Source organism: Amphiura filiformis, chromosome 5, assembly GCF_039555335.1.
Source record: "Amphiura filiformis chromosome 5, Afil_fr2py, whole genome shotgun sequence".
Taxonomy (NCBI): domain Eukaryota; kingdom Metazoa; phylum Echinodermata; class Ophiuroidea; order Amphilepidida; family Amphiuridae; genus Amphiura; species Amphiura filiformis.
In genome coordinates this window covers 28,938,774-28,999,721 of record NC_092632.1, presented here as the reverse complement: position 1 = coordinate 28,999,721, position 60,948 = coordinate 28,938,774, and the positions used below count along the sequence as shown (strand labels likewise).

At 36.0% G+C, this 60,948-nt stretch overlaps 4 protein-coding genes and 1 pseudogene across 4 annotated transcripts; all 5 read left to right on the top strand.

The window, feature by feature from the left end:
* The first annotated feature begins 252 nt into the window (after positions 1–252).
* LOC140152117 (craniofacial development protein 2 pseudogene) lies at positions 253–972 on the top strand (annotated as a pseudogene).
* A 1,194-nt stretch (positions 973–2,166) lies between these two features.
* On the top strand, positions 2,167–3,471 carry LOC140152116 (uncharacterized). The gene is made up of 2 exons (XM_072174413.1): positions 2,167–2,532; positions 3,460–3,471. Exons 1-2 carry the CDS (start codon positions 2,167–2,169, stop codon positions 3,469–3,471), a joined length of 378 nt encoding a protein of 125 aa, XP_072030514.1.
* Positions 3,472–20,058: 16,587 nt separating this feature from the next.
* On the top strand, positions 20,059–22,006 carry LOC140152925 (uncharacterized). Its single transcript, XM_072175464.1, has 2 exons — positions 20,059–20,256; positions 20,830–22,006. Exons 1-2 carry the CDS (start codon positions 20,220–20,222, stop codon positions 21,372–21,374), a joined length of 582 nt encoding a protein of 193 aa, XP_072031565.1. The 5' UTR covers positions 20,059–20,219; the 3' UTR covers positions 21,375–22,006.
* A 6,855-nt stretch (positions 22,007–28,861) lies between these two features.
* LOC140152115 (uncharacterized) lies at positions 28,862–29,841 on the top strand. The gene has a single exon (XM_072174412.1). It carries the CDS (start codon positions 28,862–28,864, stop codon positions 29,681–29,683), a length of 822 nt encoding a protein of 273 aa, XP_072030513.1. The 3' UTR covers positions 29,684–29,841.
* Positions 29,842–32,014: 2,173 nt separating this feature from the next.
* On the top strand, positions 32,015–34,233 carry LOC140152924 (uncharacterized). Its single transcript, XM_072175463.1, has 2 exons — positions 32,015–32,172; positions 32,949–34,233. Exons 1-2 carry the CDS (start codon positions 32,136–32,138, stop codon positions 33,602–33,604), a joined length of 693 nt encoding a protein of 230 aa, XP_072031564.1. The 5' UTR covers positions 32,015–32,135; the 3' UTR covers positions 33,605–34,233.
* Positions 34,234–60,948: the final 26,715 nt, after the last annotated feature.

Genomic DNA, 60,948 nt, shown 5'->3' with positions numbered 1-60,948 from the left:
AAAGCTAGACATTCTAACAAATGAATTAGAGAGAAATGATGTGCACCTAACAGGAATTTCAGAGATGAGATGGACAGGAAAGGACATTTCACCACACTAAGTAAACACGTTGTTTACTATTCTGGTACAGAAAGTAAAAGAGAGCATGGAGTTGCTTTTGTAGTAAATGAAGAAGTCGCCAAATGTGTTCTAGGTTATAACCCGATAAATGAAAGAATCATTACCATTCGTATCCAAGGCAAACCAATGAATATGTCAGTAATCCAAGCATACGCACCCACCTCTGCATCAAGTGATGAAGAAATCCAACAATTTTATGACCAGCTACAACAGGCCATAGACAGCATTCACAAGAGAGACATTCTTGTCGTCACAGGTGACTTCAATGCTAAAGTTGGAGCAAGGAGTACCAATAAATATGTGATGGGCAGTAATGGCTTAGGAGAACAAAATGAGAGGGGAGAGATGCTTGTTGACTTTTGCCAAGAGAACAAATTTGCAATCATCAACACCTACTTCAAACAACACCCAAGACGACTATATACCTGGTCATCACCAGATCAAAGCACCAGAAATCAGATTGATTACATCTTGGTACAAAGAAGATGGAAATCTAGTTTCATATCTGCGAAGACCCTCCCAGGAGCGGACTGTGGATCTGATCACCAACTTCTGATATCTACCATGAAAATGAAACTAAGGAGGATCAAGCGACAGCGAAAACCAGCCAGATTTGATGTAAGCAAGATCAATGACCAATACAGAGTGGAAGTTAAGAACCAGTTCCAGAGTCTAATGGAGACTGACTCCGAAGAATCTACTCCAGAAGAACTGTGGCAAAACATCAAGAAAGCAGTGACAGAAACAGCTCAAGGGACTCTTCCCAGATGTAAGAGCAAGAAAAACCTTGGCTCACAGAAGAGGTCTTCAAATTGGCTGATCAAAGAAGAAAGGTTAAAGCAAATGGTTTGAAGAACAAAGATCAACGTGGAGAGTATCGTGAGTTGAACAGGAAAATCCAGCAACAAATCAGAAGAGATAAAACTTCTTTCATCACCAAGAAATGTGCTGAAGTGGAAAAGGATAGTGTATCAGGCAACACCAAAGATATGTATAAAAATATCAAAGCACTGACTTCCAAACCTGTTCCAAGACTCAACGTACTGAAGGATGAAAATGGAACCATCCTAACGGAGGTTGAAGAAATTAAATCAAGATGGAAACAATACTGTGAAAAATTATATGCATCTCAAGAAGACAATGCAGAGGAGGAAGATGGGGTTGAAAGCGAAGATACTGACAGTGAACCAGAGATCCTGTTGAGTGAGGTTAACCAAGCAGTGAATAGGCTCAAGAATGGTAAATCACCAGGAATTGACAACATCCAGGCAGAACTGTTGAAAGAGAGTGAAGGGGAAGGTGTTGCAATAATTCACAGACTATGTAACAAGATTTGGCACAGTAAAGAATGGCCAGAGGACTGGAAAAGGCTGTTTTCCTACCTTTTACCAAAGAAGGGAGACACAAGGGAATGTGCTAACAACCGCACCATCGCCTTAATTTCACATGCTAGTAAAGTCCTCCTCCATATCATTGCTGAGAGAATTAGAAATCATCTTGAGAATGAATTACCACCAGAGCAGGCTGGCTTTAGAAGGGGAAGAGGGACAAGAAACCAAATTGGCAATTTGAGGAATTTAATGGAGAAAAATAGGGAATTCCAGCAACCATTATACCTTTGCTTCATTGACTACTCAAAGGCATTTGATTGTGTGCTGCATAGGCAGCTGTGGAGAATAATGAAAGAAATGGGGTTCTCCGAGCATGTGACTGACCTGATTTGCTCATTATATCACAACCAAGAAGCCACCGTTAGAACAGAGAGTGGAGACAGTGAGTGGTTCACTATTGGCCAAGGTGTTCGTCAAGGATGCATTCTGTCACCGTACCTTTTCAACATATATGCAGAGTACATCATGAGGAGAGCATTGGTTGGTGTTACAGGTCAGGTGTCAGTCGGAGGACGAAAGATTAACAACCTCAGATACGCTGACGACACCAACCCTTATTGCAAAGTCATCAGATGAGCTTCAGGACCTTATAGACAGAGTAAAAGCAAGTAGTGAGGAATTTGGGCTGCATCTCAATGTCAAGAAAACAAAGATAATGATCTGTGGAGGAGATACAAATCAGCAAGTGAAGGTGAATGGAGAAGATGTGGAACAAGTTGACACTTTCAACTTTCGGGGATCACTTATAGACAATGCAGGGGGCAGTTCACAGGAAATCAGAAGACGCCTAGCCATGGCAAGATCATCTGCAATTGCGTTGACAGATATATGGAAAGACAGAGGTATTTCTAAAGCTACCAAGATTCATATTATGGATGCTCTGGTTTTCCCGATTGCCTTGTATGGCTGTGAAACGTGGGCGGTTGGAATGACAGATAAGAAAAAGATCATGGCGTTTGAAATATGGTGCTGGCGGAAGATGCTGAGAATATCGTGGAAAGAACATAAGACCAATGAATTTGTAAGAAACCAAATTGGAGACCATGCTTCCGTGTCCCAAAAAATAGATCGTTTTAAACTGGCGTATTTTGGCCACATTTCTAGAAGAGATGGTGACAGCATTGAGAAGATAATTATGCAAGGTCACGCCATAGAAGGCAGTCGTAGAAGAGGTAGACAGAAGCTTAGATGGACTGATGGAATTAAACAATTAACAGGCCTTTCTCTCGTCGCAGCCCACCGTCTGGCTCAAGACAGAAGCTGCTGGGATACCATCATCAACAGGGTCACAAAGGGTCAGTCATGACCCATAGGACCACGACGACGACGACATTGTTATAGTCAAAAAACAGATACTTTGTCTGGTAGCCCCGGCAACCCAGTCTGCATGGGGCTCAGTTGTGAACATACACAACAGAAACCGGCTGTGAAGGAGCCTATATGCACGTAAACAACTTTCTAGTATAATAAAATCCGTTCTTGAGTATAATAAAGAAAGTCATGCATTGGCAACATGAAGGAAATACCTATTGCCAACTTGGTAAAATGCATACTCGTAGCCCAATCTTGTACATCATAGCACCCAGTTAAGGTTTGTAGTTTCGAAATGTTGCAATTAAACATTAGTTCTTTCAAATATGAAACGCTAAAACACAAATCTAGAACAAACAATCATTATATTTAGAAAGATATAGCAGACTTTCCATGATAGAGATTGAACCCAAGACAAAGTACACCCAAATATAAATTAAGTGTCAATTCAGAATTAAGCCATGGCTGAAAAAAAAACCCTACGTGGCCTCTTCTGACAGCACCACATTTCCCACGAAATATACTTCTACCTTACAAGATAATCCTTTGACATCCGATGATGGAAATAGAGTTCATTTAGATTACGTGAACCTGGGTGTGAACTTAATTAGCCAAACCTGTGTATCTTTGGTTTTAGGTTGTGTTGTGACCACCAGAACGTGTATAAAGCCCAATAACGTTAATAATTATGTATCATTACTCCATGCATATTTTGGTAACGTTTCACGTACATGACGTATGAGAAAAGTATGCACCTGTCAGAGAAAAATAAACATTTTAGTACTTATTATTATTATTATTATTATTATTATTATTATTATTATTATTATTATTATTATTATTATTATTATTATTATTATTAGTGGTATTATTATTATTATTATTATTATTATTATTATTATTATTATTATTATTATTATTTTTATTATTATTATTATTGGACCCATACCGTTCATGACTTCGTACATTAAAAGGTCTTTGTACTCTAAGATATGCAGTAATAAAGTGTAAAAAAACCTTTTGTATTAGTCACGTACGACAATAATTTTTGAAAACAAATTACCAACAATTTGTTCCCCTCTTTTTTACTATTATGGGTTTTTCATCTTGAGACTCTATTCCAGGAAGATTTTTTAAAGACAATTTTTGTATCGGCCTTATTTGTTTTTTAATTTACACTCGCAAATCGGCATAAAATAATACATAAAATCGGAAATAGACAAAAAATACCTCCGTCCTTATACGCCTTACATCGGAAAAGCTGATTATACGACAGATTTTACGATGTATCTGTCAACCGATAACTAACTGGTTAATTGCGAAAGCCGTTCGTAACGTGTCTTAAAAGTGTTTGTTTATTTTTAGCTACCATAGTAATAGTTTCTCCCATTTGATATTCGCTTCCTTACGTACGTATGGATTTATGTCAGAATTATTATCATCAGATTTGCCTGATATTGTGCTTGTAGATTTGCCTGAAATCGTGCTTGCAGACTTGCCTGATATTGTGCTTGTAAATCATTTGATCAGCAGTTACCCGCTATCCTTGCTAAACACAAACATAGTACAAGGTGTATTTTGATTGAATGGAAACAATGTGTTAAAAGTGCGTAAATCTTTTGAGAAGGACCCATGATACATGAACTTAATGCCATGTGCTCAGACAATGAATTTGTCATTTCCCCTGCACAAACATCGTATAAGAGAGAAAATAAGGGATATGTTTTAATAATCTGGATAATACACTTGGTCAAATGATAAGTCCTAGTTTGGCATGAGTGTATTTCAATAGTGCAACTAGTGCCGGAAATCCACCTGCAAGACAGATATTTATGTTTTCAAAAAATTGCAATATATTTTTATTTTAATGGATATTCCTTTTTTAAATATAGCACATAATGTCATAATAACATTCTGTATGCATGCAGTATGGGATAAATTTTGTTTCTTATCGGGATCTTCAAGACAAAACACGTATCTTTGTTGGTTTCTTTCATGAAGAACAAATGATCATGTCTTATTGATTATGAGTAATTCTTTGGTGGGATGCCCAGCATATTTGTGTAATTCTTATTTGTGACTGGACACGGCGAATCAGCCGTATAGTCGGCCCCGGTCAATTTTGTTTTATTTCGTGTTTAAAAAAATATATCATAAGCTTTAAAATGGTATATCATTTTGACTTCAAACGATATCCAATCATCCCCAAGTCAACGAGGTTCAGAAATGTCCTCATATTGTTCATTGTTGATTATACATAGACAAAATACAATGCTTTGTTATCTACCACTTGAACAGGATTTAGCCAAAGCGAACAAAGACAAGAACTATTCTATAGAAAATAGGTAGAAGCTTATTATCCTCTTCAGCAATAGTATTATTGATTGATTTAAACAGCGTTTGATGAGACACTTGTCGCAACGAATTGAGACACCTATGAATACGACCTTCACACACATTTTGCACTTTAACTCAGAATACAATTTGCCGAGTTTACGGCTCATTCGTAGTGTCCACTCACATTTGTTGTTCATACACTACGTTCCCTATTATGGAATTGTGATGGTAAATGTCGTATTGGTTTGTCAGTTTTAACTATGAAGCATGACAAAATGAAATGTTTTGCTTTTATTAACCATTTTGAATATGGATTTCATATCGGAAGTGACCTAAAGATACGTAAAGAGCGTACACGCCTATAGGCCCTGGTTCTCTTGTAGTAATATGACGACCAATAACGACATAATAGCTGACAACTCAACAAAATTCTTTTAGAAACTAAACATTGATGTAACATTGTACAGAACATATGCCTACCATCGTGAACTTCCCCACGTAAGAAGACAAGTGTGATCTCGTGACGTATCCAGCAATATTGGTAACAACGGGATGAAAGACGCTCATTGCTTTTGAAGACCAAATTAACAAGTTTGCGTATGACGTCCTGTCAACCGGGCCTGTCAACTAGACCAGCAATTCTGTATTGTGCAGGTTAGCAAACGCAAACCAGTCTTTTTAATTAATTCGGTCTTCAATTATGATTTTTTATCTGTAATTTCCAACCACATCTGAAAAGGATAACAAGACATGTAGACAAGATCTTGTAGACCTGTTGTAAACATTATGTAATCTTAGCTCAAAATATAGTCCACAATGGTGAAACTACCCTCAATAGTTAATATTTGTAGGAAACCAATGTGAGACACTTGCAAAGGAAGATATCGACAGAATGTTGTATTTGAGACCTTGTATTTTCTAAAATAGGGAAATATTAAGCATGCTTCTTTGCAGGAAGTTCTTTCTGATTATTATTTGTATTATTATTATTAGTGTTATTATTATTAGTGTTATTAACATTATTATTATTATTATTATTATTTTATTATCATTATCATTATCATTATCATTATTATTATTATTATTATTATTATTATTATTATTATTATTATTATTATTATTGAAGCACATTTCTATAGCGCTCTACAAATAACACATCGCTTTTGCTGCAAAACAAATGAGCGGTAGTCCTGGAAGCCACAGAAATAATTTGTATAAATTAAGGGTTATGATTCTAGTAATTTTTAATCTAATTTATAGCATCATTATTTATGATGCATGATATCTACAACCCAGGCTTATCTAATTAATTAATTTTTTACCTGCCTAGTAGTTCAGGAAGTAATTGAAACAGATGCTGAAGACCATGTCATTTCCTGAAGTTGTTTAGTCCATATTATGGGGAATACCTTTAACAATTTGTGTTCAACGGCAAAATTTGTAGAAAATATTTATTTATTGAACACGTCTTTGAGATATTATGCCCTGTTCCTTATGCCCGGGTATTGACTTTCTTGACATGAAAACGAAGTGTTTAACTTATTTATTGTAAGGGTTTGTTATATTATTAGTAAGAAATTGCACAGACAATGTGTGGTGAATAGTGTAGGTTGGAATTGACGAATCACTGAATGCCCCTTTAATTCATTAATACAGTCATATCTGAAAAAGGATTACAAGATATGTCGGTATCTTGTAGACCTGTTGTAAATGTCAATCAATAGTAATTATACGGAAAAGCGTCAGGACGGGAATCCCTATTTTGCGCTTCCTGCTGTTGTTGGTTCTTCAGACGCCTCTATCCTGGAAGGCCTACATTTAGTTTGTATCACTCAACTAGCTATAATTTTAAGCGTGCTTCTTTGCATGACGTGTTTTCTGACGCTGTATAATCCTGGATGCTGTACATAAATATTTTGCATTAACGCCAATTTATGATTTTAGTGATAATAATTTTAATATCACTCTACTACATGTACTATAACTTCAATATTGACGATGCATGATAGTACAAGCCATGCTCATCTATTGAATTAATTACCCAGGTAATTTCTAACTTACACGTTAGTTCAGGAAGTAATTCAAAGATTAAGGACGTTTCATTTCCTATTGTAAAATAGTCCGTTATTTAGTCCGTATTATAGGAAATACCCTTAACCATTTTGTGTTCAGCTATATCAACATTGAACATTTACGTCGTCTTTTGAGACATTATGCTCTATGTGATTTGCACGAAACTCCTCATGCCTGGGCATTGTCTCTCTAGACATGAAAAAGCGAAGTGTTTAGCTTGTGGTGAATAGTGTAGTTTGGAATTGACGGATCTCTGAATGCCTCTATAATTTATATCTGCAGTCATATCTGAAAAAGGATAACAAGATATATGTTGCAGAATAATTATACGGAAAAGCGTCAGGACGGGAATCCCTATTTTACGCTTCCTGCTGTTGTTGTTTGTTCAGACGCCCTTTATACTGAAAGGTCTGCATTTTGTTTGTTTCACTCAGCTAACTTTAACTTAGAGACGAATTTGTGATTAACTCTACCGCAAACGTTCGTCTGATGGCGCTATGGGCTCCCTTGACATAAGTGGAATTTTAGGCCCAACCTAAAAGTGCTCTCCTGTAAAATTCCCACCAGCAAATAAGGGCACGGAACTTAAACTCTTGTCGGGATTTCAGAGGAGCTCTCTATTTGCATATGAATTTCATCCCAAGGCAAAGGAGCCCAGGTGTGCCATTAGGGGAACGTTTATGAGACTGTAACTGTATTTGCGAGAAAACTAGTTCTAAAAGTTCCTATTTTTGCTAATGTCATGTTCAATATTTTCAAAATCTCATGTTTCAAAAAATCTGCAACCCTAATTTATAACGATTAGTGTACGTCCCCAGAGTAATCGCGGGGATGGATTATTTGTAATTAATATAGATTTTGTAATTGCTCTGAACCATTGTCTTTCTACGACAGAAATAAAACACCCACTTGTCAAGTACACTTGTCAAGTAGGAATTTCCGGGTATTAAGCAGGTCCACAACAAGTTTGTTATATAATGCCCAGATAATTTGACATAAAATAAATAGTTCCCCGAGGAGTTTAAATTAAACCCATAAAGTCGAATATAATGCATAATATGCACGCAAATACATTATTTAAATTCTTTAAAGTACCGGGTATCCCGAAATAGATTGTTTGAATAAATCTGATTAAAAAGAAATATTTCTTTAAATCGAGGACATTACCCAACGCTAAAAAAACAGCCGATTTTACTTGTTTTTCAACGAGCATGATATCTTCGAAATACAAGAGGCCTCCGGACTAACCACAAATTGCAGCAATTAGGCCTTTCAACTTTTTTCCAACTAAAATTTTGCACAATAATAGTGTATAAAATGGCTTCAATTTGGCGCTCATTTGGTAAATGCGTCAGGAGGTGTATATCTTCGCGGAAATATGAATATTATGAAATATAATAACTTATTGAATGTGCAGAATGCTTGGTTAAATCAAAATTCCACTTAATTTGGTTTCATTACTTGCCTACAGTTAATAGTGTAAACAAAATCATAAATCCTAAGTACCAAAATCTGCATTTTGATGGGTAAACACGTTTAAGTTGGGTGCTGTCACACATCTCTAAGTGCAATATAGGCTATGATGTTATAAATTACGTTTTGAATACGATTACATTAATTTATCTGTTCATGTGTTCTTATTCTGTATTTTGTCTGGTTATGCCCTTTGACCTACCATAACCTCGTAACAGCAAATGATAAAGATAAACTATATTCAGAAGAGGTATCATCTTACTCCGTACATCGATGGATATTGCTGGGAGGTGCCAAGCCCGATTTTTTGAACTTTTGAAATGAAAATAAGTCACCTAAATTTTAGTAGATATTTCCCATGCAGCAGTTTGATTTTTGCCGGGGATTTTTGACGTGTTTATGGTGACAGATTGCCACAGCATTTGATATTTTGTTCTTATTTCTGTGAAATATCACAACTAGTAGTTTTTGACATTAACACGACAACTTCCTTAACAAAGAAATCTTTTGTTTTAAAGTTGAATTTTGAAATGAAAACTAAAAGATATGGCATGTATTTCTTACTCCATGTCAATCAACTGAGAAGTAGCAGAAATTCAATTGAAAAAATACAACCAAATGGCGGGATATGAGTAAGGGGATCGTAAAATCGGCCCATACATTTGCTTACTGTAAATCTATTTATACATTCATCATGGTATCCGTTGAAATGGAATTTGTCACACCTCGTAAAACACAGGACTTGACTTTCATCACCTTTTTGTTATGTCAAGCTTACTCTCAAACCCCAAATGAATATGAATTAATTTTGAAGGTCGTTGTTGATCTTTGTGGTACTCATTTCATAATCCTGTTTAATTGAAAGTTCAAATCACGTTTTGAGTCCGTAAAGTGTATTTTATTTTCAGTCTGCCTAAATGTTGATGAGAAGTAAAGCTACACGCACATTATACGACAGACAAGCAATCAAATAAAACGGGAAAATAATAATAATAATAATAATAATAATAATAATAATAATAATAATAATAATAATAATAATAATAATAATAATAATAATAATAATAATAATAATAATAATAATAATAATATTGTCGTAGCCTCAGCGATTTAAACATTTCGGAATATCGTAAAACATAAGCATCAAAATTCAGTTTTTCGCTCCTTGGTAGCATAGATATGACATTCAACAACTCTTCCTATACTTTTGTACAGGAGCCAACCGTTGTTAATCCGTGATGAATCCACACTTTTGCAGTAAGCGTATACGCGAACACCAGCGCACATCCGCGTTACGCGTGATCGCGTAAAATTCGTCATGTCTGGAATCTGTCTGCGTATCACGCTTACAAGTTGAATTCAGTATTTTGGATGTATCGGATAAAGATTGCCGTTTTATTCTGTTTTATTGCTGATATCAACAGAAATCACCGATCTTTTTGTAAGGCTGACTGTCAATGATTAACTGACATTTCTCATGAAATAATCGGGGAAATAATCATGTGAATTATACGATCTTTAGTTTGTTTTCGTTGTTGAAAGGATTCAATCATAGCCACTGTTAAATCACCGATTAACAACTCGCGTCCGGCGCGTCTGCGTGGTTTACTTCGCTCGGGCAGCTAAAGCTGCCCTCGCGAAGTAAACCACGCAGACGACGCGAACGCATCGTTGTTAATCGGTGATGAACAACGGTGCGTCCGCGACTCTAGTCCGGCGTGTCTGATTACTTCGCTCGGGCAGCTAAAGCTGCCCTCGCGAAGTAAACCACGCAGACGACGCGAACGCATCGTTGTTAATCGGTGATGAACAACGGTGAAACATGATTGAATCCCTAAATATAGACTGCGGTTAGGCCAAAAGCCGTGTATCGAAAACAAAATAATACATTTTACACGAAGCTGTAATATACTTTTAAAATGACTCAATTTATATCTAGAATTTGGAAGAGCACCGTCGTGCGACATGACCTGTATTATAATGTTTTGACTACTAGTATATTGACCTTAAGCCATGCTAGCTGGTTACATAAATAAAAATCCCTTTAAAAGGGATGCGTCTGGTCCAGAGAGGAGATTGGATGCGCTGTGGGCATGGAAACAGATTTGACGAATCAGGAATCAAATACTAGTATACTCGTATGTATTCTCTTGGCGTTTAATTAGACCACATATTAAAATAAATGTAGTTGGTGGTAATTAAATATAAAAATGATAATTTTATTGTTGATGGTATTATAGATACAAGATGTACTTAAAAGTTGTGCCTGAACAATAATTATAAAAAAGATGTTAAATGGGCAAATGGTATTTGTCTAACTGATTGTGATTTAGTTCGCTATTAGGGAATCCGCCAGGGACCCCGTTGACTATTTGTATTTGTATTTTATTGTTTTTTGGCCTTTTTCTGCTATTGTATGTATGTTTGCCTGGATTATCAATAAATCAAATCAAATCAAATCATGTATATTGTTTGAATAGTCAGCTCAATATTTAGTAGAAAGTTGCCACAAACATGTTGTAAGAAATGTAATATGCTGGTGGAGCAGCGACAGGTTAGATACTCTCTGACCCCATATGACCCTGGATGACCTAATTAATTCATTAACTACGTATAAGGCCATTTCGTTTTTGACGGCTTATTGTGCGCATTTGAATTTTTTTCATTTACAAAGAAAAAAAAGAAGAAAAAACCCGGAAAAAACCAAAAAAAAAATAATATAAAACACTACTGGAGTAAACATTTACACATTACACAACAAACGAGCATAGTGAAAAACTACTGCAGGTTGAAAGGGGGTCATAAATATTCTTGAATATGAAGAAATATGATTTACTGTGTGTTTCGGAGAGACCCACTGTAACTTCCCATTCCATTTTGCAGCCAAAAAGGTATTTTTTCTAAAAATTTGAAGACATGGATGATAAAAAAATAAAAAACCGCATTTCGCATTTGACGTTTTTGACCTGCTACAGGAAACAAACATGTTTTTTTGGCCTAATCCTAGTTTCATATATACCACATTTCACGATGGCTCATAGAGCCAGTTTGTGCAGTAAACCACTGGTATATGTGACACGATCTGGTCCATGGGGGCCAAAGAAGGCATTTTTGAAAATTGAGTTACTGTAATTATTACATTATACATACAATAGGCTATCATTTACTGAAAACACCAAAGGTCTAGCATACTTGGTTCAAAAGTTTTTGTCTATTTTCTTATGTATTTTATTGTTTTTTACTCCATATTTTTGCATTTATCTCAGTTTCAAATTTGCCGCCTTTGGCCCCCATGGACCAGATCGTGTCATATATGTGTGACGTCATAGTTCTTGTAAGCAGAAAAAACAGGGCTACCACATGTAGAGATTTTATTATTTATATTTATAACATTCGGCCGAAGCCAGGCTAATCCCAATAGTCCTCAGAGGCTACTAAATTTAAGGGACGCCATCCGAATATGACGGGACAGGGATATGGGAAGAGGTCCGATTTTAGATGCAGGAGGAAAACCGGAGCACCCGGAGAAAAACCTGCGAGGACGAGCATGGATCGGCAACCAAACTCACATGTGGCGCCGCGGGGAATTGAACCTGGGCCACAGTGGTGAGAAGCGAGTGAGAAGACCACTACACTAACCCGCCCTCCCCCCTCCTCTGTTGGGAGAGTGAGTGGTGTTATATTGTTGGGTTTTAGAGAAAAAATAGTTTTAAATAATTTATTATAAAAATCTAGAAATGTAGCACTGGGCAGTTAAAGTCAATTCCAACACTATTATAGCGTCGTGGGACCAGACGCGAAAAGGTTTTCTTGTCGATTGGTGGTGCAATATAAAGAAATGTCAATATTCGAGAGTCGAACTAAAAAACCTTTCTAAACTCAATTGTTTTACTATTTTGCCGATTTCCCCCGGAAATTATGTACTTTAATGTAATTTTATGGACTTATCCTTTCTTTAAAAAGCCAAATTTCTACACAAAAAATCGTGTTTTCGTAGAATCGCAAAAATATAAACCGCTGCAATTTTTCGTAACCCAAAAGATTTAACATTCGAAATGCAAACCCTTCTAAGGACCGCTGACTAATCACATGCTAATTATAGGTCTGCATATTGATCAGATGAAAAAAAACCTACGTAAAAGTTATATAACACTATGCATCCGTGGTTAAGAGTAACCATTCCGATTATGCACTAAAATAGTATAAAATGTTAAATCTACCCATAATAATTAATATTTACAGGAAACCAATATGAGACATCTGCAAAGGAAGATATTCATTCTGATATTTCATAACGAGTAATGGCATTATATGCTATATTCTGAACTCTTAAAATGTTTATAAGGTCACCCCTTTATTTAATGGCATTATTTTAATAATCAGCTAGCTTCCTATCCTTGAGTTTTAGCCTAACATATTGGGTATATTACTGAATTTTTAGGAGACCTATACTTTCTGGACAAAATTGGGCAATTTTGAGCGCGTTTCTTTGCCATGTTTACATGAATTGCAGAGACGTATTTTCTGACGAGAGGTATAATCTTAGAAGGCACATAAACAATTTTTATAAATATAAATTTCAAGTTAAAATGATTTTAGTAGTACAGGTTCATGCCGGAGTGCTCTTCCGAAGCGACTTTGCACCAGACTCCTCGGTATTAAAATAATGTTGTTGTGGGGTCAACTAGGACAGACAGGGCGTTGTGAGTTCTAAAAATGTACCAAAAAACCTTTCAAAACGTAGAAGTCCCGGATAAAAGTAAATGTGTGTTTTACCCTCTTTACGCATATACATTACGTTGGTATTCGAAGTGTTTCTCTAATTACGCGCTATGAAACCTTAATTTTCATATTTTCTTCGTTATCATTTCCTTGGTGAAAAACGCGACAGCAGTTTTGAATTTGTTGAAAGGTTCATGGATCTTTTAAACATGACTTGGGTTTGCTATTTTTATAATCGAAATGGACGTTTGCCAACAAGCCTGTGTTATACGTACATTCATTAGTTTATGATACGATTACACATAGATTCATTATGTTGATAACTACTTGTTCTTCCTTCGCAATTGACATCTACACATAACGCCCCAGTTCATGTGCACTACCTCCAATCTCAACTTACAGGATAAACTATGTTTTTTCACTTTCTATTTATAGGGTAGGTTGCTAAGTAAGGACTACGGCGCATTAAATAACATCTTGTGGTTCAGTATGGCATAATGAAAAGAAATCGCCTGTAATTTGTGGTTCAGATGTACTATGCGGTACCATCACATCATATAATGAGGGGTCATAATTATAGAAACAAGAAATCAAGAATAATAATTGAAATTGGATGAATGGTCTTAGACCTGGGCGTCAAGATCGTTGTATTTAATAAACAAGCAATTTGGTCAAAATTGTAGATTGTAGTGATTGTAGCCTCCTACGTATACAAAATGCATTTTGGAAAGGACATAACCATTGATGAAATGTTCTATATACTAATAGCGGTGATCAAATACTATTAACACAATTACAATATGATCCCAGACTGGTTAAAACTTCCACGTGATTCACAGCGGAGTCTCCAGAATAAACCATGTTGAGCAAAACATATTACCTTCATTTTAATACTTACGAGTAGATTTCCCCCTGTTATTATCATTTTACAAAACGTCACCGCATAAAAACAACCCCACTTAAATATTAAAATGATAATTTTGAAGATAGTAATTATGGTATTAATTTGCCTTTGGTGCGACTGGTGTCCGGTGAACTGACACACGCCAACCTCCTCATTACAGTCAGTTCCGATTTAGGGTAACGCCCGATTGTCAGTTACACTTTGCTGTCCTGCCGGCAACCCCACTTCACCAGGTCACTTTACCTGGTCAATGCTAGTTTCGGTCAGCGTTATCACCCTGACTTCTGCTGTTGACGCTTAGATGTACTAAAATCTAAACGAAAGTTCAACGTTAAAATTGAAAGTTTCTATTTGCATGCTGTAAGCTCTATACAATTTCCTGAAGCTTGTGCATCTCGTGGCACAGCTGGTCCCCTACACTGCGATGACATATGTCAAAATAGACTTAAGTTACATTTGTCATTTGCCATATTTTGGTCATTTTGACAGTGTTGACAGTGCTCTGAAAATAATGATGTTCATAAGGACATATTTTAAAACAACCATTTTCGGGAAAATCACAAACACAAAACATTTCGCCTTCATGTTTGCGGTACCGGGTATATTTATATTTGTTTATACAGATATTAAAATAGTTAGTAGTTGATTTATAATTTAAGGGGCCGGCTGTCATTTTCATCGGAAGGGTGGTCATTGAATATGTCGGTGACCAGAGTCAATTTTTATGTCCCCTTTCGTGTGCTGAATTTTTTTTTTATGACACCCACTCCGCACACATATCCAGAACAAACTGTCGAAAAGGTCAAGGAATGTGTGTGGCTGTGCGCCTGATAGAAAGAAGTTGCGCGGAGTGAGCAATAATTTTGATTGTAAGTGTAACGAATACGCGCGAAGTGCGCAAAAATTTGGTAATATAAGATTATGCAAAATTTTGCATGTAGCGTGCCCGAAAATTTTAATAGTCACATGCTCTTAATTATTTTATGTCTGGGTCACATTATACTTGAACTCAGGGCGATCGGTACTGCGGTACATCATTTATTAAAACTAAGCACAATGTTTCCGACCTTGATATGTTATTGTTGTAGAAATATTGTCACATGCACGTGTGTCATTTTTCAATTTTCAGTACATTATCGCAGGGTATATACATTGACAGCTTACATATCGTTATACTAACGAGCATCGATATCGGTAATTTTGGGAACTTGGAAAGATAGCACCCTATTACAGCTGCTTCCTCGTACATCTAAAGTCTTATTCTACACGACATATTTTAATCTGGATTGATCCAGATGTGAATCTGAATCGCCAATAATCTGAATTAGATACCAACAACGTAAGTGTAACCCTCGCAATTTCCCCAAATAAACCGAAAATTATTAACAAAATACGTCCAATTAGAATCTCAACAGACTCAAATCTGGTCTTTGTTTAATTCGGATAGACGCACTATCAAAGAAGTCACATTAGGTACACATTAATTCAGGCTGGGTTATATCCCAAAGCTTAATCAGCGATATAACTTGACACGAAACACACATTGCGTGTTACCTGATAATTTGTATACGGTTTAGTTTTAATTAGGGACTTGATCTCTGAGAAGTAACAGATAATCTAAAATTGGGCTTTTAATAATGCATGTTGACAAACCATAGTCATGGTTATGAATGACCCAAATACTTTCACCTAGATGATGAAAAATATAACCTTATTATTGAGACAAAAGTAAACATATCTGGGGTAAGCTTCTGCTACTAAATTTGAACAGAAATACTGTGTTTCCCGTGACATAGCGATTTTACACCGTAATCTAAAATGACCAAATCCTTTCACCTTAGTGGCTGTGCATAATAATGAGCACCAGGAGGTAAAATTTCCAAATGGCGTGCCAAAAAATGCTGCCCACCCACCTCAGCCTGCCGCCAAAAATCGCTTGTCCCCTTCATGGCCTGCCAAAAAATCTTTGCACGTCCTTTGCACAAATGTTTGGGATCCTAATTTGCAAACATTAATGGTCTAGATATTGCGAGCGCAGGAGCACAACAATTTGCATATTTAAGCGCTTCCGTTTAAGTCTTTAGAGAGTTTTTTTTAAAGTTGCCTGTGTGTCAAAAAACCATTTGCTCAAATGTGTCAAATGTTTCCCCCTTTTATGCTGGGCCAAAATATCCCCCATTGTACCAGGGCTTTGCACAGCCCTTATTTAACGTCTTTGAGGTTAAATTTTTATTGAAAGGTTTAATCCTCGTCTTACTAAGGTCAATTTTACAGGGAGAGATTGTTGATTTTTGTTTATTAAACGTCGTATACTATTATATTTAATACCAATGTATACCTATATGTCTCCTCTATCCAGCAATATTAAAGTCCCATTCAGTGATCCCAGCAGAATTTAAAAAAATAAAATTGTGTATATAAATCACCTAAAAGCGAAGGATAAGTCCTAAGGTATTTCTGAAATGAAGAATTTGAGCAACTTAAACATTCAAGGAAACAGCATTATTGACAAAGTTGAAGCCCCATTGAAATATATGCAGCTAATTTAAATACTGTCAGTATATAAATTACAGATTCATGTAAAATATCTGATTTTTGTCTTTCATACACTGCTTTTGGCTGAACTACTAGCTGACTAGCAGGCTATGTTAACACATCTATAACAATGACAAAGGTACCAAAATCTTAATTTTGGTGATTTTTATGATTGTGCGGATGAGCAAACCACTGAATGGGCCTTTAAACTTAGGGTAACCTAACTCAAAGCCTAACCCTAATCGTATCTCGGATATCACCTGAGATGTTTTGATGTTATAGAATATTTGTTGGGTTGGACATTGGACCCAATAGAAATTGTTTATAATATACAGAGTTCAAAAGAAATACATCTAAAATTACAAAACATTTATTTGCATAACTTGACATACATTTCGTTGATTTGAAAAATTAAAAAAACCTGTGAATAGAGCAGGGTTCGCAGGATTTTGCCGCAGGTGGTTTAATCGCTTTGGCAAAAACAGTTTTACCGGCAATAATGGCAAAAAACTAAAAACTGATTTATGGTTCAGTTTTTTCATCTCAAAACAAATTATTAAGTTACAAAAATAATTTCCTGAGTGTAACAAGGCCAGTTTATGTAATTTTAGGTAACATATTAAGGAATTAAAGGCATACATTTTCTTTGCTCAAGTGCATTTAACCGAAATGTGGCATATATCAAATTCAAAACCTTTTTTTATTTTAAGGACTTGATGAGACAAAATATGTTGAATGATTCATTAAAAGTTTTGTGTTACTGTTTAAGAGTTTTCTGTGTTACTTATTAATATTTGTGTGACTATATGTGAGTTTTTGCTATTTTCGCCATTTTTGCTACTTTGCCGGCAAAAACAGGTTTTTGCCGGGGAAAACCGAACCCCGGAATAGAGGAATCTTTTTGATACCTTACCAAAGTTATCCCTACTCAAAATCTTTTCTTTTGGTCAAAAATAATCACAGTTGTTTTCAAAAATGATGCTTTGCAAAATAATAATTTGTTGAAACTATTTAAACAAAAATGAGGTTTCTTTGAATTTTTTAATCAGCAATTGTTTGAAAATGACAAGATTACAAGGAAGGGTGAATAGGTCGGTTGAAGCATCTTGCACCTTGATCTAAACTGATGGGTTTCTTGGATATGGGGATACCAGCAAACACAAACATTTTCGACACCATTCGCAAAAGGTAAGATAAGGTTGCTAGAAAACGTTTCTAAATGTCGGGTTATTTAAAGGTATAAAGCATTTCCCGAACATTCAATAACATTTATGACAACTTACTGCAAATATTCTAATATAATGTTACTACAGAGTTGACAAAATATTTGGCAAAAAAAAAAAAAAAAAATATTTTACAATAATATTTTGAAAACATTAAAAAAATATTTTGTAGTGTGTTTTCATACAAAACGTTTTAAGACGCTTTCATGACCTTTTATGTAACCCGCCATTTAATGTTATCCGGCTGACATCCAATCTCTTAATTTTACCAATATCGGATGGCCATTCTTTGACTTGAAGCTGTACGCATTTATCCACGAGAGCAGGATCTTTGCAACTGTTCCAAGTCAGAAACTGGGAAGTAGTTATTCACCTGTTAGCACCAATTAATTGGTTAAATCAACATGTATTGTGAATTAATTTTATTCCCGGTTAAAGACAATCCCATAATAGCTTTTGTTACCACATGCTTGAAGTGTGCAATACCACATACAACTTCCTGTCTTTGAGCTGGATTCGTTAAGACAAAATATTCTGTACATCCGTTAATCTTTGTATAGAATGTTGGGAAGGAAACTTAATTTAATAAAGTACAAATTAGAGTTTAATATAGAAATATCGTTGCCGGGTTACGGTACCTGTTAATACAATCCAAGCAGCTATTTTGGAATTATGCTCGATTGCTTGATTAACTGCTTTCTATTCTTATATAATATTTATAATAATAATAATGAGGCGCTTATATAGCGCAGAAATATCTTTAAAAGGCCTCTAAGCACTTTACAGAAATATTCAAGCAAAAGCAAACACAAAAAAGTTAAAACAAAAACAATGATGAAACCGCATTAAATACAAAGAGATAAAAAACGCATAATGTTATTGATATAATACATAAAACAGTCTTAAAAGTGAGTTAATACGTGCTGTTGATAAACATCTTTCCAAAAGTTGAAAATGACTTTCAATATTAATAAATTCAACTAACCTCGAATTGTCGATGGGTGACGCACAACTTCCTCATCAGAAGTCCTATGATGTTGTCTTAGACTTGCTCTTTTGTTGACCATTGGTGACATAAAGCATTGTAAAGATGCTTAATAAAAAGTAAAATGTGAAAGTGCATGAATAATTGACATTACTCATGAAGGTCAATGACATACTGAAAAACATTGAAAAGAAACTGTTCTGTATTGTTGTTATTGCCAGTAACAAACAGTTACTTGAAAAATTACACAATTATCTGCAATACCATAATGTTCAGATATCGACATTTTTAGTGTTAAAAAGAAATTGTGGTTGCAAAAAGGTATGTACTTATTTTCTTTAATTAAGGAATTTGATCAAATTGGCTATAACTTATAAATGACAGCTTTGGTTATTCCTGACGTTTAACCAAAAGATTACCATACATTTTATTAGGGCTTTATCTGACTGGGGATATTGACCTTCACAAATCCAACTAAATTTACTTCCATTGAAGCAATAATTTTTTTGCTGGATGCAGTCTGCAATCATCTAACTGGAAAAAAATAGCTAAGCCTAATTATTAAAGTCTTCTTAAAAGTTGTATGTGTTGAAATTATTCGAATTTATTACTTGGGCAAATTATGGAAATATAAAATATATATGAAATCAAACTGACCAGTTATAGCTTCAACTAAGGTCAACTTTGTTACTTGGATTAAAGTATATTATGGATGACCTGTACTTAAAGTATTATGATAAAAATTTTATCAGGTGTATGATAATCTCATTTAATTGATACACAAATGAATCCATTTATAAACTTTTGTCTTAAGCTATGAATAGAATCAAAATAATGAAATCAATTTTAATATGTAACGACGCTTCATTATCTCTTTAGACACCTTGGCATGCTATTGAGTATGCGCACATAAGTACACTAGCAACATTCGCAAATTAGTGGCCAATCAGTGATGTCAGAAGTCTAGTACCACTGACGTTTCCGTTCTAGGTCTGTCAACTTTTCCATGGGGCATGAAGGGCTCTTTTAAAATAAAAAAGAAGGGTTAGTCGAAATTTAGTTTACTTTCCATCAAGCCCTGCATTAGCTACGAAGTGCTCCAGTTTTGTTCTGAACCACGCCAACATTGAAACTACTTCATCAAAATGCATTGTCTACTTTTGATTTTGCCGGCTCTTTTCGGTAAGTTGAATATTTACTATTGTATTTTCGTTTGTTCTCAACTTGATTTATAGCAAATCAATCATTATGCTAACTTGACACGTGATTTGTTGAATATTAATAGCATACTGAAATGTTAAGCTATGCAAAACACTCTTGGGAATCATTTTGATCATTACAATGCCGCTTTTTTCAAAATAAAACATATTTGCAATTGCATAGTATTTTACATGAAATAGGATTTGGAATAGTCGGATAAGAAATTATAAAATACTGTATAACTCTTATACAGGCTGAATCAACAGGACTGATTTCCAGTTTCTAATGATTATTTTATTGATATCCCTGCTACATAAAAATAAGGTCTATCAATAATAAGTTATACAAGGTGATACTACTATAAATGTGGACTATATTGCATTTGGAAGAACCATTGATGAACATCAAAAACTTGTGGATACTGCTCATTTTGATAGACCCCGTATATATTTGTTTGCTGAGCAACTGTAGATTGGTTTCATTTTCTCATCCAATCAAACTCATCAATTTTCCCTCCATTTGACAATTATGTTTCAATAATTTGTCTAATTTCAGTCGGATCTCTAGCTTTCCCAGGCCAAGGTGCTCCTCATGGTGGTTTTTCACAACAAGCTGCTGCATCGAACAATAACCAAGACTTTGGTAGCCCACTCGGAAACCCACAGATTATCCCAAGTGGAGGTAATGCTGGAGGAGTTTCAAGGCAAACTGGAGGTTCAAACAACCAAGCTGTTGCTGATCCAGTCGCTGCCAATCCGGGAGGAACTTCAGTGTCAACCAATAATGGCGTTGTCGTTACTGGAGCTGCATTAGGTGGCACAGGAGGAAATTCAGGACAGCAGAATGGAGCAGCAGGTGGCGCACTTGGTGGTAATGCTGGTGGCAACTCTAATGCCAACAGCGATCCATTGGGATCCTCAAATGGCGGGAATGGTGCTGCCTACGCCGGTGCCAATAACGAAGCTGGACTTGGCGGAAATGCTCTTTTACAAAATTCAGGACAAAATATGTCCGCAGGTGCTGCAGCCGGAATTGCTATTGGCGTAATTGCAGTGGCTGCTTTGGGCACAGCTATTGGTGTTATATTACTTCGTCGTTGAATAACAAGCTTTTACAAACTCTAGACATTTTGGGTGTATATAATGGACAATAATCTATTTTTTAACTTGAAAAACAACAACAAAAACACATTTGTTGTTCAGGAAATGCGCAGATTGTAAACATCTCGTGAATGACTTTGAACAGCTTTTATTGGATGGAAAACAGATACAGACCAGTGCCATAAATACAAGCGTTCCAATGAAGAATAATTATGGAGTGCTGTATGTATTGTATCTACTTTCAAGGACAGAAAAATTCTGAACCTGGTAAATAGCTATTGTGACGTTGAGACACAGGTTTCACTGAAATTAAATCAAATCCTATTTTGTGACGTCGTCATATCTATGCCAGATTAAGGCTGGTTAACAAGGTACAAGGCAGATAGTCTTACTGAAAGTATCGACCAGGATCAAGCATTGAGCCATCAATTCCAAAGAATGCAATTTCAATGTCATGACTATAAATTCAATTATCGTGAAATGGCATTCTTACTTTTGTATGATGAGGCAAAGTACGCACCGTGTGTATTTTATTTTATCTTATTTTATTGCAAAAAGTTTCAAACTTTTTTAAAACTTATTCAACCCAATGAAACGTTGTTAATAAATCCAATGAAGTACATTGACAGCAACTGTACATGTCTCTCGTGTGTCATTTTAATCAGACCATGGTTTCGGATTATCATTTTAATTACACGGATTAAGAAGTTCCGCCAATTTCCAGCCTTCCAAATAAGAACGCATTATCTGCGTTGTTCATTACAAGCAGTTACTTCCTATTTACTTTATGTGTAGTAAAGTGCCGTATCAGCTGTTATATACTTCTTTATACAACATTGAAAATAGACTGATAAAAGGTCAAAATGCTGTATTTGTGTTGATGGGACACAGGTTTATCTATATAATGTTGGTATAAAAGGAAAAAATATTTAAATATTAACACGAGATTCTTTTTGAATTATGCAATACAATATTTTTAGCGACACATAATAGAAAATGCTCTGAGCATGTCTCAAACAGATTAATAGTATAAAGCAAATTATACTGATCAATATCCTTTTGTTTGAAGCAAACCGGTCAATTTTATTCTCTTGGTATCTTATTATTTTATCAATAGTTAATGCCTATTTGGCTAGATTGCATTGATTGCATAAAACGTTATGAACAGTTATACATTGGTTTTTAGCGACAAATTGGTATAAATTACATATTAATGAGCACTTTCATGTTATATTAACTCATTAACTATATTGATTATTGATAAAAAAACAAAATAATACAAAGAAATTGGATGACGTTTCCGAGGCCAAGAACGATTGACTACTAGATATATCGTATACCTATTTTTGCAATTTCAAGGCAGCACCAATTGACCAGGCAAGAATGGTAAACAACATGCCTATGGTGATAGCATTTAAAAGATGACAACTGGGACAGTCATCGTAAAGGTTTGTAAAATTTGAATATTTGACTATTAGCTTCCATTACATATGATGTTCATCAGAAAGTTGTCACACCCATCAATCATTGACGATAACAAAGAGCTGAATATGTTAAACGAATCTTATCACTGACAACTTGTTTACATGGTTAATGTGAAAAGATGGTATCAGGCCATTTAATTACTCGTATCATGACCAAACTTGGATGGTTAACTTTAACTTCAAAATTGTCATAGCGTTATAGAATATGGAATGGAATGTTAATGTTATCATTCAAATATATTGAAGGTAAAACAGGTAAGGTCAGACAGGAGGATTGAGTTGGTAGACCGACCTAAACCATCCCTCGGATCTATGGAGAACGACAGGTAATCATGGTAATGTAGATTATATAACATATAAATAAACCCGATACATGGACCCTCCGAATCTGTAGATAATTTGCCTTACACTTCCCAGCTTTTGTGGGAGTTCACTTTTACCGATACTGGGTCAGACGAGTTTTCTATATATCACGTCTGTGGTCTCACTGTCTTGCCGTTTGTGTAAGCGGCTACTTAGCCTGACCAATTTCTATTCAAAATAAAACAGATTAGGAGAGCTATTATAAAAAAAAATAAACATGTTGGTCTGTAGATTAATTGAATTTTCGTCGACACACAGTGCTCCAGGATCACTATAACGTTGTTGCTGGCAGTTAGTAGTGGGGTGTGGGTATTGATCAGTGGAATGAAGGGGAAGGTGGTTTTAGCTCTAAGCATTTACCCATCCGAGACTGTGGGACAGTCTAGACCGACCAGGCTCAATCATCTGCAGGTATATTATACAACACATTACGACAAAAATATAAAACGACAAAAATACATCAAACGCTATTGAAATATATTTCATAAATATGATAAAAGAAAAAATATTTTTAGGGCCCCGCCCAAAACGATTGCACTACAAATACGGCATTTTTGAGATAAACCCAACCCTAATCATATTTGGGACAATCGCCGGAAATCAATAATATTATCAAAAAAGTAAAACCATTATATTTCCGGCGATGAAGACCCAATAAATGAAGTTAATGTTGATTCTGATACGATCTTACATTCACTCATTCAGAGCGCCTTTATCTCCATTTTGAAAGTACGAAGGGTGCATAATAGCAGACCTTCTCCATTGATACGATTGAGAAAAGCAGTAATTAAGCTATAAAAAAAGATCCCATACAAATATCTCGACATAGGCTACACATACGAGTAGTAACACTAACCATGCCAAGTTACATGGATTGTTTGACTCTTTTTTCCTCCTTAAGAATCTTAAAATACCATTTAAACCGATGTCATGGCAATGCGCCAAACATATTTTCAAATTCAGCTGAACGATAATTTATAGGGTCAACTCCACGGTAGCAAATGCTATTTGAGAATTGCTTGCCATACCTGTACCTGTATCCTTGACTAACGTAGTATTTTGTGAAGAAACTGTAGCATCCGATGTATAAAGGAATTTATGAATATTAACTGTATGTATTTTAATTTTATATAGGCCAAAGTATTTTTGGAATTTAGTGAAAATGAAGACTAAAAAGAAGGTTGAATATCTATGTGAAAAGTCCCCACTAAAGATTACTGTTTCGTTTTTATAGGAATATAATCTTTTAGTTTCTGAAATAAACTTATGTACAGGACTTTTGCGGAACTTTTTAGAGTAAATTGGAAAAATCACATGACTCCTCAATAAAAAAATGCGTTAATAAAAAAATGCGAGTTTAGACTTTCTCATCGCAATAAAATTCGTAGTCTCGTGCCCAAAATAAATGATTTGTTAGGAACGACGAATGTTGGGACCGACAGAAACTGGCTGTGAAGGAGACTATCAATTCGTCTCAACTCAATGATTATGATAAACAACTTAATGATTATGATAAACTACTACCGTCCTCTTGTTGCGCACGACCCGACAGATGTTTTGGAGTGTTGCTCAAGGAGCTTAGATATGAAGAAGAAGCAATAGATTACATAACGCATTGTTCCTTTGATGCCAATTTCATAAAAGTGGTATAATTGTTTCGTACAAAGGAGTTCCGCCATTAAATTGGTCACTGAACCGACAGCATATTAACGCTTTTTCTGGCAGGTGACTTTCAATAAAAGAGATGATTAGAAAGTTATGTGTAAGCACACCACTCCACGCCATACATAAATTCTGCCAGTCAAATTTCCCCAATATGAAATTTTTTAAAAGTAAAATTTCAATTTTAATTTTACTTCATTAAAGTTTGGCGGAGGCGGGGTTCGAACTCACGGCGGCGGACTGCTTTGGACACACTATGAACCCATCAGCGCCTTAGACCACTCGGCTACTTGTCTTGTTGGAATTCATTTGAAACTTATTCGAAGATATAATCGCAACTTCAACATAGGCCTACCACGTGACAAGCAAAGGCAGAAAACGTACCATATTTTGGAATTTTATTTCAAATAAAAACATTTATGTGTATTATTAGCGCTCAATTGTTGTTAACTGCGTGTTTTATACAAAAAAAATCAACGATAAGCATGATAACTGGGCGTCTATATAGACAATACATTATATCGATTTTGCTTGTGTCTCAGTACATTTCCATGGTCAGTAAAATACTATAGAGAAAAACCTACCATTTTCTTGTATAAACGTTCGATGTTTTGATCAAGTATGTGAATATTCGACATTAGACCCAAATTTTTTTTCAGGAAATAAAAGATTAGATTACCATAAAAACGAAACATTAATCTTTTGCCGGGTCTAATGTTATTTATACATAGAATTTTCAACGTTTTTTCTATTCTTATTCTTGCTCAATTAAAAAAATATTTGGCGTATATAAAATTGAAATAAAATTCTCTGACTCATAAACGACATCAAATTTGCCACAATTGGGTATCACCAATCGTTATATATGATGTGCAGTTAATATTCATATTTTCTTTTATACAGAGGATGCTTCAGTTTTGACAGGAAAATATTTTCTTGAAAACACTCTCACTCGGTTATTTTAAAAGGTAACCACGCGTCCCTAGAATGTGCAATAAATTAGCATTAAATTTTTTCTTATTCTAACAGCAAGCGTTTCTAGAATGTATTATGGCGAAATGTGGTGTTATGTGTAAGTGCAATACTTGAGAAAGTGGTACAATTGCTCTCAAACAGCCCAAGGGTGTGCTGACTTGTCCCAATTTTGGCGCAAGTACACAAACCTTAATAGGCGGCGCCCAAACCCAGCAAACATTGTGGTATGGGCCCGATTTTGGGCTCATTCTGGCTCGTAATGGCTACTATCGGACAAGGCACCCATGTACCTCGCTAATACTGGCCCGACGTTATGTTGCCGATTGTAGAATTGCCATAATTGGACCGATACCGGGCCAACCATGAAATTTATTAACTGGCTAGGTGTTGGCACGATCCGTATTACCCGGTATTGGTACGGTTAAGGGTTCCGGGATTACCCATAGCGCCTAGCGGCGAACCTACTTCCTCTCTTTTGGAACCCCACGAATAAGGTCATGTATGGTATTTTGTCTGTAGAATCTAAAATCGAATCGAATCTTAAGGTTGTGACAAGTCATAGATAGCAAACGGTATTAAACCCTTACGGGAATATTATCAGGCCAGTTGTGGAAAAGTCTACGGTACTGGCTCAGTACAGGCAAACAAATACTGGTACAATCTGGCGATCGTTTAGAGCCAGTACAGTAATGTTTGCTGGGAAGTGGTTTCGGTGGCTAATCTGAATAAACTGAATGAACACGCGCTGAATTGACGATTTGCATGCGCTTTTGTGTGCTGATAACAGTGATCTTCAAGGGTGAGTGCAAGGATAATAGAAATCAGAATGTGACAATTGCTCATTAGCATGTGTCCAATTCATATTTTAATAACGTTTTGTTATTCAAATGATGTCCTGACCTTGCTAGGGCAGAACTATACTTGAATCAATCAATCAATCAACCAACCAACCAACCAACCAACCAACCAACCAACCAATCAATCAATCAATCAATCAATCAATATATCAATCAGGCTATATCAATCAATCAGGCAGTCATCCGCCAGTTAGTCAATCAATCAATATAGAAAATCAAATCATACATGTATTCTTATACTAAAGAGTGTACAAAAGTAACATAGCTGTTATACGCCTATAAAGCATCAGAACTAATAATTGTAGTAATATGAGTAGATGTAAATTACACCTTGAGCACAAGAACAGTCATAATTAGGGTCTGAATTTCCCCTAGGCCAGCAAACACGCCCTACATAGTAGGTCTACAATTAGTCAGTTAGGCCCTCACTTCTGTTTTTTTTTTTTTTTTTTTGTCAAAGTATAAATGATGTGTGATTGTATCACACAAGTAAATGAGAAACTTGTGGTTGTGGACTTAACTCGGTTTGGAAGTAATCAAATACAGATCTTTATTCGGGAATAAAAGCTAATTTCATCATTATTCATCTCACAAATGGTAAGAAATAGGCTATATTTATCAAATAACAGATCAATTGAAGGAATACCTGCTGGTATAGATACTGGTTGGTAAAGTTTCCTCTTGGTAAAAATGTGAACAGCCACTCTGCGAGAGATAATTTGTTCTTTATGATATTGAACCAAAAGGTGACCATAAAAATTAATGTAGCTTTATATCTGGCTTGAATTATTAACACATTGATTTATGCATAATAGATTCAAAAATAAATTTATGAATTTTGCAATTTGTTCAATGACTAACACGTACTTAAGGGTCACATAATTACACCAGGTTTACTGCAATCTGCAATCATTTAAAACGAGGACAGATCTCTTGAAAATAAACAGATCGCTTGATAATTAAGTCTTCTTAAAAGTTGCGTGTGCTATTCATTTTAATTAAGATAAAAAATATTTTGAATAGCAATGATCTGAATAGCAATCATGAATATGATCAATATGGCCAGTGGCCAATCAGTGGTCACACAATGTCAAAAGTCCCGTACCGGTGACGTTTTCTGTTTTAAGACTGTTGTCTGTGAAATTTCCCAAGGGACACAAAAGAGTCTTTTACATTAAAACATAAAATCTAGTTTATTTTTCATCAAGCACAGAAATACATTTAGGTATAAGTGCTCAAAGTTTGCTCTGAAAGACGCCAACTTTACACTACTTCACCAAGATGCGTTGTCTACTTCTGATTTTGCCGGCTCTTTTCGGTAAGTTGAATATATATTGTTTGTATCTTCGTTTGTTCTCAGTTTGTTTTATAGCGAATATTTAAGGAACGTTTGCATAGTAATTTTTTTCTGGGACATGAGAGCACATCAGATATATCGAAATGCATTCTGAATACGAATGATGTCCTTCTGATATCAAATAATTTAGATTTTTTGAATTTGGCGTTATAATGTAAATTTTATGCCAAATTATTAAAAATTGATGTTTGTGATATTTAACAGTCCTTGAAGTAAACTGTATAAATCTAATGATATTAAGTGTATGTAGCTGGGAGGAAAAGCGGACAATCATTTAAAAAAATGTGTACCTTCAATACGAAACGTTGATTTTTTTAAATGATCGTCGGCTTTTCCTCCCAGCTACATACACTTTAAGTGCATAACATTATATTAATTAAATTTAATTCGAGGAATCTCAAATATCAAAAATAAAAAAATATCAAATTTTAATGATTTGCCATAAAATTTGTATTATATCAGATGTTGATCACATGTCGTACGGGAGGGTCATAACATATCAATCAACATGACCGACTGGGTCACGATCGAAGGAGTAGAACGAATAGGAGACATCGGAGCTGGAATTAAATTACGATTTTTTTGCTTTATCAAAAGGGGACATATCTGACATTAATAACTAATAATTTTGTGGAAAAGAAATAATGAATTCTAACAAATTTCATAAAAACGCTAAAACATCAATTGTGAATCGCGAGAATTTATTGTTGATTGATTTTGCTCATGCAATCAAACTCATATGTTTTTTCCACTTCAATTATGTCCTGAAATTTAACAGTAGTTTCAATGATGTGTCTGATTTCAATCGGATCTCTAGCTGTCCCAGCCGGTGGTGATGCTGGTGCCGGTGGTCTTTCTAAGAAAGCCGCTGTAACAAACAACAACAACAACCAAGACGTTGGCGCATTTGAAAACCCACAGATTATCCCAAATAAAAGTGCTGAAAAAGCTGGAGGATTTTCAAGGCAAACTGGAGCCTCCAACAATCAAGCTGCAGCTGTTGGTGCCAATGGTGCCGGTGGTCTGTCTAAACAAGCCACTGGACCAAACAACAACAACAACGACGTTGGCGTACTTGGAAACCCACGTATTATCCCAGGTGAAGCTGGAGGATTTTCAAGGCAAAATGTAGGCTCAAACGACAAAGCTGCAGCTGATCCAGCCGCTGCAGGCGCTGCTGATACAGCCGCGACTGAAGCCAATGCTGGCGATGTCGCCGCTGCTGGAGGAACTTCAGTTTCAAACAATAATGGCGTCGTTGTACCTGATTCTGGAGCTGCATTGGGTGGCAACGGTGAAGGAGGAACATCAGCACAGAATGGGGCAGCTGGTGATGCACTTGGTGGTGTAGGTGCTGGTGGTGCCTCTAATGCTAACAACGATCCATTGGAATCCTCAAATGCCGGATATGATCCTGCCTTTGCTGCTGCTAACAATGACGGAGATGCAGGTGGTGCATCACAGCAAGCTGGCGGAAACAACCTTCTTGTTCAAAATGAAGCTTTGACAGGAGAAAGTATGTCCGCAGGTGCTGCAGCCGGAATCGCAGTTGGCGTAATTGCAGTGGCAGCTCTGGGCACAGCTATTGGTGTTATAGTTCTTCGTCGTTGAACAAACTTTTGAGTGTGGGTATTGGACTATAATCATGATAGTATATTCACAGCGTGAAAAGAAGAAACAGGTAATGCTCAGGAATTGCGCAGATTATAAACATCTCATGAATGACTTTGAATAACAAAAAATACAGTCGTTCTAAGGAAGAATGATTTAAGTATCATAGTATGGAGAGATGTATGTATTGTATTTGCTTTCAAGAATAGACAAATTCTGAACTTGGTAAATAGATATAATTTATTGCATTGGAGGCAAGCTCATAATCTTTCTCATAATCCAGTAACCAACATTTTTAGCCTATGGTATTATTTATCATATAGATGGTATAAACTTACAAATAAAGCATTGGTAGAAGCTAAACATCTTTCATCTACACATGGTGCTATGACAGCTGTGCCACCACATCATACTGTTCTGTGGCATATGATTAACGTTTTGGCTTCTGGTATCCAAACCGCTGGCACATCATTTGTGATGCGATCAAGCAAAATCAGTCGGAACTCGGAAATATTGATTTTGAGATATAGCCAAACAAAGGAAATATTTCCTTTTGCTTCCTATTGTTTTCGAAACTCTTTAATTGATCATATCTGTGGAACCGGTTGTTCAATTTCAATGGAGTTTTCTGCAAAATCCAGCTTTGTAAATGATTTTTACTATCCTATAAGAAACTGAAAATGTGATATTTCCGAGTTCCGACTGATTTTGCTTGATCGCATCACATTTTACTCAAAACCGGGAATTATAACTGATCGGTATCCACTCTTCATGTAAGACAAAAGACCCTATAAATATAGAAAAACAGGCCATCACCATTAATGTAATGATAGACATCTATAAGCCATGGATGCCTGAACGTGCTGAAATAGCTGCCACGCTATTTCACTCTAGTAAAACATTTGACTGTTATCTTTTCTAGGTATGACTTATTTTCGGCTTATTTTGCATTAAAATTCGCGTAAACTCCCGATGTCATAATGTATGCGCCATCGTATTAAAATACTGTTCATGATATCTCCACAAGGCTCGGCCAAGTGAAGGTGCCAGTGAATATTTACTGATTATGTAAAGATTGCGAATAATTAATGTTAAATTCAAGACCTAACCCTAGGTAAGAAGTGAAAGAAGACGTGTAATAAATATTACCGCAAACAAGCAATTATTACTGTGTTTAAAACTTCTCATGGAGATCAGGAACTCTATTCAATTGCGTGGGACATTGGCTTGCCTGTTTCTTCAACCTAGTCTGCTATATGTTAATACACCCATATTAAAAATCAACGTAGAGATCCATGTACTAATTTCAGCCGTGCTGTATACAAGCTCTGATATCTGTCTCCTCATTTAAAGACCTGGATTTGGCAGTTTAGTGTCCTCACACCTGACCGAGACGTGTCAGCAACACTTAGTTTATTCATCTATTGGATTTAATAGAATCAATGTCGCGTCTCCTCTTCTTTTTTATCTTTCAAATAACAAATGAAGAACTTGTGATAGCAATAGTTTATACTTGAAATGTTGGTATTCATACAGCGCCTTTCACGTGAGTACATGTACCAAAGCGCTTTACATTAAATTTCGCTGTCGTTTAATAGAATATGTCAGTTACTACCATACAATGCCCAAGGCATGTTCCTTTGGTCGGCGCTGATTGGATAATATTCATAACATCTCCCCATTTCACCCCTGGGTAGAGAGAGAAAGTACCTTGCCTCAAGCACCTTGCCCAAGAGCACAACACGATGGCACAAACGGGGCTCGAACTCGCAATCCACCGATTACAAGGTAGATCGCCGGAAAATAATCCGTATAAGTTTTGTTTGTTAAATTATTTGAATATACTCGGGCATATTAAGAAAATATTAAAATATACTTTGAATAGCAAGCAGAAAAAATGATGTGCTACAGCTGTAATTATTTCAGATTGTTGATAAAGGCTAACCTTTGTTACTTTGATCCCGGTATGTATGAAAATAATAGATTAAATTATTATGGTAAAATTTTTATCAGGTGTTAAGTTAATCACATCTAATTGATAAACCAATAAATCCATTACATCTTTTTCTTTAATAATAAGCTATAAATAGATGCAAAATAATCAAATCAATTAGGTCAATTTTATGTTGGATATTGTGCCGGATGTTAACGGCACTTCACTCCTCACCATGATCACTGTAGACTCCTCTGTGGTACGCTTTCAGTATGCACACTTACGTACACTAACATTATTCTCAAAGTGGCCAATCAGCGTTGTCTGAAGTCTCGTACCAGTGACTGTTTCCGTTCTGAGACTGTTGTCTGTGAACTTTTCCGCGGGGCATGAAGGAGTCCTTTACATAAAAAAAGCGATCTGTCGAAATTAAGTTTATTCTCCATCAAGCCCTGCAATAGCTACAAACTGCTCCAGTTTTGCTCTGAAAGACGCCAACTTTTACACAACTTCATCAAGATGCGTTGTCTACTTCTGATTTTGCCGGCTCTTTTCGGTAAGTTGAATATATACTGATGTATATTCTTTTGTTCACGGCTTGATTTACAGCGAATGACTATAATGCGAACTTAGCACGTCATTGTTGGTATTATTCATGCTGAAATATGTGACTGTAAAGCACTCTTGTGAATTCTTTTTATCATCATTTTGTATGTCTCATTATGTTCGGTTTTCTTAAATTTGAACCATCGCTTGAACCAACTGCGCCTTTTAACGAAAAGCACTGCTCAATAAGATTGGATAGGCAGCATTGTGCTCTTCAGTTTCCAATGATTGTGAACACTGCCATCAAAATGTTACATAATTTATTTATTTTGGTCTATATTGTATTTTCAATGAACATCAAAACCTCATGAGTACTACTCCTTTTGATACACCCGTTATTTCAATGGACAGATGTTAAGGCAAGAGAAATAAATAAGTTCGATCTTTTGATCGACCATCGATGCTTGGTCGATCCTTATTATTTACGAAATCAATTAATTGACCATTATTATTATAATATTAATTATGATAATATACAAATATTTGCCTGTATCGATATTGAAAAGTATAAATTTAGCATTAGTTCTGATTAATTAGTTGTTATTTCATTAGTAACCAGCATCGAAGCAGCATCGATGGTCTATCCAAAGATCGAACAAATTTGTTTCTGGTGCCTAACAAACTTTATTACTGTTAATTTTCTCTTACAATCAAATTCTTTTTATCTGCATTTTTTAATTATATCGTGATATTAATCAGTTGTCGCAATATTTTATCTGATTTCAGTCGGATCTCTAGCTGCCCCAGCCGGTGGTCTTTCTAAGGCATCAAACAACAACAACAACCAAAACGTTGGCGCATATGGAAACCCACAGATTATCCCATCTGGAGGAAATGCTGGAGGATTTTCAAGGCAAACTGGAGGCTCAAACAACCAAGCTTTACCAGATGATGGAGCATATGGTGCCGCCAATACAGCAAACAATGCTGGTGCGGGAGGAGTTTCAATTTCAACCAATAATGGCGTAGCCGTACCTGATACTGGAGCTGCATTTGGTGGTGCCGGTGCAGGTGGAGCATCACCACAGAATGGAGGAGCTGGTGGTGCACTTGGTGGTGCAGGAGCAGGAGGAGCATCAGCACCAAATTATGATGGAGGAGTTGGTGGTGCACTTGGTGGTGCAGGTGCTGGTGGTGCATCAAATGCCAACACCGATCCATTGGGTGCCGCAAATACCGGAAACGCTCCTGCCTACGCTGGCGATGCTGCTGGTGGTGCATCACAGCATGGCGGACAAATCAACAGCAACGCACTTTTGCAAAATCAAGCTTTGACAGACGCTGGTAGTCTGAGCGCAGGTGCTGCAGCTGGAATTGCCATCGGCGTAATTGCAGTGGCTGCTTTGGGCACAGCTATTGGTGTTATAGTACTTCGTCGTTGAATAACAAACTTTTACAAACTCTAGACATTTTGGGTGTATATATTGGACGATAATCTATTTTCTAACTTTCTAACAGGTGTTGTTCAGGGAATGCGCAGATTATAAACATCTCGCGAATGACATTGAATAACCTTATTGGGATTGGAAAACATGCAAAAGAATACAAGCGTTCCAATAAAGAATAATCGTGGATTGCTGTATGTATTGTGCCTGTTTTCAAGGACAGAAAAATCCTGAAAATGATAAATAGATATTGTGACGTTGAGAAACAACTTTCATTGAAATTAAATCAAAGTCTATTTTGAGACGTCATCATATCTATGCCAGATTAAGGCTGGTTAAGAAGGTACAAGACAGGTAGTCTTACTAAAAGTATCAATCAGGGTCAAACATTGAGCCATCAATTCCAATTGAAAGAATGCAAGTTCACTGTCATGACTATGAGTCTAATTACCGTGCACCTGCATTCTTAAATTCGGATGTAATTATTTTCTATTTAAAATGAGGCAAAGCTCGCACTGTGTGCATATTTTTTTAATTCAATTGCAAGAAGCTTTACACATTTTAACTTATTCAACCCATCAAACTTGCGCAATAAATTCAATGTAGTACATTGATCAAGAACTTAACACGTCTTGTGTCATTTCAATTGAACTCAGTATGGTTTCAGATTATCATAGTAATTGCATGGATTAAACCATTCCGCTTTATTCTCTTCCGCCCTTCCAAGTAAGAACACAATATTCGCTTTTTTAATTACAAACATTTACTGCGTTTTACTTATCTCATTCCCCACTTTACCTCATCAAAATGCTGATTTTGGTATTTACATGTTCTTTTTGCAAGAGTGCTTGAAAGGGATGACAATTTATGTTATACGTGAATTTTAAAGAATTTGATTTTCCAAATATATCAGGTCACCTTCCTTTAAGAAGCAGTAAAAGGTACAAAGTAGTATCTGCTATTAAATACTTGTAGATTCTACTTGTACCTCTGTGTTTTACTTGGTTTATCAGATACTGATGAAATGATTCAAAGTTTAACCAGAGGCTATTTTCCAATTATGCAAACAGTATTGTTGACAGAGTTCAAACCTCTTCCGTGTGTCGTCTCCGCAATTGCAGGTCTCTTTCTTATTAAGGGTGATAATCCGCGCCCATTGTCCCTTTGTTCCCCGGAGACCCCGTAGTAGTCGTCACATAGACGTCGTTTAACTGTTGAAAACAACATCGATGACATTCCCGCCCACTAAGGCTAAGACCGATTTACTACTAGACATATGGCGCAGTTATTTTTGTAGTTCCAGGGCAACATAAATTGTTACCAGACAAGAAAAGCAGACAACATGGCGATGACATCTGAAAGATGAAAGATGACAACAGACTGTGACATTTAAAGGTGGGGAAAATTGCATGTTTTCTATCAGATTCCTTTTAAATATACCATATGACACCATGATCTCATCAGGAACTTGTCAATTCCATCAATCAGTGCAGACATCATTGATTTAATCAAAAAGTTGAAGGAAACATATCTAGTGATTACTTGTTTAATGCGAAAAGATGGTATCAGGCAGACCTTGGCTGCAAATAGATCATACCATAAAATGACTAAACATTGATGATTAACTTCTAAAATGACATGCATTTTTGAATACTTTTGAAACATTGTGAAATGTTGACTCCAATGCCTAGTAAAGTGATATTAGAGAATTGCTTGAAACACCCGTTTTCTTTGAATAACTTTATGGTCAATACAGACCCTTAGGATTCAATTGCTACTAACCATGTAAAAACCGGTAATCCAATAGAGAAGAAGGACATTGTTTTTAAAAATAGATTTAGAGTAAAAAAGAGGACACACGGAAAAGAGGATGTAAACTTAAAGGGCAGGTCTATAGCAAAAACAACATCATATCATTGGCAAGGTAATATTATGAGGACAATGAAAATGACTCCTTTTTTGAGAAAATAAGCCGCTTAAAATTGATATTCCGCATAAACCAATTTAAGCGGTGAGTTTCTTCGAACGAGACAGATTTGGCCTAGAAAACCGGTGACGTCATGAAATGAGATGTGCCCGCTGTTAGAAAAGGGACTATAAACGCTCTCAATGGACAGAACGTATACTGTTGCTGTTCACAGAAAAAAATTCCAAATTAAGTATTACAAATTTCATGATTTTTAAACATATGGATAAAATCAGCCGCTTCTTTTTTTTATATATTAGACAATTGTGATATTACAATTCATATGTATATCAATATCATGAGAAATATTAGGCCTAAAAAATAAATACATAAGCTTAGAATTTCATCTGAGACTAGCATATAAACCGTGTTAAGTCCACAAACTCATGTATCTGATTTCCCTGTATATTGCAATGCTACAGTTTCAGTTGGATGAAATATTACAAAGCAAACGCATAGTAACAATTACAATTACTGTGTGCGCTTTGTTCCCGAAAGAGAACAATAGCGTGCATTTATTGTTATGCAGCATTGTTATGGTAAGTGATAGTACAACTTATTGTTGCTAATGTCAATCTTGTCAAAGTGATTGTGATTGTATGATGAGAGCACGATAAAGTGTCCGCTTCATTTACCTACGTCATCAGTCAAACGGGGGGAGAACACATACGCTTCAAACGGGGGAAGAACACATACGAGGCTGAACTTTACCCACACAATTTCTCCTTTATCAGGAGAAAATACGCACAAAAAAATTGCAAAAAGTGTCAACTTGTAATGTAATAATTATTCTCTTCGAATAGAGATAAACTTGTTTTTACTATAGACCTGCCCTTTAATATAACAGATGGGTGACCCGACTGACCCACATCTGTTACTCTGCTAATCTGCTCATATTTTTCTGATAACAATAAATTAACATTTTAAGCTTGGGATATGTTTCCTGGTTTGACTCACTAAGAACACAAACCACTGCTATCTTCATATCTCCATGGTAGGCCTACTGTGCCACCATAATATAACAACATGAGCTATATAATATACATGTTCTATGGAATATATGATTTGGTATACATCTGACAGTCAGAAGACTCCCTAATCCAAAATGTTTGCTAGTCCTAACCCTAACTCTAACCCTTAACCTATAAACCTTTGGACTAGCGAACCTTTTTATGTTTTGACCCAGCGAAACTTTTTTTTGGGTGGACTAGCGATTTGTGAATTAGCAAACCTTAGGACAATATGCATGCACACATATGATTCACATTTCGTGCTCCTAATATCTAAACCGCCAGAGCAAGTTCACTCCAAACTTGGAATCAGATCATTTAAATGATATGCCTGAAGATACTATGATGAACACATCAGCCATCCCATCTTTAATTATAATTTAAGTTACAACCCATAGCATGGCAGATATTTCATCCGTCCGGTATGCAAGTGTTTTTTGGACCATGACTTGGCAGTTATAATGCATGATGCAGTCATGTCTACAGTAGAATTCATCTCGACCTTTGCAGGACTTAACCCCATTAAAAGCTATTAAACCAAGATAACACTCATTGAAACAGCTCAACTGATTAAATCGGATCTTCTCTGGTTGGGCACAAGTGACTGGTTTCATGTGCGATATCACAATAAAGCTGGTATTCATAGCTTCAGTTGGGTAACCGATTATAAAGGAAACGAAAGGAAACAATGTTATGTGTGGCTTTGTTCACGAAATCAGACAATGTCGTGCTTTTTGTAAACCAGCATTCTTGAAAATGAGCAACATAATGATTTTTGACTTAACACGGTTTAGAAATAATTTCTTCATATTTTTGGTGTTATCTGTCGTTTACATATCCTTCCTAAAACACCAAAGTACGAGTATTTCCAAACATCTAAATTTGCTAAAAATTTAGGACATGTTACAAAACTATATTGTCTAGAATTTTAGAAGAGTACTTTTAATATTGGCCGGTTATTTTTCACACAGCGACGTTAGCTAGGCAATGTACTATTACCTATGACATTAACTAAAACACCAAAGTACGAATATTTCCAAACATCTAAATTAGCTAAAATTTAGGACATGTTAAAAAACTATATTTTCTAGAACTTTAGAAGAGTACTTTTAATATTGGCCGGTTATTTTTCACACAGCGACGTTAACTAGTCATATCCCCATACTGTTAACGTAGGGCTATTTGTAAAGGTCACGCGTCAATGGGAAAGAGCACTGTGTATTGTGTATAGGAAAACGGACAGTAACTGCAGTATGGTCCTCAAACATGACCCTAGATATTTCAAAAACACGTGTATTATTCTTCAATTAGCTTCAATAAAACAGTGCAGACATGTGAAATCTCTGGTTAATGCAATATCGTAATTTTAAATTTGTGTGATCTTACAATATTCCTGAAGTTGGTGCTACTTAGTGTTGACACGTCAGAAATAACTCGATGGAAACATGCGCGTTCCATTGAGCGTTTGTAGAAATAAAAGTACACCTGCAAAGCGAGCAAAAGTCGCCATTTGTAAACAACGTCAGCAAAGCACAATGTGATAAAACAACAAAATGTAGAGATGTTGAAATGAAACCGCTTGAACAGGAAGCAATAAGTTGTTCAACCGTGTAATTTTATTTCTAGGGAAGGGTGACACCATGACAAAGACAGTTACAGGTCGATAGTCCGAAAGTTATAAACGCTAAGCCTTCAGGGCTGTGTAATAATTATGAGCCTGGGGAGAGGATAAAATTGGGAGGGCAAGAATTTTTAGGGTGCTCCACTTGATTTGTGTGGGGGAGCATGGGAGTTTTTGAAGCAAAAAAAATTCTAACTAGTGAGCAATTTTTTGCTTCTAAAAACTCCAAGGTGTATTTTATTGCTAGAAACGCCAAATGGCACGCATATTTCTATCGGGTTATTTCTGACGTGTCAACTCTAAGTAGTACCAACTTCAGGAATATTGTGAGATTACACAAATTTAAAATTAAGATATTGTGTTACCCAGAGATTTCACCTGTCTGCACTGTTTTATTAAACTAATTGAAGAATAATACAAGTGTTTTTGAAATATCTAGGGTCATCTTTGAGGACACTATAACTGTCAAATCATGGTTAAAAACTTGTATACAGGACATGGGCGTTTTTGGAAGCAAAAAAAAACAAACGAAAAAAAACCACGAAAAAAAACAAAAAAAAAACAATGCTCATAAGTGAGACGAAAAAAAACTAAAGCAAATCCGCCCTACCCAAAATCACTTCCCCCTGAAAATGAAATGGTGCGTTCCTTAAGATTTGCAAATTGGGATTCCAAAATTTTGCCATGTGAGGAGGGGAGGGGCAAAGATTTTTTTGTGCAGGCCTAGAGCAGGGCAAGCGATTTTCGGCAGGCTGAGAGGGGAGGGGGACAAACATTTTTTGGCAAGTTGTAGGTACCGATGGCTCTTTTTATCGTGCCCTGAACATTTGTACAGTGCACAGTGCAAGTCAAAAACAATAACACTATACAACTATTATGCTTGTTACATCGGTACCTAACCGGGCACCGATAGTTCTATGGACCAAATTCGATGTGGTACCTAACCAATAACCTGGTATTCTGGTATACCCTAAGTACTATGTGTTCTTGAGGTTAGGGTTATAGCCTAATTAGGGTTTGGGTTAGGATTAGGGTTATACTTGTGCGCAGGGTATTTCAGAATTATTCCCTGCATTATAATACACTCAATGTTGATTTTCCTGTGTTCAACGTAATTTCGTATTCTGTTGGTGGATGGATTAGGATATGTATAAATATCCTATTCAAAAGCTGCAAAAGCCTTTAAATCCTTTATGTCGTATCTGATGCACAAACTTATGAAACAAGTGTAAGCTAAGGCATAGCTTTTAAGCTAACTTGTCTGCTGCTCAAAAGTGTTTGATGACTCATTATATTTTTCGCCTGTTTGCGACTTCAACTTGATTTCGTGCGAACTAATATATTAATAGAAACCAATTAAATCAATGTGAATAGCAGGTGACAGCTATTTAACAGTTATGATGAATAAATTGAAATAGAATGTGGGTCAAACAATTAGTTTTGCCGATATAATTCGTTACAGAAAAAAATTCAATAAATCCTTCAAATAAACCAAGAAACGAACCACTATTCAGGCACCTATTGGTTGGAAAATGGGGCATAATCATGAGTAATGCGTCTAATCTGGTGGGGGTTTGTTCACAAGGGATCAGCTTGTGTCTGGATATTAAGGGGTTTTAAAACAAAAATAATGCAAAATGCCGATATATTTTCAGAGGAAAGCAATATTTCTTTTCATTTAAGGGTCAACACAAGTTTATTTATTGCCTGTAGTGCTCACATTTCGTTTTGAGTAGCAATTTTACTGCATTTGATTTATCTTTTTGAGACATCCAGGGTGATTCAGAAAAAATGCAAAAATGTGAAGATGCCATAATTTTTTGGGAACCAAGTTGAATTTTCATAGTGCAGTTACGTCCACGGCCAGCCATAAACCCGCTTATTGAAGATTAAACCGATATATGCAGTACTAAACCATTATATAGTAATCTATTGTCTAATGCAAATTTATTACCACCTGATAATATTGATCCAATGAGCGACTGTCCGCTACGGACGGCTAATCGAATCGATAATGACGCTATTGACATGTACGAGTTTTGGGGTATTTTTTACTGGTTTGCAGCTGTTTGCTGTCATTTACTCATCAAGGCGGACCACCGTTATTATAAGGACTATGCCAATTATTTAAAGATTGACATGTAGAGAACAAGCCATAATTGATTGACAGAAAGTACTAAATGTGACCCCTCAGCACAACTGAGCCCTGAAGTCGCCAATCATCATTTTTGAGATATTCAACCAAAATATTTTGCTTGAAATTAGCTTTAAAATGATGTATATCATGTCTATAATAGTACTTGACATTTAAGTAGTGAAAAATCAATAAAACTGTCAATAAATCCTTTGTTTCCTATTGTTTATTGTTAAGTTCGATGGAGCATATCTCAATAGTGGCACTGGCGACATCCGGGCTCAGTTGTGGAGGATGGTCACAAATGTGTACCTATGACGGTTTTATGACACCAATCTTCCAAATACGACCAAAAAAGGGCTGCCCGGTGAAGCAAAACGTGCATTGGAATAACACGGCGAGTTTGGATAGATGGTAGGATTTCTTTTTAATAAAAATGTATGTTCCCCCGTTTAAAGCTTGTACCGGGTTGAAGATTCAGATATTTGGAAAAGAATAAGTAATTGAAACATAGAGCAAGTACTAAAATCATAGCTTTTATACTTTTTGATATATGATGCTAACTAGTTCATCCCCTATAGCTACAACACAGCGCTACCAGTAGGGTTCAATTGCCTATTGTGAGTGCCCCTGTGTTGTATGCATACTGCATGATGTTCAGTTTTTGAAACTGGATAAATGCTGTGTCAATAGTCACTATTTGTAAACAAAAAGAAGTGAATCGCATTTACAGTTTGATTTTAAGGAGCCTTTTTACTGAGTCACCCCATTTCAATTTTTGTCCACGAGTCACCTGCCAATTCGACTTGACCATAAATAATGGGATTTATTAAGTTTATTTTACTAACTCCTGAAAAACAGAACCCATCGTATTTCGCATCTTGGCTATTGTTTTGGTACACCTATGCAAAAGTCAAATTCGGTAGTCTATCCATAGTAACACACACAATTATTTATAATGGATTATAAAATGACATGTCAATTAATTAGAATATAAGAATGTTTTCACACATTGAATTAGTACCATTTAAAAGTTATCACAGAAGTTGATTCGATTGTGATGCATTTCGGAAATTAGATATCACACCTCATGTTCATGGTGTTGATCATCAAAGTAACCCGATATTTATGACCAAAATATGTTGGGTATCCAATACTATAGTAAAACAAAACAACAGGTTTGTCATGGAACATAAAACTATCTCTAAGACTAAGGTATTATAGAGCCTAATTTAATTATAAATTTCTTTGGGTGGGTGTGTACGCGTCCTGATGGACAGAATTGTCAGTTTGTTTCATGTAATATCTGAGAAAAGAAGATAATGATGTAGAATAAAACGTCTGGGAAAGGTCAAATACGGTGAGAAGTCACTAAGGAGCAAAAGAGAGACATTCCACATCAAACGAAACAAAGAAAGCGTTTTATTGTCAGGTTATATAAAGGGTATAAAACGTTTTAATAACGTTTTAAAAACATTTGTGAAAACTTGATACAAAAACAATCTCATAATCATATTATTTAAGAATTGACAAAATATTTTGCAAAAACGTTTTTTTAACAAAGTTTAACAAATAGCTATAGAGTTTTGTCATACAAAACGTTTTATGACCTTTATATTACCAGGCATTGAATGTTTATCAAAATGTTTTGAATAAAACGTGTTTAAAACATTGTGGCGTTTACTGGACATTTTAAATAAAGGTGGATGGTCTTTTATTCCATAGTGTTTTCTGCATTACATGGAGACCCATCACCAACAAACCTATTCCATGTTTTTGATATTAGTACAATATGGGTGGCATGAAAACATGTCAGGCCAGCTATTTGTATACAGTGGTTATGGCAAAAATATGAGCTCACCCCACTGAGAGCACATCAGATCAAATATCTGTGATCTGATCAGACACACCAAATTGCATTCTGAATATGAGGAATATCCTTCTGATATCAAATAAGTTTAAAATTAGCGATATTATGCAACATTTTATGACAAATCATTAAAAAATTATATTTTTGACATTTTTAAAACAGTCTTTGAAGTAAACTTTATAAATCTAATGAATTTTAACACAGATATTAATTTTAATGACCATTAGATAATTAATAAGATGACGTTGATTAATACACCTGTTGAAGGGCAATCCCGGGAGGGCAATGTCCGGTAGATAGTGTCTTGTGGCTGCTGGAGCGCAGCCTTGGTGTATATAAAACCTGGGATACTAACTTACTCACACCAAAACACCCCACCTGTTTTTCGCTTCGGGGATACACACATTTTACACAGGTTGCGTAACCATAATACAGGGTGTAACAATAAACCCCGGGCAATAAACTTTATACAATTGCATTTTGACTTCACAGGAAGAAATTAAAAGAGTTAGGGCACAAATGATATATGCAATAGAATTAGTATTATCTTGGCTACAAGAAGACGTTTGGTTGGTTTCGTTACTAGCTTGGGTTCAAAAGTTATGTCCGATTAATCAAATCGTCCAGAAAACGTGTTGGGCCACTTTTGTCATGTTTGCGTATATCAAGTTTGAACCGCGTAGATATGCTTATCGTGCATTTAACATCAAAGAACTGACACAAAAGAATTTTAAGTGGTGTTACTTTATATAATCAACATGATCTTAATAATAATGATAAGTCATGATTTTTTTTTCAAATTATCTTATAAATAAAGTAATTTCTCATATCTCTGAGAACAGTTTTTGCATCCAAAGTACAAAACAATAACATTTTGAAAGTGAGTTCAGCTGGGCTTCTAGCTGTTCTGGGGCGACCACTATTACAAGCATTTCTGTTAATAAATTCTACATACACTAGTGGAAGTTTTGGATGAGAAAACGGACATTTTGATGAGAAACGGCCAAAATGGTGAGAATTTAATTTTCTCATTCTTTTGGATGAGAAAATAATAATCGGGGATTAGCAATTGTCACCAGTTTTAATAAGACAATAATGATTGACACACACACCAGGAAGTTTCTCATCCAAGAGAATGAGAAAATTAAATTCTCACCATTTTGGCCGATTCTCATCAAAATGTCCTTTTTCTCATCCAAAACTTCCACTAGTGTAGGAGTTCGTGATCACAGTCTTTATTTAACACGCCACGCCGGTAGATGTCGTTGTTAAGCAGTGTTTGAGTTGTTGGTGGTGGTGGGAGGGGGGGGGGGGCAATAGACAGTCGATAACCGACAATCAATGATCAATTAATTGTCAATATTCAATTAAATTCTAAAACCTAACACGGAAATGATGATCACAGACTGTCATGTTCAATCGCAGTCGCTAAGGATGATTGGGGGGGGGGGGGGTTATATTTGTGTGGTTGAGGGTGGTGGGGGAAAATCGATAATCGATTATCGTGTAACCCCCCCCCCCACACACCCCCACGTTCAAGTTTCATACGTTTTCATAAGTATTTACTTATAGAGTGCTTGCACATAAGGTCATTAGTTCAAATCATCTCCTCTATAGGCACGCTCCAGAAGATATGCAAATGGATGCAGTACAAAAGAATTATTTGACCACTATCTAAATAAAAGATTAGTTGTTTTATTTTGTGCCCACATCATAGCCTATCTATTAATAAATAGTCATGGAAATTTTTTCAGGCGGTACCTATGCATTGAACTATATCATGCTGATCACTCACATCTGTAAGATTAGTATGTATGAAAAGAGCGCTATTGTATTCCATCTATGATTGTAGACATACACAGGTGATGGGTGCAACCTGCTTGTAGTGCAGGGCGATATAGTCAAAATTGATACAATTAGTTGTTTTATTTTATATCCACATCATAGCTTATGCATTAACTAATATTCATTGAAAATTTGGAGTGATTCTATCAAGTAGTTTTAAAGTTATAGCCAAAAGATTAAAATCAGATGTTAATTTTAGCGATTGCCTCAGACAATCCCCGAAAAATGTTGTTGAAACGCTTTAGGCATCTTGAATGAAATCAAAAGTGTATTTTTAATGTGGATACAAATGTTCAATATTTGGAATTAGAAGAAAGCTGGGCCATCAATTAACACTTTTCCTTCCCCACCCCCCATCATCATTCAATGTTGCGACACTTTGGAGACACGCTGAACACATTTGCACGTTTCAACATTGCACGGGGGAGTGGGGGGACTTATTTTCCCCTAAAGACGCTTTAATGTTTCAACACATATTTCGGGGATTGTATGAGGCAATCGCTAAAATTAACATCTGATTTTAAACTTTTGGCTGTAACTTTAAAACTACTTGATAGAATTACTCCAAATTTTCAATGGATATTAGTTAATGCATAAGCTATGATGTGGATATAAAATAAAACAGCTTATTGTATCAATTTTGACTATATCGCCCTGCACTACAAGCAGGTTGCACCCATCACCTGTGTATGTCTACAATCATAGATTGAATACAATAGCGCTCTTTTCAAACATTACTAATCTTACAGATGTGAGTGATCAGCATAGTTCAGTGGATATGTATCGCGTGAACGCTGCAGTGCAGGGCAATATAGTCAAAAACGACCTTTTTCACCTTTTTTCAGATCAACGCCCTCCCCAAAGCAAAAAAAAAAACCGAACCAATAAAAAAAATCGCATTAGTACGCTCATGAAGTAGGCCTACTCATGCAGAAATATCTTTAAAATTGATCATTTTATTTGCGTGAAATGGTAAAGTGGGATTGTAAATCGTCCCATTGAATCACATAGTGATTTGACGGTTTACCATAGTCTAATACTGAATATTAATACAAGGAGTTTCTTTAATTTAGAAATGGTAAACCGTTGACAAAATTCATAATTTAGGCCGATTTGGTGTCAACTTTTATTTGGAAAGTGTTTTGTTTGAAAGCTTGTTCAAAACTACATCTAATTTTACTATTTTACGTTTTGTTAGCTCTAACATTATTTACATTTTACTGATTTTAGCAAATGTAAATCGTCTGTCGAGATTTACCATTTTCATAATCACGAGAAAGCAATGCGCACCCATATATCACGGAATCCCGTAATTATTTCAACATGACAGCGTGGTGTAATGGACAGTACTTCAGACGGTGAAACGAAAGGCTAGTGGTTCGAGCCCCAACAGTTTCACTTTTTTTTTTACTTTTTTTTGTGTGTGACTTATTCAAACCAGTAAACTTTTCTTCTATATTCATGACAATTGACATTGTGAAACACGAAAATAAGTTTTAAAACCCTAATTTATCTATGGCATGATAATTGATTGGTTTTTTTAATTGTAATAAAGACACACATAGATCCGGACATCTTTAAATGTCATGAATATGGGCAATATAGCAATTGTCAGATAAGGAGTTCGTGATCACAGTCTTTATTTAACACGCCACGCCGGTAGATGTCGTTGTTAAGCAGTGTTTGAGTTGTTGGTGGTGGTGGGAGGGGGGGTAATAGACAGTCGATAACCGACAATCAATGATCAATTAATTGTCAATATTCAATTAAATTCTAAAACCTAACACGGAAATGATGATCACAGACTGTCATGTTCAATCGCAGTCGCTAAGGATGATTAGGGGGGGGGGGAATGTTTTTGTGGTTGAGGGTGGTGGGGGGAAAATCGATAATCGATTATCGTGTAACCCCCCCCCCACACACACACACCCATGTTCAAGTTTCATACGTTTTCATAAGTATTTACTTATAGAGTGCTTGCACATAAGGTCATTAGTTCAAATCATCTCCTCTATAGGCACGCTCCAGAAGATATGCAAATGGATGCAGTACAAAAGAATTATTTGACCACTATCTAAATAAAAGATTAGTTGTTTTATTTTGTGCCCACATCATAGCCTATCTATTAATAAATAGTCATGGAAATTTTTTCAGGCGGTACCTATGCATTGAACTATATCATGCTGATCACTCACATCTGTAAGATTAGTATGTATGAAAAGAGCGCTATTGTATTCAATCTATGATTGTATATTAGTTAATGCATAAGCTATGATGTGGATATAAAATAAAACAACTTATTGTATCAATTTTGACTATATCGCCCTGCACTACAAGCAGGTTGCACCCATCACCTGTGTATGTCTACAATCATAGATTGAATACAATAGCGCTCTTTTCAAACATTACTAATCTTACAGATGTGAGTGATCAGCATGATATAGTTCAGTGGATATGTATCGCGTGAACGCTGCAGTGCAGGGCAATATAGTCAAAAAACGACCTTTTTCACCTTTTTCAGATCAACGCCCTCCCCCAAAGCAAAAAAACGAACCAATAACAAAATCGCATTAGTACGCTCATGAAGTAGGCCTACTCATGCAGAAATATCTTTAAAATTGATCATTTTATTTGCGTGAAATGGTAAAGTGGGATTGTAAATCGTCCCATTGAATCACATAGTGATTTGACGGTTTACCATAGTCTAATACTGAATATTAATACAAGGAGTTTCTTTAATTTAGAAATGGTAAACCGTTGACAAAATTCATAATTTAGGCCGATTTGGTGTCAACTTTTATTTGGAAAGTGTTTTGTTTGAAAGCTTGTTCAAAACTACATCTAATTTTACTATTTTACGTTTTGTTAGCTCTAACATTATTTACATTTTACTGATTTTAGCAAATGTAAATCGTCTGTCGAGATTTACCATTTTCATAATCACGAGAAAGCAATGCGCACCCATATATCACGGAATCCCGTTATTATTTCAACATGACAGCGTGGTGTAATGGACAGTACTTCAGACGGTGAAACGAAAGGCTAGTGGTTCGAGCCCCAACAGTTTCACTTTTTTTTTTTTTTTTTTTTTTGTGTGTGACTTTAATTCAAACCAGTAAACTTTTCTTCTATATTCATGACAATTGACATTGTGAAACACAAAAATAAGTTTTAAAACCCTAATTTATCTATGGCATGATAATTGATTGTTTTTTTAATTGTAATAAAGACACACATAGATCCGGACATCTTTAAATGTCATGAATATGGGCAATATAGCAATTGTCAGATAACACTAGTGGAAGTTTTGGATGAGAAAACGGACATTTTGATGAGAAACGGCCAAAATGGTGAGAATTTAATTTTCTCATTCTTTTGGATGAGAAAATAATAATCGGGGATTAGCAATTGTCACCAGTTTTAATAAGACAATAATGATTGACACACACACCAGGAAGTTTCTCATCCAAGAGAATGAGAAAATTAAATTCTCACCATTTTGGCCGATTCTCATCAAAATGTCCGTTTTCTCATCCAAAACTTCCACTAGTGATACTGTACTTCTCATACAAATATGTAATTGTATGCCTAGATGGAAGACGTGAGTTTGGAAAATGAACTATAAACAATCTTGCTGTTTCTGCTTGACTCCCGGTTTGACTCCTTGTGCTACCGAATGTCACAACCATAAAAATACGCTCTTCCAACGTGAATTCGGGTTGAAGGTGTTGAGCTGCAGCCACGATTTCTAGTAAATGAGGTTGATATGTCAGTGCTTAGTTGTGACTTTCAAAAACTCAAAAAGATATTCTATTATGTAATCATTTCTACAACTTCGAATACCCCATTGTTTAAAACTACCAATCATAAGAGCACCGTCCAACTGGTCCATGGTTCAACTCTATTCAGTCACTTTTGTAACACTTAGAAAAAAGTGGCCCAAGCGGTTTTAAGACTAAGTTACACAATTGGCCATATCATCACTTGTATATCATCGATGTTATTGGAACAAAGCTTATCTGGTGGCTAAAGAAATTATCTTGATAGACATATAAATATCAAACCAAAAAATATGCGGCATATTTGTGTCATTCTATTTTCAAAATTGTACAAATTTTATTGTTACACCCTGTAGAGCCCGATCTTCCCCAGTTGACTAGGAAATTTTCAAACATTCCTGACTTTCTACAGATGGAGACATCACCCCCTATTGCCATGTAGAGTGTCTTAACACGCTCTATAGCCCCTGTTACCCTGTATAGAGTCTTTTAAAAATCGGGGATATCCCCGGTTGGCGGTATATCCCCATTACAGGTTAAAAATTATGAATATATCCCCGATTGAAGGCAAAAACCAACGCACTATAAATCCAAACTCTAGCCACTTTCACTTGTTGCACACAATGGGCAATGGATTTCACGATTGTGTTGATATTTTACGTTTATAAAAATCCTTTTTATTATTATATATTTTTATAATACGCCTCTGAGAGTAATGCCGCCCGGAATATCCCTGTAATTATATTTGTATCCCGGTGCATGTTTTACATCAAGAATATATCACGGAACCACGCCCTAACACTATGGAAGTCGCACAGATTTGCCACAGATTCGGTTTTTATCTGTTTCCGTTTGTTTCATATCGAACTTTTCTATTTCTGTGAAGGAATTTGTTAACATGTCTCCAATTTTAAACGTGATGAGCGAAATATATTTCCGTTCCGGAATGACCTGTAGGTTTTTTTTGACATATGCATATATATATATATATATATGCGAGCAAATCAACTATTTCGGGAACACAAGTTGATTTCAACACCACAAAATCTTTTTCAACATTAACATATTATATTTAATATTTTTTAATAGTCAATATAACTTCAGAAAAATGGTGATAATTTGGAAAATGTCGAATCATGTTTGAAGTTTTATACTGAAAACTATACTCTCCTTGTCAATTAATCACGGATGCTACGCGTAGAGTCCGGAAACAAGCTCCCAGGGTAAGATATAAACAGTCGATATAAATAGATACTTTTGGTTTTCATAAAATTGATATACATTCAGGGTGTGTCATAACATTTGGAAGTAGTGTGCACGTATAGTTTCAAAAAATAATATGCTATAAAGCTAGTCATTCCTATTGATATCCTCCAAGGCCGGCCTGTGATTCTAAAAGGTAACATTCGATCCATGGAAGTATGTGTCATATCTACTCCATGTGTTTTCTGACCGATATTTTGAGATCATCCTCTAAACAGTTGCCATGGTCACTGGCGTACATTGGCTGCGCTCCTACCCCGGGGGGGCTGAAGAAAATTAAATTTTGCCGCCCCTTCCTCAATAGCCCGAAAATGTTGACCCCATTTTTTTCGGTGGTTTTTTTCCGCCGCCCCCCTAAAAAACCGCGCATGATGGTTTGCCAACATTAGAAAGTTACTGCAATGAGCAATAATAAAATCAAAATATTACATAAGATATATGATATCCCACACATGCCAAACTAAGAGCATTTAGACACGCTTCAAATATAAAAAATGTCTTATGTTTGCACATTCATTCCGAGATTTTAGTACACGAACTTTTTAGCATGGAAGTAAAATATAATTGCTCAGCAGACCAAAAAGGCAAGATATCCGGGAAACAGTAGATATTTCATGCTATGACAACAGGGCTGAGAAACAAACAAGTTGTCGTGAAAGAAAAGGTACAGAATAAGTTCAAACAGAATGTCACGAGATTTAGTGCTTGCTTGAAATATATTATACGTCCAGGCAATCTACACGGTTACTTTACTTTTTTGCAAAACACCAACAAACCGATGATTTTTTACAAACCAAGATACAAAGCGAGGTTGCAAAACCATGACAAACTGATGCTTTTGACATGTCTGACGTAGAGAGGAGCTGCATAAGAGGTATAGGCATACCTCTTACTTCTAATGTGAAAATACAAAGACCTCGATCTTTATGCATGTGACTTGTCGCCAGCCCATAGGGCTGGTACCTAATTCTGAGATGGGGTTTGTGTACACTAAAGATTAGCTAAGATTATAGCCTTCTTCTAGTGGTATGAATTATTTTTTTTGCTTCTCGTGGTGGAAATGTTTTGATGTCTGCTAATTCGATTTGCAAGGAACAGAAAGTATGTTTTGCCGTTTCAAGGAACGAAAACGATTGAGTATTGCCAAAGTTATGTTTGAATTAATTATGACTTAAAAAGTTATCATAGGTTAGGCCTACACATATAAACATAAACGTGTTCAGCAATCAGCATATCAAAAAAAATGACATAGTCAAAGCGGGGGAATGATCACGAGGTCATATCAGTGGACTACTGAGTATAGCGTGATGTTTGGTTGCCTGTAAGTGCATAATTGATATGTTGATAACAGATCTAATAATGTTGTAGAATCAAAATTTTCATTATATGGACCACATTGAAGTCAAAGTAATTATCTATCCTATCCTGTATCGTTTTATGGATAAAATTGACTCAAAATAAATAAATTATTGTCTTACTTTATAAATTATAAATACTGTAAAATGACACATAACTAAAGTGAGGCCAATTTCTATCTTTTTTATTTGATTCATAAAATTACATTCAACAAAATGATTGAAGACTGAGAAAACACACAATGCAGACTATTACAGAATGGAGTAGGTTAGATGCCATGTCCATAGCTTTGCAGGAGTTTCGGACTAACAATCAACACATTCAAAAAATACAGTTTAAAAGTGAAGATTGTAGTGAATGATCAGTCCATTATCATGTGCTTGCCACTATCTACTTTATAGTAAACTATACATTGCGAAATAATATAAAATTATTTTAAAATAAAATGTGCATGTAAGTTGAGTTAACATAGCGAATTAACTAACAACTGCAGTGTATTTCTTGATTTTAATAATAAGCATGGGTAAAAAGCAGTAAAGACAAAAATACAGAACAATTTGGAGTAATGAATTAAAGAGTTGACAGGAGTTACAGGAGTTAATGTTTTTTGCTGTTTCAGTGTGCATGTTCTCACCATTGACGGTTTGGTGAACTGTCATGTAACATGGATGTAAGCGTGCTCCTAAAAAATGCCTTTCACGCTGACCCAAACTATTTACAAGACCTCTTTTGCATTGAGGCTGGCCTTCCCTTTTAAAGGGAATTTTTATTTATCCTCGCTTTGCACCATATGGAAAATCTCGCTTTGTATGCATGATCGGGTAGGGGTGACTCAATCCAGGGACCCAAACCTGAGATAATCTTCCCCAAACCCTCCATAATTATTATAATTATGTTGTACGATTGCATTTAGAATAAAAAGCAACATCTTGACATCGTCAAATGGATAACTGTTTACACATTGTATATTAGGACATTATATTGCGTTTAATTTAAAATTAAATATCAAACATAATAAATGGAAAGTAATAAGGTAAGTAAGACAAAACTATTTTCAAGTAACCAGATTGTGGTAGATCTGCAACACCAATATGCATCAAACATTTGTTAATCTTGCGCTTTTTGAGGGCTGTGCGCTTTTAAGATCCATGATTGATCATACAGACTTTTTCCTTGTGAAAAAGAACCTTGGTGGCAAAAATATTCACCTTGATTAAAAACACTTTAGCCTTGGTTCAAGGCATCAAGCTGTTTTTCTCTCACACTCTCTTCTTAAACTTGTTTTAGTTATAATATTGTTCTAATGTGTCCGATTAGAGCGCTGACATATTGGAAAATGTGCCAATCCATATTCATGAAAATGTTCTTGTGAAATACATCTGACTGGGCGGTTTAATTGCGTAACGCATAAAGTCATTGACATCATCGAATGGCTGCCTGGTGCTGTTATGTGTTTAGTTTCTACAATACCTCATCAGTATCACAGTATCACAATGTATCACAATGGATTTATTTCTAACAAAGCCATTGCGAAACATGTCTGATATTACAGATGATACGATCGGTCGAATTCACGCACGTTTGGTTCTATGTCCTTGTCCACTACAAAAGCAATATTGATTGATTCCGTGGCTTCCATACAGACGAATTTTGACAAAATATTTTATTTGCATTTAAAAAAAAATATTTTCGTGGATTTTACCGTTGCTGATATCACATGATTTTCATGGTTTTTCGAAGGAAATGACGTAAAGTTTGTACACTGAAGGTATTCTTTAAGACAAAAAAACTACCCAACTTTGTACTCAAAAATTGAGCATTTCTTCACCCATAGCAAAATCTAATAAATACAAAGTTATATCTACATAATTTGTACAATTTCACAGAAGATAGACCAAGTCAGATGCACACACAAAAAAAGAAGAAGAAAAAGAAACCAAGGCCTGTATCCGTACCGGCCGGTTGACTTTGATCATGCGCCTCAAATAAGGTGGACGGTAAATAACTGTACATCGACGGCTAAAGGGCTATAATTCATCACACCCTTGGGCTGTATGAGAACAAAAGGTGCCTCCCACTCAAGTGGCCGCTTTCACATAACCTTCTTTTGATCACCTACTGATAACAGGCTGGTAAGGCGTTCATATCATATACTGTCAGGTCAGTTACCGATTTAATGGCGAAACCCTTTTGTCTTGAACAAAAGGTATCTCTCGATGAATAGCTTGTCGGCAAATATATCGGCACAAAAGAATAATGTTTTACGTAATCTATTGTTTCTCCATCGATATAATAGCTCCATGGTTAGCTCCATGGTTATATGGCGCTACTGCCTTTTGCATGTTTTTTTTAAATTTACGATGGCAAACTATATTGGCAATCTTTCCGACATTATGTTTTACATATAAGAGATACTTGCCTACATCGCAAGTAGCAAAATTTAATGTGCTCAGCATGCAGATCCCTCGCCTCAATCCAATACACCCACACACAGTACACAGTATGTATAGTACTGCGGGTAGGATATTCTCCCTCCAGTATTTGGTATAGACAAGAGTATAGACAATGTATGTTTTCTGTCTACATGGTCTATGTTTATTGATCATGATGATTTTTATGAATGCTAATTTTCAAAGTGATAGAAAAATGGATTAATTTTAGTAATAATTACTACGGAAAAGCCTGAGGACTTGTAGCAAGTCTAAAAGAGTTAAAAGTCATACAGCGGTAAAATATCAAAAGGCATGGTACATAACATCGCAAAATATCTCACGATAAACATGATAAAGTCAACCTATATATTGCTCAGATTTTCATAAAATAGTTTACACCATCTCAGATGTCTCGTTACATAGGTTACCGTGTGAAAGCAGGGGTATAACGTCCATTGAAACTTATTGACCATGTATTTTGATATGTAACGCTTCATCTTTGATGATGCAAACTATTTGAACTTATTAGAACGATTTGTACTGCCCTTTTAATTAGTATTGTTGAGTCCTGTGAGACATTCTCTGTGCAAGGTGCATTTTTACCACAAAAGTCTAATCTTTGAGGTTAGGTTATGATTCCTAGAAGAGCTGGACTTTAATTTTGCTGCTTCACGAATTACCATAATTTAATGACCTTAACTCCCTAAGTTAAGTATGACTGGCGTGACCATCAATTATACTGGGTGTGTAAAGTATTTAACCACTAATGCACTTCCATTTGATCCATTAGCCACTCTTCAGTGCAGACTCACCAGCATTGATCACCAGGAAACCTTTTTGTTTTGTTTTGATTTGTTAGGGTTTTGACAACCCTGGGTAACCCCAAGAAAGCCTCTATTAAGCTTATTTTCCATTTGAACACCGGGAGGGGTTGGGAACAATCAGGGGTTAACACCCTATTCTTTTTCGAAACTGGCTGCGAGATACATGTATATGTATGGCTCTCTGCATACGGGTCCGACGGCTTATAGGTCCCCTTCGAAGAACGGAGTACTTTCATGATTCATTTACCCAATTCTAAATGAACCATGGGGAGAGCAGAAGTCTGAATTCAATTGACAGAGATTGCCAATTAATTTCACTTTTTTTCCAAGTCAAATTCACAGCAAATTGAACCTGGGACCTCATGCACTAAAGGCAAGTACCCTAACCATTGGGGCACACTCTCCCTGGTATTATGAAGGTAGGACTTAAAACTTGAAATTTGAGGCCATCCCTATAATAGCTTTAGTTATCTGACCCATCTGTCGTGAATGGCATCTTGACAAATTGAGAATAGGGTACAAGACGCAAGCCGAGAACAGTCCCATTTCTACCACCAACCTTCTTTACTTGATGCCTTGCCTCAATTTTGCTCAAAATTGCATCATATGCCTATTCATTTTGCAAATAATTTATCATCAAGACTCTCACTGAATCTCAAAAAACAGAGATGATACCATGCTCAAAGGTGATCGAGTGATGATCATTTTAGAGGTGGGAGATCCAGGTGCTTACACCAATGGACTCATAATTCGTTGCTGTTGTAAAACGAAGGACTTCATCACCATTTACAGCAACTGCATTGTTAAATTTATTTTGAGTTTTCACCACCGTCGGGAGAAATTTCCATGATGACTCTGTGTTCACTTCTGGTAGCACCTGTGAATTCAATGATGTAGGCTTCCTCTGCAGCAGGGGCGTAGCAAGCGGGAGGACAGGATGGACGAAGTCCATGGGCCCAAGGGTTTAGGGCCCACAGTGTCGACTTCCTATACGATAAATATAAATTTAATACTCCGTTGGTGAGCGACGGGCGACTGGTATTTCACCGAACGCAAGAAAAGGAGTTCTATCTGATTGGCTAGCAATCGATCGCTTAGGTCGCTTAGTAGTCAACTACAAACTCAAAACTGAGCATCGTATTCAATTCGTTTGAAATCGATATTCTAGTATTGCCGTAGATAAAGAGAGTGATAGTGTGTCAATAATGTACATTGTATTGCAGCTGGATTTTACATGCATTCTTTTATATAAATTTTTTCTCAAAGAGTTGAATATGATTACAATTTTTACTCAGGATTTCAAATTTTTTACCCGCAAATTGCAGTTAAACATATCCACAGCAAAATACCGGTCCTCACTAATTAGTGTATTCAATTTCCAGTTAGTGTATTTAAGATAAGAAATTTGCAATACAAATATCATATGGGATACTGATATGGTAGGCCGCAACCGCCACAACGTGGAGCTGCTACGCGTAGCTGACTTTTTGCTCCGTGGAGCCAAATTGACCAATCATGATCATGTTAGAGTTTTTCATTACTCGGAGGTAAAACTGACTAATTAAGTACGACTTACTCATTACGTGAAGCGAATTTATTCATTAAGAATTTGCCAGACGAGCGTCACGTAGTTGCAAGATATTCTCGGTCACGAAAGTTATGATTCAAAAAGTAGTTTATGAAAAGTACGAACTGACTTATTATTAAGATGGACATGCACTCATAAGAAACTCATACAGTATTGTACATAACTATATAGCTAGGCAGAGTGGTGGTAAACTATGCACACAGTTCTGCGATCTGCAGTGTATCACCGGGCGCTAATTTGTATAACTTGCGCGGTGTCCCTGCGAATTCGACCTTCAGCAAACTGCAAACCAGTTCGGATTTACTTTATATACTAGTAGTAGGCCATACATACTGTAGTTACTGTCCGTTTTCCTATACACAATACTCAGTGCGCTCACCATTGACGCGTGACCTCTACAAATAGTGTATGTTAGAAGTATAGGCCATTGCCTAGTTGACGTCACTGTGTAAAAAATAACCGGCCAATATTTAAAGTATTCTCTGAAATTCTAGAAAATATAGTTTTGTAACATGTCCTAAATTTTTAGCCAATTTAGGTGTTTGGACATATTGGTACTTTAGTGTTTTAGGAAGGATATGTAAACGACAGATAACACCAAAAAATATGAAGAAATTATTTCTAAACCGTGTTAAGTCATTAAGCTTCTCATTTTCAAGAACGCTGGTTAACAATAAGCAGACTATTGTCTCATTTCGTAAACAAAAGCCCACAGTATTGTTACCTTGCGTTCGCTTTATAATCGTTCACCCAACTGAAACTATAATACCAGCTCATTGCTCATTGCACAGGTAAAACAGACACAAGTGCAGTGTGTATTTAACCAGAGAAGATCTGATGTAACATAGTTGAGCTGTTTTCATTGAGTGTTATCTTGGTTTAATAGCTTTTAATAGGGTTTAAGTCCTTCAAAGGTCGTGGTGAGTTCTACTGTAGACATGACTGCATCATGATTATTTTAAAGTCAACAAGATTCAACAATATGATCACCGTGATAGTATGAGAGTATCAGTACCGTGGGTGTCAGTGATCCTGGCCTGACACAGCAGACAAACAAACAAACAAACACGCCACACACATGACACATGCATGCAAGGTAACATTGACTATACACTAATCAAACAATGGTATTGATCCTGTACAACTGGTCGTGGTTTATTTACAATCGATTCATTTAAAATCCCCATAGTAAACATTAATTTTGGCAAGAGTTTTCTCTCTCTGGAACGAGGATGCATCCACTGGCTCCGCGTAATGAAAAGATCTAACATGATTGGTCAATTTAGCTCCACGAAGCGAAAAGTAAGCTACGCGTAGCAGCTCCACGTTGTGGCGGTTACGGCCAGCCATATATTGATCATGCGAAAATCGTAAAACATAGAATAGAAACAGTGTGGCCGGCTCTCAAAATCTCAAATTGTATGCTTAGCCTGAGTCGCACGGGCTATCTCGAACAAATTCATTCACCATGCGTAGTTGTTGAAAAACGTGAGGATTCATCGTACTATCACGGCAATTTTTAACACGAAGATATAGGGATGATGACGGTGTGGGGCCCCGAGCAAAAGTGAAAATGAAATAAGGGGAAAAGAGAAAAAAAAGTCGAGATTTTTATATCACTGGCTACATAATGTTTATATATAAAAAAATTTGTTGCAGATTAATTACGTTTAGCATGATATTGTGAAATTTGAAATTACAACACATTGTCTATGGAGCAGTGTAATTCACATAATCATGCATAACTCACAAACGCACAATCGGAATCAACTGAAATTTTGGGAATTAGCTTTTTTGGTGAATATCTACTGAAAAATGCCGTAAAAAGAGGATGCTAGGTTCACGAAATACTCCTTTAAGTGCAGTGTATTCTCAGTTATATTGACTACTTTGAAACTAAACACAAAAGCGGTTGCGTTAGTACCAGATCTTGATGAGGGCCCGTAAAGATACGCAATAAGGCAATTGAGGTTCAATAAAAGGGGCCCTAGTATGTCGGAAAATTGATAGATTATTCCATGCATGTACAAAATAATAATTAATGAAAAAACGATTTAGTAAATTGTCTTCATAACCTCCTAAATTGTTTCATTGGAGACGTCCCCCACCCCCGAAAATCTTAATAGAAGAAAAAGTAAAGCAATAATTGCCAAAAAGCATTTTTGCCGACAACTTATTAGTATTATTAGTTATTATTAATATGGGTTAAAGATATGGCTGATAAAGGATCCCGCGCAGCGTCATCATCCCTATATCTTCGTGTCAAAAATTGCCGTGATAGAACGGCGAGTCCTCTCTTTTTTCAATAGCTACGCATGGCGATTTTGTTCGAGATAGGCCGAGCGACTCGGCTAAGCATAGTACGACTATCATATGAGATACCACCAAGTTCTATTCCACACGTTCTTACGATTTGCGCATGCTCTAGTATCCCATATGGTGTTGCTATTACAAGGAAATTCGATTTGTTTTCAGGTAAAACCCAGGTTTTGTTTTTAATACACTAACTTGAAATTAAATACACTAATTAGCTGCCATTGCTGTTTGATCTGGATACATTTTTACTGCATTTTTGGCGTAACGATTTTTAAATCGTAAGTTAAAATTGTGATATATTCAATTTTGAGAATTACAATAATAAATGAACACATTTAGCCCATTCACCTAAGATCCAGGTGCTTGTATTATAATATTCGATCACACGTGTATATCACAATGCATATGTAAACTTTCTATCTATGTCAATAATAGAATATTGATTTCATCATAATATAGGGTGTTGACACTGTGCCCCGCGATCCTCCTTGTCCATGGGCCCCGAGGCTCTTGCTACGCCCTTGCTCTGCAGGGTGTCCTGCCCATATACAGCGATGTAAAAATCTAATATTTTTGCAGTAATATTTTGAAGTAACAAGCTTTCAAATGAGATTACTATTCTATTACATGTACCGTGCGACAAAAGTAGCATACCTTGTTCTACGAACATTTCGACCGCCCCTTGCATTTGGGCTGGTGAACTTATAAAGCGACACACCACAATTGGCAACAGAAACCATTTCACGTGCATACATCTCCCAAAATCTCAAAAGCCAAGTAGGCCTAGTGGAACAGGGCCTAGTTCCAAAATAAATCCAAAATGGCCGCATAGAGGGGCGATCCACACTTCTTGACTTATTGGAAAAATGTCAAATCATGGGTTCCACACAGGACAATAAGTTTAAAATTCTCTGATATGAGAAAAATGATTAAAAACGTTTTAACGTGACATGGATAACATGGCCAAAAAGATAAATGAGCTCTTTTGACCTTGACGTACTTATTTTGTGATTTTACCTATATAACAAAACATCGAAAACAAGTATTCTATTTTCATTTATTTTTGCAAGAGGAACACGATTTCAGACCAGTTTGATAAAAAATCGGACCATTTTTTAATTGTAGTCACCTGTGGACCCTAACATTTGACCTGTTTAGATATAACTCAATTAAGGATTGTACGACGGAGACAGGTCAAACTATATCCTGATAACTTTGAAATTTCACCCCTGCATAAGTGGTCATTTAAATGCAAATTAGGCACTGTTACACTACTTTTTATATATTTTTGTGTGAACTTTGGTTGATGGGTGTACGTGGAATGGGTTCTGCTGTACTATTAGTGGTGGCTTAATCCAGATTTTCGCATTATTAGGATAAATTCCTTTCAACATGTTCAATGCGGCCCATACACGATCTATCAAGGTATTAATTATAATGATTATACATAATTGACTTATTATATAATAAGTTACCACTCAAGTGGTTATCAGTATCTATTAATTAGCCATCTTAACTCCATAAGATTTACTTTTGGAATGACTTTACATCTGCTTAAAGGGCAACTCTATTGCAAAAACAACATCATATCATTGGCAAGCTAATATTATGAGGACAATGAAAATGACTCCTTTTTTTAGAAAATAAGACGTTTAAAACTGATATTCCGCGGTGAGTTCCTTCGAACGAGACAGATTTGGCTTAGAAAAAAGGTGGCGTCATGAAATGAGATGTGCCCGCTTTGAGAAAAGGCACTATAAGCGCTCTCAATGGACAGAACGTATACTGTTGTTGTTCACAGAAAAAAACTCCAAATTAAGTACTACAAATTTAATGGTTTTTAAACATATGGATAAAATCAGCCGCTTCTTTTTTTATAATATTACAGACTTGACATTTAATATGGACTACTTTTTCGCAAAATTCCAAGACTGGTCCGGTAGAAGTCTGCATAAACGGCACGGGCTAAATATTAATTGGAGTGTGTCGGGAGATGGTGTAAAATAATTATTGGACAGAAAATGTGCTTTCCATTAGTTTACATTATGGCGCTCATAATGTAGAGAATTAGCCTAAAATGGCGGATATGAGGAGACTGAATTTGATCTTTGTTGGGGTAAAATTCGGAATTTGAGCAACATTATTCTGATATTATCAAATTTATTGAGGTTTGAGGCGATTTTACTGAACCTAAATACCAATAAGTGTTCGTCAGAACTGAATTGCACCTGCCAGTTTTGAAAGTGGGAGGAGCTTTACAAAATATTGCTCTTAAAAGTGGTACGCACTCAGAAAGTTTGAATGGTCCCCTGGGGCCAAGTGTTATAAACTTACTGTACACAAAGAAACAGTGTGAGTTCATTGAACAACCAGGAATCCGCACAGTTGTTTTTTACCGTAAATTTATAACATTTGACCCCAGGGGGCCATTCAAACTGTCTGAGTACGTACAGCTTTTAAGAGCCCTATTTTTAAGCTCCTCCCCTGTTCAAAAACTTGGTACGCTGTAAGTGTATTTCAGCTGTGTTGAATGCCAGTTGCTGACGAAGTTTAAGAAATATCACCTCAAACTCCTCTAAATTTGATAATAACAGAACCATGTTACATAAAGTTCGAAATTGTGTCTCCCACAAAGCTCCAATTCAGACTCCCGAAATCCGCCATTTTAGGCAAATTTGCTACACTATGAGCACCGTAATGTAAACATATGGAAAGCACACTTTCTATCAAACAATTATTTTACACCATATCCCGAAACACCCCAATTAATATTTAGCCCGTGCGGTCTATGCAGACTCCGTCCAGACCAGTCTTGGAATTTTGCAAAAAATATTCCATATTAAATGTCAAGTCTGTAGTATATTACAATTCATATGTATATCAATATCATGAGAAATATTAGGCCTCACAAATAAATACATAATTGAAGCTTAGAATTTCATCTGAGACTAGCATATAAACCGTGTTAAGTCTACAAACTCATCTGATCCCCTATATATTGCAATGCTATAGTTATTATAGTTTCGGTTGGATGAAATATTACAAAGCAAACGCATAGTAACAATACCGTGTGAGCTTTGTTACCGAAATGAGAACAAAAGTCTGCATATTGTTATGCAGCATTGTTATGGTAAATAATAGTACAACTCATTGTTGCTAATGTCAAACTTGTCAAAGTGATTGTGATTGTATGATGAGAGCATGATATAGTGTCCGCTTCATTTACCTACGTCATCAGCCAAACGGGGGAGGAACACGTACGCTTCAAACGGGGGAAGAACACATACGAGGCTGAACTTTAACCACACAATTTCTCCTTTTTCAGGAGAAATACGCA

Excerpts from the sequence above, each read along its gene's own strand:
- LOC140152116 (XM_072174413.1), top strand. The coding sequence starts at position 2,167 with ATGATCTGTGGAGGAGATACAAATCAGCAAGTGAAGGTGAATGGAGAA.
- LOC140152925 (XM_072175464.1), top strand. The coding sequence starts at position 20,220 with ATGCATTGTCTACTTTTGATTTTGCCGGCTCTTTTCG. Across the intron at positions 20,257-20,829 it reads GATTTTGCCGGCTCTTTTCG|TCGGATCTCTAGCTTTCCCA; the intron begins GTAAGTTGAATA and ends GTCTAATTTCAG.
- LOC140152115 (XM_072174412.1), top strand. The coding sequence starts at position 28,862 with ATGTGTCTGATTTCAATCGGATCTCTAGCTGTCCCAGCCGGTGGTGAT.
- LOC140152924 (XM_072175463.1), top strand. The coding sequence starts at position 32,136 with ATGCGTTGTCTACTTCTGATTTTGCCGGCTCTTTTCG. Across the intron at positions 32,173-32,948 it reads GATTTTGCCGGCTCTTTTCG|TCGGATCTCTAGCTGCCCCA; the intron begins GTAAGTTGAATA and ends ATCTGATTTCAG.